Source organism: Hemitrygon akajei, chromosome 8 (genome assembly GCF_048418815.1).
Source record: "Hemitrygon akajei chromosome 8, sHemAka1.3, whole genome shotgun sequence".
Lineage (NCBI taxonomy): Eukaryota > Metazoa > Chordata > Chondrichthyes > Myliobatiformes > Dasyatidae > Hemitrygon > Hemitrygon akajei.
The window spans coordinates 134,125,717-134,197,805 of NC_133131.1; the positions used below are offsets into that span (position 1 = coordinate 134,125,717).

Consider the following 72,089-nt stretch of genomic DNA (forward strand, 5'->3'; position numbering starts at 1 on the left):
TGTCTGCATCAACTTCACTGTGGGTCAGCTGAAAATACTCAATTTTGGTCAGTCTATTGACACCATTACCCAATAACCTCATAGTAGCATTTTTCAAATATTATTAGGGTCAGCTTTGTAAGCCCTTTAAGAATGTTTGAAACACATGATATGTGTTCATGATATATGATTTATCTACTCTTTAATTTAAAATTATGTTCCTTTTGTTCCGGATTTTCCCCTTAAAGGAAATCATTCCGTTGTCACTGCCATCCCTTCACAGTTTAGATATTTTGAAAAACGCGCTTTAGCCTTCTCTGTTCTGACAAAAAGAGCTACAACTTTTGGGCTTGTTTCCTTAAATTTGCATTTTACTACATTAGAATGCAATTAAATAAGGATGTAGCAGTCAATGGAAACCAATGTTTATTGACTGTATGGCTTGCTCAGGCATTCTGAAATGCAGTCTAAACTCCCTCTTCCAGGACATGCCCTTTTCTCATTGCTACCGTCAGGGAGGAGGTACAGAAGCCTGAAAGCTCACACTCAATAACTCAGGAACAGCGTTTATCCCTCTGCCATCCGATTTCTGAATGGACATAATGGACATTGAACCCATGAACACTACCTCATTACTTTTTTTATTTTTGTACTACTTATTTAATTTAACTATATATTTTTTTTACTGTAATTCACATTTTTTCATATTATTTTGTATTGCACTGTGCTGCTGCCACAAAGACAAAAACTGTCACAATATATGCCGCCGATATTAAACCTGATTCTGATTCTGAATTCAACAAAAATATTACTTATATATAACCATATAACAATTACAGCACAGAAACAGGCCACCTCGGCCCTTCTAGTCCGTGCCAACGCTTACACTCACCTAGTCCCACTGACCCGCACTCAGCCCATAACCCTCCATTCCTTTCCTGTCCATATACCTATCTAATTTTACTTTAAATGACTGTACTGAACCTGCCTCTACCACTTCTACTGGAAGCTCGTTCCACACAGTTACCACTCTCTGAGTAAAGAAATTCTCCCTCGTGTTACCCTTAAACTTTTGCCCCCTAACTCTCAAATGATGTTCTCTTGCTTGAATCTCCCCTACTCTCAATGGAAAAAGCCTATCCACATCAACTCGCTCTATCCCCCTCATTATTTTAAATACCGCTATCAAGTCCCCCCTCAACCTTCAATGCTCCAAAGAATAAAGACCTAACTTGTTCAGCCTTTCCCTGTAACTTAGGTGCTGAAACCCAGGTAACATTCTAGTAAATCTTCTCTGTACTCTCTCTATTTTGTTGATATCATTCCTATAATTTGGTGACCAGAACTGTACACAATACTCCAAATTCAGCCTTACCAATGCCTTGTACAATTTTAACATTCCATCCCAACTCCTATACTCAATGCTCTGATTTATAAAGGCCAGCATACCAAAAGCTTTCTTCACCACCCTATCCACATGAGATTCCACCTTTAGGGAACTATGCACTTATCTGGAACTCCATGCATACGGGTTAGTTCAGGAGGATTTCTTCTCTAAAGACATTTGGTCAAATTAAAGGCCAATCATCATAATTGAAATCAGCTTCTTTATTTAATTACTTAACAAAACTTACATTCCCCAGTTTTTCTGATGGTATTTAAACTTATCTCTGCATTATTAGTCCAGGTTTCTTGATTATTATTCGAGTAAAGTAATTTGAGACCTCTGACTACAGTCTATTCTATCTTGACTCCTCATCTTTTCTTTCTCCAGTCCCGATGAAGGGTCTCGGCCCAAGACTTTTTTCCATAGATGCTTCTGCTTGGATTTCCAGCATCTGCAGATTTTCTGTTGTTTACCATTCTACCATTCTCAGTGTGATCTGGAGTGAACTCCAGTAATTTAGCACAGTCCAGACTTTGGTGGTATCAGACTGATGGAATTTCTGGTCAGGTGAATACTTTTCATATTGGTATCCCAAATGCTTTAAATTCATCTTTTGGGTGTTGCATGGCAGTATAATAAATCTTTCAGGAAACACAGTAAGGTGAAGGGGATCATGGAAATGGGACCCCAATGACTTCCAAGGATACCTGGGAAATTGGATCCCAATACATTTAAAGGATCCCAGGAAATAAGGCCCTACTGAGCAGGAAACAGGACCAGATGCGCTTTAAGGCATTGATGGAAATAGGAACTCTGTGAGTTTACATGGAGCCCTTGATGCACCACTCGATGAAACAGATGCCAAACTATTAAGCTTTTTGAATAATCAAATATCAAATAATTAGAGCTGTACCAATTTCAGACAACCCTCACCCCCAGATTAATTAATACTGATCTCACAATTGTTGTATTTCATTCCCATTGGCTGAAAGCAAAGTATTTCGTTATCTGTGCTAGGCCTTCGGCGTTATTTATGTTGTTTCCAAGCACATGTTTTCTCTAAATTTAGTTTTCATCTCTCACTCAGTATCTGAGTTCAATTTAGGTGACAATCGTGAAAAGGAGCACTGGATAAACAGATGATTATGAACAAAGTGTCTCAACTAAGATGAAACTGGAGGAGCAGGACTAGCCAGGCAAGGTTAAAATTGACATCCTTTCTCAGCTGAAGACACTGCGGCTTCATTCCTCATGGGTTTTCCCGATAAATGAATGTTGTTATCCAAGCAAAATGACCTTACGTAGTAATTCTGAGGCTGTCAAAGCACTTTACAAGATATGTGACTAATACATTAGAACCCAATAGAACCTCTCCAGTGGCAGAGGGATCAAATATTAAACTATGGATCATTTGACTAAACCTCAGAATTTTCATTTGTAAGAGCTTGTTGTGAACAAATTAACTGTATAAGTCTTACATTGGAAATAAGTCATTGGCTTTGAAGCACATTTTGAAGCATATTCTCAAGAATATGAAAAGTTTTAAGGAAGACTCAGGTCCTGAAAAAGAGTCTTGGCCTGAAACGTCAACTGTTTATTCATTTCCATAGATGTTGCCTGACCTGCTGAGTTCCTCCAGCATTTTGTGTGTGGTGCTTTCTCTTAAATCTGTTTATCTTTCATAAGCAACAGTGCATAATCTCTAATTCAAGGTCACTTAATTAACTTTGTTTCAGTACTAATCTTGCTCTTACTTCTATTGTTTGAAGCAAAGTATTGGATATTTTGAAACATTTTAATGCAAAGTAAATAACTTGATAATTAGGAGTAGATTATGAGATCATCTCTTCTCTCCAGATTACTGAGATGTAATTCCGTTAACCCATTTTAATAACTCTTAACTCAATCCCTTCTGCATGTGAAATCCCATTTTTTGTCACCGGTTCAGCAGATGACTGTCAGTTTTTAAATATGGTGCTCAGAAAGAATTATTGCAAATGAGGTTGGGCCAATGTAATCTGAAATTTTAGCATGATCGTGCTTTTGTCTTTCCAAACCTGGATGGAATGTATCAGCAGGAAACATTTTAATTCAGATATCAAAGACATGAATTACCATCTGCTGCAGATTATACATGCACTGTGAATGAAGAGCTGATGAATTAATCGTCTCAATTGGGCACATTAGCTCAGGCACCTTTTTGGACAGCATTCTGTGAGAGATTTTGACTTGAAATTGCTTGAATGAATTGTCAGCAGATATTTACAAAAGGAAGAAAAGAATAACATGCACCTATGATAACTGCTGATCACTCAACATGCATTGTATGTGGTGAAGGGATTTGGAATTTCTGCTGAAGGTTAGGGAAAGCAGCCACCATTGTGTGCCGGTAAGCTCCCAGAAACAGGCAACAACATAATTGTTCAAGTCATCTCTGTAAAGTGCTGTTTGAGGGATAAACACTGGTTAACCAGGAGGGTATATAAATCATACTGCAATAACCCACATCTATCCAAGATTACTAATATGTGATCAAAAAAAGATGCAGAAGATTGCAGCTCCATCATGAGCAATAGCCTCCCCAGCATCGAGGACATCTTCAAAGGGTAATGCCTCGAAAATGCGACATCTATCATTAAGGAACCCTGTCATACAGGGCATGCCCTCTTCTCATTGCTACCATCAATGAGGAGGTACAGGAGCTTGAAGCCACACATTCACGACATTCCCCATTTGCCATCTAATTTCTTCATGGACAATGAACCCACGTATACTACCTCACTATGGTTTTTGCTCTTTTTTCATTACTTATTTAAGTTTTAAATTTTAAAATATACTTCTTATTGTAATTTACAGTATTTTATTATGAATAGTAATAGCAATTCAATAAATTGTAAATTAATAAATTATAAATTATAACACATTTCAACAATAACAATACATTGTTGAATAAATATACAATAAATTATAAATTATGAATTGAAGTTGCAACACAATAAATTTCATGACACATGATAGTGATATTAAACCTTATTCTGAGATGCCATCTGCAACACTTATTTGATATTACACAGCATGATGATGTTCCCTGAGCAGTGTTTGAAACAGAGAAGACAGCACGACCTAGATCAGGGATGGCCAACCTATGGCGCATGTGCCAAAAGTGACGCATTGGGTGATTAGAAGTGGAGCATTGCACCCCAGTGATAATAATAAAAAAGTAAGCCTACTCATGCAAAAAGTATTAACCAAAAACCAATTTGTAGAAAAAAAAATCTATAGCAGGAATTCAAATAGCTTAGAGCTAGAAATGGGTTTTACTGAAAATAAATCTAAAACTTAGCAATTATTTTTGGCGATTTTATTACCTCGTGCACATCTCTTAGTGAATGTTATCTTCTTTCACATTAATCTGTTTTCAATTTAAAAAAATGTTCAATGAGTCAAACTAAGAGAGAAGGACTTCTGTTCTGCAGTCGCTCCATAACTGTTCAATACACGTTTGATACTTGTTTGATCCTGAGGCACCAGGTGTCTGCACCAGCGGTGCGTCGCAGGTTTTTGCCAGTCAGCTTACAATTGACACTCGTGTGCTATGGAGTTGTGCTTTGTTCGTCCTTTGTGAACATTTGCAGTTTTGTACTTTTTCGAAAATTACACTTTGTTTTTACATTCAGTTACCCATCACAGTGCAAAAGAAAATGAGCAAAAGCAGAACGTGATAGTAAGCATGAATTCAATGAACAGTGCGAAAATGAGTTCTTATTTATAGCGGGTCCGTCAGGAAAACCGTTTTACATGATTTGTGAAAACACTTTCTCACATGAAATTTGATGAGCATCCCTCAGCCCCAAATGCTTCTGACATGATTAATTTCTGGCGATCATTACCCTGTGAACATCTTCCAGAACTAAGAAAATTTGCCCAGTTATATCTGTCATTTCAGAACGACGTACAGATGTGAAAAGGCATTTTCAGCCATGAAATTGATTAAAACCAAAATGAGGTCACGATTAACTGATTCAAATTTGAAGAATTCAGTGCTGCTCTCAGTAACTGATTTAACTCCAAGCTTGGCAAAATCAAAACAGACTCAAAAGTCTCATTAAGGTATGCAATGTTTATCTTGTTTTTATATTAAATCAATATATCATGTAAAATGCTAAATATGTCTATGTTAACATATTTTTGCAAGAATTGAATGGGGGTACAAGAGTTGTATGGCGCATCTGAACTTGTGCATGAAAAAATTGACGCATGGAATGTAGAAGGTTGGCCACCCCTGACCTAGATGGTGGATACTGCTTTACTGTGATAGTACTCCATGTCAATGTGCTCAGTGGAGAGGAGGGCTTTACCCATGATGCACTGGGCTGTATCCACTACTTTCTGCAGGATTTTCTGTTCAAGAGCATTGGTGCGTCCATACCAAGCTGCGATACAACCAGTTAGTATACTCTCTACCGCACATTATAGATGTTTGTCAAAGTATTAGATGTCATGCCGAATTTTGACAAACTTCTAAAGAAGTAGAGGCGCTGCTGTGCTTTCTTTGGAATTGCACTGACGCGCTGGGCCCAGGACAAGTCCTCTGAAATAATACCACCAAGAATTTTAAATTGCTGACTCTCTCCACCTCTGATCCCTCGAGGAGGACTGGCTCATGGACTGCTGGATTTCTCCTCAATAATCAGCTCTTGGTTTTGATGATATCGAGAGGTTGTTATTATGGCACCAATCAGCCGGATTTTCAATCTCCCTCAAAGATTGTGGTATGGGAGCTGTGGTCAGAATCACGGAGGAGAATTCTTTTGGTAAATAGAACAGTCAGCACTTGACCGTTAGGTGTTTCAGGTTGGGGGAGCACAATTACAACCAAATGCCACATTGGAGCACCATCTTATAGAATTTTGATGAATCTTATAGAATTTTTTGAAGATGTAACTAGTAGAGTGGATAGGGGAGAGCCAGTGGATGTGGTATATTTAGATTTTCAAAAGGCTTTTGACAAGGTCCTACACAGGAGATTAGTGTGCAAACTTAAAGCACACGGTATTGGGGGTATGGTATTGATGTGGATAAAGAATTGGTTGGCAGACAGGAAGCAAAGAGTGGGAGTAAATGGGACCTTTTCAGAATGGCAGGTAGTGACTAGTGGGGTACCGCAAGGCTCAGTACTGGGACCCCAGTTGTTTACAATATATATTAATGATTTAGACGAGGGAATTAAATGCAGCATCTCCAAGTTTGCGGATGACACCAAGCTGGGCGGCGGTGTTAGCTGTGAGGAGGATGCTAAGAGGATGCAGGGTGACTTGGATAGGTTAGGTGAGTGGGCAAATTCATGCCGGATGCAATTTAATGTGGATAAATGTGACATTATCCACTTTGGTTGCAAGAACAGGAAAACAGATTATTATCTGAACGGTGGCTGATTAGGAAAAGGGGAGATGCAACGAGACCTGGGTGTCATTGTACACCAGTCATTGAAGGTGGGCATGCAGGTACAGCAGGCGGTGAAAAAGGCAAATGGTATGTTGGCATTCATAGCAAAAGGATTTGAGTACAGGAGCAGGGAGGTTCTACTGCAGTTGTACAAGGCCTTGGTGAGACCGCACCTAGAATATTGTGTGCAGTTTTGGTCCCCTAATCTGAGGAAAGACATTCTTGCCATAGAGGGAGTACAGAGAAGGTTCACCAGATTGATTCCTGGGATGGCAGGACTTTCATATGAAGAAAGACTGGATCCACTAGGCTTATACTCACTGGAATTTAGAAGATTGAGGGGGGGATCTTATTGAAACGTATAAAATTCTAAAGGGATTGGACAGGCTAGATGCAGGAAGATTGTTTCCGATGTTGGGGAAGTCCAGAACGAGGGGTCACAGTTTAAGGATAAAGAGGAAGCCTTTTAGGACCGAGATGAGGAAAAACTTCATCACACAGAGAGTGGTGAATCTGTGGAATTCTCTGCCACAGGAAACAGTTGAGGCCAGTTCATTGGCTATATTTAAGAGGAAGTTAGATATGGCCCTTGTGGCTAAAGGGATCGGGGGTATGGAGGGAAAGCAGGTACAGGGTTCTGAGTTGGATGATCAGCCATGATCATACAGAATGGTGGTGCAGGCTCAAAGGGCCGAATGGCCTACTCCTGCACCTATTTTCTATGTTTCTATGTTTTTATCTCTTCCTGTAACTACAGTCTTCAAATCCGGGCAATATCCTGGTAAATCTCCTTTGCCTTCTCTTCAGCACAACCAGAACTGCATACAATACTCCAGGTTCAGTATAACCAGTGTTTTGTAAATTTGAAAAATAGTGTACTCAAATTTCATGCAAAATAAACTGCTGAAAGAACTCAGTGTGTTAAGCCTCATCTGTGGGGGCAAAGTGTACCATTATTTCCAGGGAATTATGGGGCTAAACTCAAGGACCCTCTCTCCATCACTGTTCTTTAATGCTCTAATATCCCTATTTGACTTTCCTGGAATGCCTCACCTTGCTCTTGATGGGATTAAGTTCCATCTGCCAATACTCCATCTATCTTTCTATACAATCTATACTGTATATCCTGGTATAACTTGAACAACATTCCTCTCGGTCCACAACAACACCAACTTTCATGTCATCGACAATCCTACTTATCATACCTCCTGCCTTATCATGCATGTCATTAATAAGTATCACAAAATGCATGATTCCCAAAAGTCACATCACTGGTCACAGACCTCCATTCAGAAAAGAATATCCCATCACCACTACCCTATGCCTCTCTCTGACCAAGGCAATTTTGAAACCAACTAGCCACGTTGGCTGGAATCTCTTCTGGACCACCTTGTGTAACTTAAATGACACAGTTTTCTGAGCAGCGCAGAACTTCACAAAATCAAAGACAGCTCACAGTAAGTTAGCACACCAGTTTATCATGGATTTGCTTCTTATCTTCCATTGACTGAAGAAGCATGATGGAAGTTTGGCAGCTGACACAGTAGTCAACTCTGAATTTGGGAAAAGTAGCACAGGTGTACAGTCAGAGGCAGAGGATGGGATAGTGGCCCAGGAGTGCAGCTGGACCCAGGATCAGGAAGATGGGCAGGAACCTGGGTAGGGAAGCAGCCAGAACAAGGACTGGATGTAAATAATTGTTTGGGAGACTACCAGACTCCAGTCTATGTGTATAGTTAGTATAGTGTGCCTGTCCATGTACACATGTGTGTGTATATATAAAACAGGGCTACTTCATACATTCTGAGTAGGATCCATCTATCTATGTGCTCATCAACATGTAAGTGTTAAATCTCATGTGGCAAAACCTGGTCTCCAGTCAACTTGGTTCCACTTGCCATTGGATCAAACCTTTCTTCAAGTAGTCCAATGCTGGTAACCAATGGCAACCTCATGTTAAAGGAAACCATGCATATGCAACTTATATGCTCTAAAGTATAGTTTTGCAGCTATGTACTGATATGTGCAGTTTGCTTTTTAAATGGAATGTATGTAGATCTTAAAGGTCTCTCTCCTATCTGCACCTGAGAAGATCTATATTATTAAATCCTGCTCCTCTCATGTCAAAGGTGTCTTCTAAAATGTGGAATTCAACATATTTTTATTTTTATTATATGTACTAAATAGAGTGATTGACAGATTATTCAATTTAATTACATCCCAGTGTGTGCTCTTCTATTTCATTTCAAGTATTAATGAACAAATCTAGTGACAGAAAATAAACAAAAGTGACTGGAACCATAAAATGGGTCCACTTTAATTTAGAATAGTGGACTGCCAGTCCACAGCAGGAAATGGACAAATACTGATTTAAGTGAATTGTTTTTCATATACAAAAACATTAAAATACAGGAATAATTAGATGAAAAGTCAACAAACAGCTAGATACTTGTATGATAACATGGAAAATATGTTGATTTGATATTTTCATTTCCATTTTGGTCTGTTTTGGAATTTTATTTTCTGTATCAATTGGTGTGCACACACTTCAATAGAATCATATATTGGTTGCATAATTCTTCCAGCCTAGTAATGACAATTTTTAAGGTTGGAGTTAACTCATTAATACCAAAAGGCCACTTCAGAATTTACTTCCTCCCTTATGCACATATTGTACAAAATCTATGGCCTCGGTGCTATTTTTAGCCAGGTTTCTTGAACTCTCTTATTGAAAATAGCGAATTTCCAGAACTAGTTTCAAGAGAGGCAGTATATTCTCACAATTTGATAAAATACCAGTAAAAATAAAGTACTTATTTCTACCTTTGTTACACTGATGGATTCTAGTCTTGCTTCAGCTAATGTAACGTTTAAATTTTCATCCATGCCATTGCTATTTCAAGACTTAACTATTTCGTTTGCATTCCAGGATAGTTTCCTTGTCTTATTCTTTGTAAATCCAATGCCATTCAAGACACTTCACCCCTATGCATCCAATTAATTCTCTCATCACCCAGTGTTCAACATCCTTCAGTAGCTCCTGGTTAAGCATTACCTTGATTTTAAAATTCTCATCCTTGTTTAAAATCATTCCAGCACTTTTATAATCTCATCTAACCCTGCAACTGTATATCTAGCACCCTGCAGTTCTAACTCTGGATCATCCCCAACCTTATCACACCACCACAGGTGGTTGTGTCTTCTGATGTTGAGGGTGTAGGAGCCAAATTTGTCCACTTAAATCTTTCTGACTTGCTATCTTTAGTGCTCCTTGGAACACATTAGGATTTTTAGTTCATGACCGCTCTTAACTAATAGGAGGCTGTTGTTGAAGATGCTGAGGTCAGTGTTCATGGAATTCTAACCTGGCAGTTCATGGCTTTCATCCATGGGCTACAAACATTGGTCAGTTGTTGGTGTGGCTGAAGATAGAGTTGGCCATGTTTTTAACTTACTGCACATGCTCACTTTGAGAAAGCCACTACAGATACTGTAAACTTGAAGTTAATTAACAAGTATAATAAATTTGGAAATAGTACTATAGCAAGGTCCTTGACCTACATATTACATTGTTGGTTATCAAATACAGTAATGGCAATTTATTAGTAGCTCTTGAGGTTTATATCTTGAGTGTTCAAACTATAAGAAGCATATTGGAGGGGGATACACAATGCCCTACAAGACATCTTTAAATGTGAAATACCCTTGGAGAGTAAGACCATATATTTTGGATATATACCTCAAGAATGGTTGAAAAGAGATAAATATTTAATGAATATACTGTTGGTGGCTGGTAAAAAGACTCTTACTAGGAAATGGTTATCACAGGAGAGCCCAACTTTAAATACATGGATGGAAATTACAATGGACATTTACAAAATGGAGAAGATAACAGCATCTGTTAATCATAAGCTGGAACAATTTGATTCATACTGGGAAAAATGGTTTAACTACATAATGCCTCATAGGCCTGATTTTAATCTCACAAATCAATGAACCTGTTGTAAAAGAAAAGATCACTCCCTACTTGTACATAGTTCTTTCCTTTTGCTTGTTTTTTCTTTCCAATCTTTTCTATAAGTGTATACCTCAGATAAATACTTTGTGGAGATTTGTGACATATATGATTATATGATATATATGTACAATGTCTGAAATACATCTTATGGAAATGTTTGTTTGATGAATTTCAATAAAAACTAAATTACAAAGAAGATTTATGCCAATGTAACAGGGTGTTGAAAAAAATTGTGTACAGACATTAACTTTATTTGTGGTAGCAACAATATTTTTGAAAAGTGACCCTAAATCCACAAGATACAGGAGCAGAATTAGGCTATTCAGCCCATCAGGGTTTCTAGGCCATTCAATCATTGCTGATTTTTTTTCATCTCCATTCTTCCACCAAGACCTATAACCCTTAACCCCCTTACACACCAAGTACTTCTCAATTTCTGCTTTAATTATACCAAGACATGGCCTAATTCACCCTCTGTGGCAACTAATTCTAAATATTCATCAGCCTCTGGCTGAATCCATTTCCCCTCATCTCAATTTTAAAGGCACATTCCTTACAGCCTTGGATAATACTCTCTCCCCTACTAATGGCAACATCCTCTCCATCCAGATCTTTCAGTAGGCAGTAGGTTTCAATGAGATCTCCTCCCAGCCCTTCTGAACTCCAACATGGCAACAACCCTTCCCTCAGTGTCAGCAAAACGCAAGAGCTGGAAGGCGGGCAGTGCACAAGCTCATGCTTACATCAACAGTGCTGAGTTTGAGAGGGTTGAGAGTTTCAAGTTCCTAAGAGTGACAATCACCAATGGCCTGTGCTCATCCAACCACACAGATGCCATGGCAAGTAAACTCACTATGCCACTCCTTCCTCAGTAGGCTAAAGAAATTTGGCATGTCCCCTCTGACCCTCAACAATTTCTATGGATGTACCCTATCCAGATGAAGGACAGCTTGGCATGGCAACTGCTCTGCTCATGACTGCAAGGAACTGCAGAGTTGTGGATATAGCTCAGCATATTATGGAAACCAGTTTGCTCTCCATGGACTCTGTCTACTCTTCTCACAGCCTCAGTAAAGCAGATACCATAATCAATGATCACAGCCATCCTGAATATTCTTTATTTTTATACCCTCACATCAGACGGTAGGTAGAAAAGCCTAAAAGCATGTACCATCAGGCTCAAAGACAGCTTCTATTCTGCTGTTATAAGAGTATTGGATGTTCCCTGGTATGATAGTATGGACCCTTGACCTCACAATCTACCTTGATATGACCTTTCACCGTATTGTCTTCCTACACTGAATTTTCTTCGTAACACTTTATTCTGCAGTTTGTAATTATTTTAGCTCAATGCACTGTTGTAATGAATTGATCCATATGATTGGTATACAATGCAAGTTTTCTATTATATGTTGGTACATGTGAAAATAATAAACCAATTTACCACTGAAGCCCAGAGCTATCGAATGCTCCTCGTATGTTATGCCTTTCATTTCTAGGATCATTCTTGATAACTTTTGCTGGACCCTAACTAGGACTAGCACTTCTTTTCTTAACTAAAGACCTCAAAATTACTCACAATATTTCAAAAGGGTTCAGACCAACACATTATATAGCCTCAGCAGTACATTCATGCTTCTGTATTCTAGCCCTCTCTAACTGAAAGCAAACATTGCATTCCTCTACCTTATTACTGACTTAACCTGCAAGTTATCCTTCAGAGAGTCCTGAATTAGTTCTCCCAAGTCCCTTTGCATATCTGATTTCTAAATTCTTACCCCATTTAAAGAAGTCTTACCTTTATCATTCCTACCAAAGTGCATAGCCCCACACTTCCTTATGCTATATTCCATCTGCATGCTATATTCCATCTTTTTTACCCACTCTCCTGACCTAAGTCCTTCTGCAGGTTCTCTATCTCCACAAAACCACCAGTCCTAACACCTACAGTATCTTTGTAAGTTAAAAGGGATACTTTAAAACTTGTACATATTGTGCAGCAAAAGCTTATAATCCTTTTTAATCACTATGTGAATAATATCCAATTTAAAACATTATATATTTCCCATTCTTAATTTACATTAGCTATGTTTTGCACTGTATCATAAATGTTTGGTTTTGAATGTATTGACATGAAAATTAGAACCAAATAGATTTCCAGCATAAGGGAAACACTTGAAATCCCAAACGAACACTCATTACTCACCAGACTACCCAGCATATATTAAAAATGAAACAGTTGACAGAAATTGGGAATTGCTAAGGGCGGAGTGCTCAGCAACATAAAAATGTAAACAACAACTTGACCTCATCAGATGCTGTGTCTGGGTTAGGTTACAGTGACAGATGTGATAGCAAGCTCATTTTTTGTGTCCCTATTGGATTTTGCTGCCTTGGAAACGGGTCAGACAGCAGGCGCAGAAAAATGAACAACCCACTTCTTTCCACCTGCTCATATTGAAAACTGCACTGGCAGAGTAAGAATTATCTTTATTTTTCTAATAAATCCAGACTTAGAAAAAACATGTTCATTTAAACAAAATTGTATTAATAATTTCACCAGCACTGATCGCAAAAATACAAGAGAAATAACCTGCTTTGGAGTTCCTTCTAAACAGCATTACAATTCAGAGCACATCTACATGCATAAGGTTAGGCTCAAAGGACGGTAGTGAAGATTGGGGATGGTTGCATTGGGAATGTCGTGGTGATTTCCTCATATCAGGTTTTCCACTCTTGGTACCAAGCTGTGGGAGACTATGGACGCCTCACATTCCACCAGGCGGGTCTACCAGACAGCAACAGTCCATAGAGACGTCCTTGAGTTGTGTTTCTAGTATCTGGATTACAGGTTCAATTTGAAGGCTGAAGGAAAAAGTATGTATAAATTTGCCATTTCTAATGCCTCATATGTACCAAACACCGGGAAGCATCACAGAAACATTCATATATATTCAGTCGTACAGATATCCTTGAAATATCCATTCAATTTACCCTTCTATAAAGCCTATGATGTTTTGTTTAAAGTGTAGTTAATCCTCACTTATAAAATATCCCTAGGGTACACACGGTTCCTGTATTTCAAATAAACAAGCTAGTGGCTCTGAGAATACCCATATGGCAGGAACAGAATAACATGATTATGCAATTTGGCTCGGCAGTAGATTCTGTACACCAGGAAAGGGAGAAATCAGCACCCTTCTTCCCTGTAACTTCATTAAGAACACCCCTCAAGACCCCTGGTGGCCATATTGTGAAGCTACCAACTATTTCTTTATTGGTTTGTTAGCTCAATCTAGATGTTAATTGCGAAGTTTTCTTTGAAGGTTGACACCTCCCCAAATTTTGCCACATCCTGGTGAATATCTGTAAAAATAAATATTAACCTTCCAACAGAATGTGGGTCAACCTGGTCCTTTCTCCAAAGAGTATGGCTGCAACACAAAAAATGAAACATTCTGAAAATAAAACATTGGCCTTATAATGCAAGTTTGGTGGGGACGGTGGTTGGTGCTTGGAACTTTACTGGGGATGGATGAAATATTAAAACATCTCAAGTTAGATCTCAACCTCTGTTGAAGCTCTCCACTAATGGAGACAGGCAAAGTGTCAGAAAAAAAATAGCAACTGACCTCCTAGTCAACCCTTGCCAGCTAGGTTTCCAAGATACGCAGGCTCAGCAGTTATGGGGAGACGGGAATGTTTTGGGAAGATATCTTTATATAGTATATCATTCTGACCAGTAGTGACAGAAATGTTTCCTCTCAGTTCTCCAAACTAACCATTGTACCTTAGGTCAGACCACTGTCTATTTCCACGTAGGTCATGCCCCCAGGGTAAGTGATTAGACAGCTACCCAATGAACTGTTCCCTTTGTACTTAGATAATGTCCTTCATAACATTGTGAACACTGTGATACTTTTAAGAGCTTTACCACCTATAATGCACCTCTGAGACATTGTTAGATAGGATGAAGTCTTAAAAACATCATTGTGATGATAGCCATGTTTTCTAAAAACACCATTAGCTATGGGACAAACTTGAAATCTTCCTCGTATGAACAAATATTGTCATGTCTAATTGAGGTCAAATAAGTTTTCTCTTTAAAGTACTATTTAAAAAATATGCTGTCCACAGTGTGTCTCAGAACAATGTTGAATTTGGTATTCAAGCCTACATTTTGTATTCAAGTTTCTGTGTTAGGTCTTGAATCCACAAAATTCTGTTCAGAAGAAAGACTGTAACATAATGCACCATTCAACATCTATTTGGTTCACCTGCATTTTTAAAGCTGAAGGCAACTTTCTGTAGTATGGTCCAAACAAATTCAATCAGGTACAGTTAGGGACTTCCATGAATGTATTGAATGTTGTGCTTTCCAAATAAGTTCACTATTTACTGTCATAATCTACCAGCTACTTTGTAAGATTTGTCTTTAAACAAGAACAATGTGGACTAAGACAAGGAAATCTATTGAAGGCATATTTTTTCCTGCAGTTTATTTTGTTCATACTAAGTAAATGTAGAATACATTTGCAATGATTTCCTTTTCATATATTCTTAATGCTTCTCTACAATTGTTCAGCAATTTATATCCTGAAGTACAATGTTACAATAATATCCTTGCAGAGTATGATGATACTTTCCAATGCTTTGTTGTGTGGCCAACTCCTATTAAATTACTATTCAACTATATTTCTCTGTCATTGATGTAACTTTTCTAAGTAAATTTTAAACTATTAAGTCTGAAATGATAGTTTCAGATTCAACTCCATTGATAGCTTCTCAAGAAAACCAATATTCTTGATACAGAATGAATATTTAGCATCTTTATACAACACAGAAAATTGTTTCTTTGTTACCTTAAACAATTCTATGTCAAAGAAATATTAGCAAGAATTAGTGATAATAATACATTTGAATTGTAGTCTTGTTGCAACAACATTTCCATTTTTGCATATATTGTCTGAATATGAAAACTATAGGCAGAATGTATATGACAAGTTATGAGGATCAAAAGGTAACAGGGTGCATTTTACAATACAGTTTACTTTTTCCAAAACATACCCTATTCTTTAGTGTTGTGGAATATATATAAATTTATGTCTCTCTATCAGGTTGATGTCTTGCTCGAGTTTTTTCATTTGGGCTTCAAGATTTTGTTTATGGTGTTGCTTGGAAAGAGTATCTATCAATATTGAAAGACCTTGAAATTCACGATTTAGTTCCTCCCAGTTCTGCTTCAGTCCCTGAAACGTTACCATAAATAGAAAAGCAAACAAGTCAATTTTGTGTTATCAGTCTAAAAGTATAACAGTAATATTTAACCTACCTTGGTATGAAGTATCAACTTGCATTCAAAATTAAATATTAAGCAACACACAAAATGCAGGAGGAACTCAGCAGGCCAGGCAGCATCTATCAAAAAGAGTCCAGTTGGCGTTTCTGGCCCAGACCCAGGGTCCTGCTGAAAGGTCTCAGCCAGAAATGTTGACTGTACTCTTTTCCACAGATGCTGCCTGACCTGCTGAGTTCTTTCGGAGGGAGAGGGAGAGGGAGAGGGAGAGGGAGAGGGAGAGGGAGAGGGAGAGGGAGAGAGAGAGAGAGAGAGAGAGAGAGAGAGAGAGAGGGAGAGGGAGAGGGAGAGGGAGAGGGAGAGGGAGAGGGAGAGGGAGAGGGAGAGGGAGAGAGAGAGAGAGAGAGAGAGAGAGAGAGAGAGAGAGAGAGAGAGGGAGAGGGAGAGGGAGAGGGAGAGGGAGAGGGAGAGGGAGAGAGAGAGAGAGAGAGAGAGAGAGAGAGAGAGAGAGAGAGAGAGAGAGAGAGAGAGAGAGAGAGAGATTGATTGATTCCAGCATCTGCAGATTCTCTCTTGTTTCTGATTAAACATTTAGCAATTATTTTCATTTAATGACATGATAAGAATGCCTTGATACTGAGGAGAGCAGATAGTGAAGTTAAAATTTTGCTAGCCAATATATCTACCTGAGCTAGTCAATTCAGAAATAAAAACTCTGCTACAATTAAAGGACTTCTAAAATTTGGAACAGCTATTTAGAAATCATTTAATAAACAAAAAATTCTGAAATAAGAGAGAAGTAATCTTAGGTTGACTCTTCCAACCTGTTAAGATAAATGCATCGAACCACTAAAAGAAGTGAAATTCTCCCTTTTCCTTGTGCTGACTCATTACTGAAGAGTCCAAAACTAATACAACTCTCTTCCTAACAAAATAACTGGAGCTTGTAGTCTAGTGTGGGAATTCAACACCAAAAACCAAAGAACAGTACTTTCTTCATCTTTGTTTTTAAAACAGTTCAGATGGATTCAAAGTCCAATGTTGTCTTTCAATATGTGAAGACAATGTCATGGATGCTCAGTATGGCAGGAAGAGCCACTCATTTGCATTTCTTCCTGGGGCACTGAAAATGAGTGGATTTTCCTGCCATACGATGGTTCTGATCTCTACTAATTAGATGGCAACTACAATGTTTTCTGAGATTGTGAAAAGGTATCTCCTTATAAATTCACACCAGTCCTTAAAGGAGGAACAAGAGTTGGAGAGTAATATGCAGAAGAAGTGGATGGAAAAGAAAATCCAAATAAAAACTGTGAGTTAAATAAGGGTATAGTGTGAACTACAAAGCAGGTAGCTAACAATGAGATAACAACATAACAGGGAAATATACAGTGCAGCTCCTCAGGAGCCAGTAGTAAGGCTGCAACCTTTTGTAGTATGTGTTAATGAAATGGGCTTGGATCTGTAGGCACTATTCCAAAATTTGGCAATGGTACAAAATGAAGAGGTGTAAGATTGTAATTGGATTTCAAGGAGATATAGGCAGGCTGGTAGAATAGGCATGAAGGCAACAGATGAAAATAAATACTGAGAAGCAGTACATTGATGACAGCATTGGTGCTGCTTCATGCACCCATGCTGAGTTTGTCAATTTGATCAACTCTGTCTCCAACTTCCACCCTGTCCTTAAATTCAATTGATCCATTTCCAATGCCCCTCTATCCTTTCTCAATTTCTCTGGCTCCGTCTCTGCAAACAAACTGTCTACCAATACCTTTTATAAACCTACTGATTCCCACTGCTATCTTGACTCTTCTTCCTTCTACCCTGTCTCCTGTAAAAATGCCATTCACTTTTCTCAGTTCCTTTGTCTGCACCACATCTGTTCCCAGGATGAGGCTTTCCTGTCCAGGACATCAGAGATGTCATCCTCTTCAAAGAAAGGAATTTCCCTTCTTCCATCATTGACGCTGCCCTCACTAGTATTTCCTCCATTTCCTAAACATCTGCGCTGCCTTAACAGGGATAGACTTCCTCTTGACCTCACCTACCTCTCCATGAGCCTCTGCAACTTCTCTACAACTTTTGCCATCTTCTGCCACCCCAAATACATCTTTACCTGCCCCTCTCATCTTTCCACAGGGATTGCCCACTCCATGATTCCCTTGTCCATTTGACGATCCCCATTAATCTCTCACTTGGCACTTATCCCTGCAAATGGCAGAAATGCTACACCTGCTCATTCACCACCTCCCTCACCTTCATTCAGGCCCCAAACAGTTCTATCAGGTGAGGCAATACTTCACCTGCAAATCTGTTGGAGTCATCCTCTGGATCCAGTGCTCCCGACCTGACATAGATTGGGAGACCACTTTGTTGAGCACCTCTGCTTCATCCACAAAAAGCAGGATTTCATGGAGGCCAACCATTTTAATTCCTATTTTGACATATCAGTCCATTGCCTCCTCAAATTACATGCAGAGGCCACTCTCAGGTTGCAGGAGCAAAACCTTATATTATGTCTAGGTAGCCTCCAACCTAATGGCATAGAACATAGAATAGTACAGCACATTACAGGCCCTTCGGCCCACAATGTTGTGCCGACCCTCAAACCCTGCCTCCCAAGTAACCCCCCACCTTAAATTCCTCCATATACATGTCTAGTAGTCTCTTAAACTTCACTAGTGTATCTGCCTCCACCACTGACTCAGAGGTCATGAATATTGATTTCTCCAACTTCTGGTAATTTTTCCCCCTTCCTCTTCCCTGATTACCCCACTCTGATTTTTTACCTTTCCTCCTCCCCTGTTGCCTCTCCTCCTTCCCTTTCTCCCATGTTCCACTCCCCTGCCTTATCAGATTCCTTCTTCTTTTCTTTTACCTTTCCCTTTATCTTTTCCACCTATCACATCCCAGCTTCTTATGTCACCCCTCCTCTCCCACCCACCTGGCTTCATCTAAGACCTTCTAACTTGTCCTATTTCTCCTCCCTCCATCTTATTCTGGCATCTTCCCCCTTCCTTTCCAGTCCTGATGAAGGGTCTCAGCCCGAAACATCAACTGTTTATTCAGTTCCATAGAGGCTGCCTGACTTGCTAAGTTTCTCCAGCATTTTGTGTGTGTTGCTCCGGATTTCCAGCATCCACAGAATCTCTTGAGTTTCTGAGAAACAGTTGGCAGGAAGAGTGAGAAGAGGTAATGTAGGTAATTGTGAAATTACAATAGAGTGGGATCAGTTGGGCCATAGGAGAGCAACCAGATATCACAAATTATGGAGTAGGGAGAAGAGTGTCATTTTGAACTCATGAAAAAATGGCACCACTGAATTGCAGTGGGTAAACCGAAGACACTACAGAAGAGTGCAACAAGTCTGAGCCGTTATTGCCCTCTTACTTCCAACTCATACCAGAGGTCTGATCTATACCGAATAACTGAAAAATATAATCACTCCATACCGTCAACACATCATTTCTCTCCTCTTCAGATAACATCTTCATTGAACCTTGCCGAATACGCTCCTTTACGTAAGCATCATATCCTTCTTGAGCTTTCTTCTCCTCTTCATTCCGCTTGATTATATAATCTGGTACTTTACCATAGCCCTATTAAGTGAATAATTGAGATTTACACATGGAATATGAAGTACACATACTGTTTTATTGTTGAATTAATTAGTTTGAAGATGACACAAAAATTGGTGGAGTTGTGAATAGTGAAGAAAGTTTAAAGGTAAAGATTAGCATTATTTGTCACAAGTGCGTCGAAACATGACCGACACAATCCAAGGATGTGCCGAGGGAAGCCCACAGGTGCTGGCAAACTTTTGGCACCAACATAGCATGTGCACAACCTACCAGCACTAACTCTACATCTTTGGAATTTGGAAGGAAACCGAAGCACCCAGAGGAAATCCATGCAGTCACAAGGAGAACATACCAACTCCTTGTAGACAGTGTCAGGAAGTGAACTGCACTCACTTTGCTGCAAAACATTACGTTAACCATTATGCTACCATGCCGGTCAAGACATCAAATGGTAGTTCATGATATAGATCAGGTGGAAAATGGCAGATGCATTTTAATCTGGGCAAGTTAGAGGTGATGCATTTATTTTAGGGGGTCAAATGCAACAAGGAAGTACAGTATGTATTAAATAGCAGGACCCTTTGGAGTATTGCTGTGCAGAGAACTCTTGGAGTGCTAGTCCATTGCTCTTGGAAAGTGACAACACAAGTGGATAGGATGATAAAGCATGCTTGCTTTTATCAGTTAGGAAGCAGAGTAGAGAAGTTGGGAAGTCAAGTTGCATATGTATAAAACTATGGTTATGCACCTTTGGAGTATTGTGTGCTGTTCTGTTTGCCACATTATAGTAAGGATGCGGACACACAGAGTCTGGCCCTGTGACTCAGAAGGGTAGGGAAAGGAAGAGGATGGCAGCAGTGATAGGGGACTCTATAGTTAGGGGGTCAGATAGGCGATTCTGTGGATGCAGGAAAGAAACACGGATGGTAGTTTGCCTCCCAGGTGCCAGGGTCCGGGATGTTTCTGATCGTGTCCATGATATCTTGAAGTGGGAAGGAGAAACATAGAAAATAGGTGCAGGAGTAGGCCATTCGGCCCTTCGAGCCTGCACCGCCATTCAGTATGATCATGGCTGATCATCCAACTCAGAACCCTGTACCTGCTTTCCCTCCATACCTCCTGATCCGTTTAGCCACAAGGGCCATATCTAACTTCCTCTTAAATATAGCCAATGAACTGGCCTCAACTGTTTCCTGTGGCAGAGAATTCCACAGATTCACCACTCTCTGTGTGAAGAAGTTTTTCCTCATCTCGGTCCTAAAAGGCTTCCCCTTTATCCTTAAACTGTGACCTCTCGTTCTGGACTTCCCCAACATCGGAAACAATCTTCCTGCATCTAGCCTGTCCAATCCCTTTAGAATTGTATACGTTTCAATAAGATCACCCCTCAGTCTTCTAAATTCCAGTGAGTATAAGCCTAGTCGATCCAGTCTTTCTTCGTATGAAAGTCCTGCCATCCCAGGAATCAATCTGGTGAACCTTCTCTGTACCATCCCTCTATAGCAAGAATGTCTTTCCTCAGATTAGGGGACCAAAACTGCACACAGTATTCTAGGTGCAGTCTCACCAAGGCCTTGTACAACTGCCAGAGGTTGTGGTACATAGTGGTACATAGTGGTACCAACGACATAGGAGGTCCTGAAAACAGACAACAGGGAGTTAGGAAAGAAGCTGAGAAGCAAGACCTCAAAGGTAGTAATCTCAGGATTACTGCCTGTACCATGTGACAGTGAGTATAGGAATAGAATGAAGTGGAGGATAAATGCATGGCTGAGGGATTGGAGCAGGGGGCAGGGATTCAGATTTCTGGATCATTGGGACCTGTTCTGGGGCAGGTGTGACCTGTACAAGAAGGACGGGTTGCATTTGAATCCAAGGGGGACCAATATCCTGGCGGGAAGGTTTGCTAAGGCGATTGGGGAGAGGTTAAACTAGAATTGCTGGGGGGTGGGAACCAAACTGAAGTGACAGAGGAAAGGGAGGTTGGCTTACAAATAGTGAAAGCTTGGACACAGTACAAAAGGGAGGATAGGCAGGTGATAGAGAAGGGATGCGCTCAGACTGATGATTTGACATGTGCCTATTTTAATGCGAGGAGTATTATGAATAAAGCGGATGAGCGTGGATCAGCACTTGGAGCTATGATGTTGTGGTCAATACAGAGATTTGGATGGTGCAGGGGCAGGAATGGCTACTTCAAGTGCCAGGTTTTAGATGTTTCAGAAAGGATAGGGAGGGAGGCAAAAGAGGTGGGGGGTTGTGGCACTGTTGATCAGGGATAGTGTCACAGCTGCAGAAAAGGAGGTCTTGGAGGAGTTGTCTATGGAGTCTCTGTGGATGGAAGTTGGGAATAGGGAGGGGTCAATAACTCTGCTGGGTGTTTTTTATAGATCACCCAACAGTAACAGGGGCATCGAGGAACAGATACGGAGACAGATTCTGGAAAGGAGTAATAATAACAGGGTTGTTGTGGTGGGAGATTTTAATTTCCTAAATATTGATTGGCATCCCCCTAGAGAAAAGGGTTTAGATGGGGTATAGTTTGTTAGGTGTGTTCAGGAAGGTTTCTTTACACAATATGTAGATAGGCTTACAAGAGGAGAGGCTGTACTTGACTTGGTATTGGGAAAATAACTTGGTCAGGTGTCAGGTCTCTGAGTGGGAGAGCATTTTGGAGATAGTGATCACAATTCTATCTCCTAAAGCTAGTCAAGAAGAAAAGAAGAACTTACAAAAGGTTCAAAAAACTGGATAATGATAGGAATCTAGAAGATTATAAGGCTACTAGAAAGGAGCTTAAGAATGAAATGAGTAGAGCCAGAAGGGGCCATGAGAAGGCCTTGGCAGACAGGATTAAGGAAAACCGCAAGGCATTCTACAAGTATGTGAAGAGCAAGAGGATAAGATGTGGGATATTAGGACCAATCAAGTGTGACAGTGGAAAAGTGTGTATGGAACTGGAGGAAATAGCAGAGGTACTTAATGAATAGTTTGCTTCAGTATTCACTACAGAAAAGGATCTTGGCGATTGTAGGGATGACTTGCAGTGGACTGAAAAGCTTGATAATGTAGATATTAAGAAAGAGGATGTGCTGGAGCTTTTGGAAAGCATCAAATTGGATAAGTCACTGGGACCAGATGAGATATACCCCAAGCTACTGTGGGAAGTGAGGGAGGAGATTGCTGAGCCTCTGGGAATGTTCTTTGCATCAACAATGAGGATGGGAAAGGTTCTGGAGGATTGGAGGGTTGCAGATGTTGTTCCCTTATTCAAGAAAGGGAGGAGGGATAGCCCAGGAAATTATAGGTCAGTGAGTCTTACTTCAGTGGTTGGTAAGTTGATGGAGAAGATCCTGAGAGGCAGGATTTATGAACATTTGGAGAGGCATAATATGATTAGGAATAGTCAGCATGGCTTTGCCAAAGGCAGGTTGTGCCTTACGAGCCTGATTGAATTTTTTGAGGATGCGACTAAACACATTGATGAAGGTAGAGCCGTAGATGTAGTCTACACGGATTTTAGCAAGGCATTTGATAAGGTACCCCATGCAAGGCTTATTGAGAAAGTAAGGAGGCATGGGATCCAAGCGGACATTGCTTTCTGTATCCAAAACTGGCTTGCCAACAGCAGGCAAAGAGTGGTTGTAGACAGGTCATATTCTGCATGGAGGCCGGTGACCAGTGGTGTGCCTCAGGGATCTGTTCTGGGACCCCTACTTTTTGTGATTTTTATAAATGACCTGGATGAGTAAGTGGAGGGATGGCTTAGTAAATTTGCTGATGACACAAAGGTTGGGGGTGTTGTGGATAGTGTGGAGGGCTGTCAGAGATTATAACAGGACATTGATGGGATGCAAAACTGGGCTGAGAAGTGGCAGATAGAGTTTAACTCAGTTAAGTGTGAGGTGGTTCATTTTGGTAGGTCAAATATAATGTCAGAATATGGTATTAATGGTAAGACTCTTAACAGCGTGGAGGATCAGAGGGATCTTGGTGTCTGAGTCCATAGGACGCTCAAAGCAGCTGCACAGGCTGACTCTGTGGTTAAGAAGGCATATGGTACATTGGCATTCATCAATCGTGGGATTGAGTTTAAGAGCTGAGCGGTAATGTTGCAGCTATACAGGACCCTGGTCAGACCCCACTTGGAGTACTGTGCCCAATTCTGGTCGCCTCACTACAGGAAGGATGTGGAAACCATAGAAAGAGTGCAGAGGAGATTTACAAGGCTCTTGCCTGGATTGGGGAGCGTGCCTTATGAGAATAGGTTGTGTGAACTCAGCCTTTTCTCCTTGGAGTGATGGAGGATGAGAGGTGACCTGATAGAGGTGTTCAAGATAATGAGAGGCATTGATCGTGTGGATTTTAGAAGGATTTTCTCCAGGGCTGAAATGGCTAGTATGAGAGGGCATAATTTTAAGGTGCTTAAAAGTAGATATAGAGGAGATGGCAGGAGTAAGTTTTTTAAGCAGAGAATGGTGAGTGCGTGGAATGGGCTGCCAGCGGTGGTAGTGGAGGCGGAAACAATAGGGTCTTTTAAGAGACTCCTGGATGGCTGCATGGAGCTTAGGAAAATAGAGGGTTATGGGTAAAGCCTAGGTAGTTCTAAGGTAGGGACATGTTTGGCTCAACTTTGTGGGCCGAAGGGCCTGTACTGTGCTGTAGGTTTTCTATGTTTCTAGAATAAATAATCAGAGTGTTTTACCTAGGTGAAAGTGTCAAATACTGGAGAGCATAGCTTTAAGTGAAAGTTGAAAGGAGATTTGCAAGGCATGATATTTTACACATAAGAGCGTATGGAATGCACCGCGAGTGGAGGTGTTCCAGTCTCGGCCACCCTTATTTACAAACATTGAGAAGTTCTCAGAGCTATACTGACCAGAAATAATTGCTTGTTATACCACATTGATGAATTACGCAAATGTGTTTAGGGAAATAAGATCAGACATCAGTTCTTTACCCCAGGAACTCAAACATGACATTAAGTAGGATAAAATTTCAAAGAATTAGTTAAGTTCACATTGGTAAATCAATGTATTCATTTGATACCTGTGCCTTTTAATGTCTACATCAAAAAATTTACATAGATGCTTGAGCCTCTCCTAAGTAGTTAACATTAATTATGTTTCTTAATGTTATGACTTAGTTTTCTGAAAGCAGAGCATGGATACTGAACAGGTACACTTTTCAAAAATGCAGTTGCAGTAAGTCAAAGGACTTACTTTTCACTCAGCATTCTGTTGTGTTCGTCCACCTATTTTACATTTTATGAAAAGGAATAAAATAATGCTAAGTATTATTCAGGAAAATCTGCATTACCTTCATTATAGATTGAAGAAAGAGATTAAGAAATAGCAGTTTTTTTGTGACATGGTCTATAAATTTCAAGAATATTTAAATCATTTTCCAATGTTAAGTGCACTTTGAAGTTACAGCTCAAATAATTACTGTTAAAGGCAGTGACATGTGCAACATGACTGTGTTAGTGTGGCTAAAGATTAAGATTTCAGAAGCTATAGTGGTAGGGATTAGAGCAAGACTGTAAGATTCTTAGGAATTGAGGGGAAAAGGAGATTTGTACATGGAAGCATGGTTAAAGTACATGCACACCAAAATGCTTCACAGAATGTGAGAAAAAACATGCTATAGACAGTTACTGAGTAAGTATTCAAATGTCTCATGCTCCAAGTATATTCCAATTAAGTAATTTGAGACCAGTCATGACTGTAATGTAACTATTTCCAGTCAGTAGCAGTATTATGCAAACACATGAATTAGGAGCAGGTCTAGACCATTGAGCCCTCAGGTTTGCTCCACTGTTTAATAAAGTCGTAGCTAATCTGAAATGATCCATTTACCTGCAGTAATATTTCATTCTTATTTATCAATTATCTATCTACCACTGCTTTCAAGATATTCAAAGACTTTAGTTCCACTAGCCTTTGAGGAAGGATGTTCCAAAGGCTCATAACCTTTAAAAAAAGCCTAATCTCTGGTTTGAAACAGCAATCCTTTATTTTGAACACTGATTTAATCTACAGCCCCAGATCTAGATTCTCCCTTAATAGTAGCATCTGAATATACATCCTGAGAAAACTCTGCACTACGTTAAGCGATTTATTCGTGCCCTCTTATTTTTCTAAATTCCAATGGGTAAGAGGCTAGCCTTCCCAAAATTATTGTCAGAAATCAACTTACCTGTTTCAGATAATATTTGTGTAAACTTTCTCTGTATTCCTTTATACATTAAAGAAATGTTGCATTAAAAAGCAATGCTAATGAAGATATTAGGACACCCACTTCTTTGTAAAGGCACAAAAGTCACCCAAGAATTATAGACCTGGCTTACTGTCTTGTTTAATAGAAGGCATTGTATATTTAATATTTCATTAAGATTTGAGTAATATTGTAAATGTATTGTTTGATTAAGCATTCTTTGTTGTTTATATAATTCATTACGGGTTATATGTAAAAGTACGTTGATGGCATTCCTCATGTTTGCATGCCTCACTAAAGTATGAACCAAGAAGACACATTACTCCCTGCCACCATGTTTTTCTTTCGATTAGTTTTATGTTTTGGAGTTACAAAACATAATAAAGGCATCTTCATATAGTAATTCCTTGGTACTGCAGTGAAGTACAAGCGTAGATCATGTCTTCAGTTCTCAGCAGTAAGAATTTAATTTATGATCTTCTTTTATAACTGTTGAAGTGCTATGAGAGAAGGTAATTTCAATAATTTCTAACATAAAATGTCACACATTTTTTTCATTCACATGACATTTTCTACAATGTTTTGGAAGGTAGGCAGGTTGTCTCATTTCCTGTTCTAGAAGGAATACAATAGATGCCTGCAGAGATTGAGGTCCTCCAAGAGGACTACAACCTTGCCATAGGGTGTGGAGGCTAGCATGCCTCAATAACCTGGAGAGCTATGTTGGCTGGAGTCAGAGCTTTATGCTTTAGCTCTTTGTAGGGTCACCCATGCCAAACAGGTCAGGGTAGAGGACTGACTAAGAGTTGTCCTTTAGTCCTCCAGGTTCAGGGGTTCAGCTCAGGTCTAACAACCCTGACTGGTAAAACAAAACTGTTAAGGAAACAGCAATGATGAATCCTTCTGCATCTGTGCACAATGGTAGTCCTGAGTCTCCATCTGGAACTCTAATGACTGACAGTAGTGAAAACTGAGCTACTGACACAATGAAGGAAGCCCTAAACATTGCTAGTGATGAGGAACTTCATTGCTGCCCTAAATACCAGCAGCATAATAGGCAGTAGGTAGGTAGGGTAGAGACCGAGGTAAAATGACATTATAAATTAATGCATATATATATTAACTATATATTCTTTAGTTAAACATAGAATTTAGTAGAGGTAGAATGGTTTGTGAGACACAAAATCAAACTTGACATGAAAATATTGCTCTAAAACATTATAGAGGTAAAAGAGGTTGAGAGATAGAGAGGGAGGGGAGGAGGAAGGGAGAGAAGAGAGCTGAATGGTTAAAGATAGAAACAAGATGAAATTATTGTTATTTGAACATCCTTCATCGGTCATGTTATTCACAATTTAGAATGCACTCTCTTAAAATAAATAATCTTTGCTTGTCTCGCTGAGCATGAGACATCTGATGAGAGGTTTGACAGCTTCACATATTCCTGTTTCTGATTCACCAGCTCACTGTCATAAGACCTTACTTATTCAAGCACCAGCCTACACATAGCCACTTGGGAGGAGGTAAGGAGTGAGATCATAGACACAGACTTTCATATAAAATCTATCTTTTGCCATGAAAACAAGAAGGACTTCTTGCAAGCTTTGCTGTTGTTGATTATGATGATGCAGCTCTAAAACTCATATATTCAAGCTCCACATTATAAACGTTAAATCAATACTCTCAAAATACTTAAATTGTAAGAATTATTTATTTCGAGATACGGCACAGGACAGCCGCTTCTGGCCTAAAGAGCTGCACCCACCAGAATCCCACCTATTTAACACTGGCCTAATCACAGGACAACTTACAATGACCATTTGTATGACCAAATGACTAAATGAACTGTGGGAGGAAACCAGAGCATCTGGAGAAAACCCTCATGGTTATGGAGAGAATATACAAACTCCTTACAGGCAGCACTGGAATTGAACTCCAGTTTCAGAACGCCTGGGCTGTAATAGCGTTGTACTATCTGCTATGCTGCTATGGCTCCCCAATTATATTAATGTAATAGAATCATTTTAATATCCAATATTGCAATAATTTATCCTGACTTTACTTCAGGATGCACTGGGATTGACTTTTGCATGGCTATATAAACACATGCAAACTATCTTACTGGGTAGCAGATTAAATAAGGTGGTGAACAATTTAGCCTCCCATGCTGTTTCACTTCTATCCCCAGGGTATGTAATTTGGAAGCTATCCTCTTTCTCAGTTAGTTACTTGATTTCTTTCAGACCCTCAATAAGTAATTTACAGTTGGAAACACAGAATACTGCAAATGCTGGAATCTGGAGCAAAAAAATTTGTTGGAGGAAGTGAAGAGGAACTGCTGGAGGAACTTGCACTTATTTGATGTACTTGATGTATTGAAAACTAGTTCCGCTGAATTAATAGCTGGGAGCATATACGTGATCCAAATAAAATAGCATTTCAGAGTATGTTCTCTCTAATCTGTTAACTCCTCCCTAAAAATACCTTAAACTCAGATGTTTTGTCCAGGTACAAAAGGGAAGTGGGATCTAGCTGAGCAGTCATTTTGGAGCTTACATTTTTGGGAATGGCTGTGTTTGAGCTGTAAGTGCTGAGGCTTTGGGAGAGAGGGCTGAGCAGCTAGGAGCAGGTGTTGGAGATCAGGGTAACTACCAGTGTTTTTAATGTCTTTGTTTGTAGGCAGTGCACCAAACTGCAGCTTCTGACCGAAGGAACTGGAACTGTAGCTGGATGTACTTATGATCATCTGGAATGCTGAGGGCATCATAATCAAGAGTTTTAGTGAGGTCTTCAGACCTAAGGTACAGGTTACAGATAGTGACTACCAGCAGAGGTAAGGGGAAGTGAGAGTACAGGACCCCCCAGGGCTATTCCTCTCAGCCGCAAGTCATTTGGATAATGCAGGAGGTAGGATGATGGGTGGGTATGACAACAAGGTACAGCAGCAGCCATCAGACCAGTAACACTGTGGCTCACCAAGGCTCAGTATGGGAGGGTAAAGGCAGGCAGAACAATAGTGATAAGAGACTCAATAGTTAGGTAACAGACAGGAATTTCTGCAGCTGCAAAAGAGATGCCAGGATGGTGTATTGCTTCACGAGTGCTAGAGTCTAAGCTGTCTCAAAGTAGCTGCAGAACATTCTCAAGGAGGAGGGTGAACAGTTAAAGATCGTGCACCTTAGCAACAAAGACTTATGTAGAAAGGGGGAAGTAAGCAATGAGCATATCATTGGTGAATTTGGAATCCTTCTCCATGTTGTCAATGCAGATTGTGGACCTGGTATCCAGGTGTTACCTCATACCAGTCTGAAAGAGACTCATTTATTTTCTATCCTGTTTTCCATGAGCCAAGCAGTTTTCAATTCATTCTAACACTCTTTCTCTGATAATCTGAGTTTTCAATTTAAGTATCAGGTTTCTTCTGATAATTTTGGTATAAGGATCTTGAAGCATTAGGGTATCAGTTTGAAGAGCAGTAAAAATTGCCACTTTATTCTGCAGGTACTTGTGCAAGTACAGAATCAGTATGAATCAAAATAATGAATTCCAAGCTTCATTTTTGGATTAAATGATTAATTTTCTTCTACTTTGCATCTGGGATGTCTATTCAACAGGTGAAAATGTGGCTAGTGGCCTCTTTTGTAATGTCCTGGGGTATCAGCATTTACTAAAGAGTAGGATCTAATGTAATAAAATAGGAGATGCCTATCTATGTGCTACTTTTACATAATCCCCACAAACAACACAAATTTTGACTTGCTTTTCTCTATTTGTTGTCAGTGACAGTGCCCAGCAATGGATCATAGTTTCTGTACACTGCCACTGTCTAACCAAGGAATAAAGGTGAACGGCACCAACAAAATAAGAATTCTCAGCTTGGAGAATAATCCCTACTCTTTTTGAAAAGCAGCATAAAAAGGCTTGGCTATCCACAGTTCTGTTGCAGGTTTCTTCTAAATAATTCAATTAATTCTTGTTGAAATATAAGAATGCAAGAAGGCAGACACTCCATGATCCAGGAACAGCTTCTTCCCCTCTGCCATCCAATTTCTGAATGGACATTGAACCCAATGTCCCAATGTCATTATTTTTTTAATTTCTATTTTTGCACTACTTATTTAATTTAACTATTTTATATATACACACACACTTACTGTAATTCACTTTTTTCTATTATTATGTACTGCATTGTACTGCTGCCACAAAGACAAAACACTTCACATCTTGTGTTTGCAATATTAAATCTGATTCTGAAAAATGAGCCAGAAATGATCATTGAAACCTGTTGCAGATTTCAGTGGGAGAACAGATGATATGATCTTAGCTTTAACTCCACTTTACCCTCTGCATCCCATAACCCTTAACTCTAATACAGTCCAAAAAGCTGCCAATATATCCTCTCATGAGCTATCTTACCACATCATATTTATTCCAACCTCTCATTCTTTTAAAGTCCAGCTCATAAAGGCCCAACCTGTTCAACCTTTCCTCAGAGGAACTCCTTCATTCTATGTATCGATATAGAGAATTCTCACTCATCCATCTTGAATGTAATCTAACCCTCTGCTAATAAGGAGACCACAGTTTTACATAGTTCTCCAGTTACATCCTCACCAATGCCCCGCACTATAACACCTGGACTTCACTATTTAAAATCCATCCTCTTTATATCACATGCTTTTATTTCATTTTCTTGCTTATGATCTTGATGTGCATTCCTGCTAACTTTCTGTTTCCTGCAGGGAGCTACCCTTTCATACCATTTTAATTACCTTCATTGAACTTTAAGGCACTACGTGTACGTCTTAATTTCTCAAATTCAAACTAAATGCAATTCTACAATTAGCACCATTTCAATATTCAGCTTTCTTGGGCATCATTATTTCGCAGGACCTCATTTGGGAGAACCATATCTCCTTCATTAACCATCTGGCTCAGCAGAGGATGTACTTCTTGTGATAGTTGGTAAAAATCCCCCTACTCCAGAACATACTGGAGCAATTCTACAATACTATCATAGAAAGCATCCTCACATTAGTCATTATTGTTTCGTTTTGTGCAGCATCCTTTCACAATATATGAAAATGACAGGGAGAGCAGAAAAGTCATTGGATGCTCTGCAGTACTCGTATATGTCTGGGGCAAAGAAGCGGGCAGGAAACATCATTATGGACACTATCCACCCTGCAAAGTACCTTTTCCAAAAATTCCCTACTGGAAAGTGGTATAAAACAAAAATTTCATGACATCTTAATGTTTAATGTGGATAAATGTGAGGTTATCCACTTTGGTGGCAAGAACAGGAAGGCAGATTACTATCTAAATGGAGTCAAGTTAGGAAAAGGGGAAGTACAACGAGATCTAGGTGTTCTTGTACATCAGTCAATGAAAGCAAGCATGCAGGTACAGCAGGCAGTGAAGAAAACTAATGGCATGCTGGCTTTTATAACAAGAGGAATTGAGTATAGGAGTAAAGAGGTCCTTCTGCAGCTGTACAGGGCCCTGGTGAGACCCCACCTGGAGTATTGTGTGCAGTTTTGGTCTCCAAATTTGAGGAAGGACATTCTTGCTATTGAGGGAGTGCAGCGTAGATTCACAAGGTTAATTCCCAGAATAGCGGAACTGTCATATGTTGTGTTATGATCCCAGCCCTCTCCTTTGTGAAAATCGCAAGAGCCCTAGTGAAGGGGGGGGGGGGGGGGTCAATGACCCAAGAGAAGAGAGAGATACGTGTGGTGTCCCTCGTTTCACGGCGAGACAAAAGCTGGCGACTGTGGTCATTGTCTCGTGGAGACACCTTTGTGAATTGGGAACTGTACTACGTGTATACCCTCAGGGCAACGTGGGTGGAGAGATGGAGAGAGATTGCATCATCCCAACCTGATTGACATCTGAGACCCCGTGAGTTTAGATAAAAGAGGGGTTGTAAAGACGGCCCCCCCAAACGCACCAGAAGACACACTAGAAATCCTGTGACAGCGTTGAATAGCGACAGCCGGTGGGTGGGGGGGGGGGGGGGGGGGTTCGTGTGCGTCTTTTCCTTGCCTGGGATTGGCGACCTCACCACGAAAGAACGGCTTTAGCTACCGGAGAGGCCACAAGTGAACGGCCACCCCCCAACGAGACTCCGACGGATCGAACTCCTAAAGGTTGGAAAAAACCCGCCGGGTAACTGTTTCATTCAATCTCTATCTCTCTCTCTATAACAAAGTGCACCACCGCGACACCCCAGAAGACGGCAGCTGGTGGAACTGCAGTGAACACAAGAGACTTTTAGATATACAGCGGACAATATATACCTTACCCCTAGACAACGATAGAGCTTATTTCTTATTGATTAGTACTATCCCTGCGCTTTAGATTGAGTATTGACGATGTATGTTATCTGAATGTTTGTATTAACCTTACTTTTGTGCCCCTTTATAAATAAAAACGTTTAAAAATGGTACCATCAGACTTCAGCGGACCTCTCTATCTTTGCTGGTAAGTGATCCAGTTACAGGATACGTAACAACGTGGGGCCTCGTCTCAAGATTTGAAACCAAATTGGGAGGGCAGTGAATTGGGTTTGTAAGTCAAAAAATTTGGATCTGGTACGCGGGTAGCCAGACGGGAAACCAGCAAAGATGGACGTGGATGAATTTATGAAAAACCCGACTGTGGAGGCGCTAGAGGCGGCCACCAAATCAGACTTGTTAAATTTGGCGAAGGGATTGGACCTCACAGAAGTGAGGTCATCCATGAAAAAGCGGGAGGTGCGAGGGGCCATAACTCGGTATTACATTGGGAAGAATGTGTTCGAAGCTGAGGTATTAGAAAATATCCCTGAAAAAGTACCAGCTAGTGGGATGGATCAGCTAGAGTTGGAGAAATTAAGGTTGGAACATGAATTTAAAATAAAGCAGCTGGAAGCAGCTGAGAAGGAGAAAGAACGGGCTGAGAGACAGAAAGAAAGGGCTGAGAAAGAGAAAGAAAGGGCCGACAAACAAAGGGAGCAGGCGTTCCACATAAAGGAGTTAGAGGTGAAATGGGACCAGGAGCTCCAACTAAAGGGGTTAGAGGTGAAAAAAGAGCAGGACCAAGCTGAAAAGCAAAGACAGCATGAAATTCAGCTAAAAGAGCTAGAAGTAGCCGAGAAAGATAAGGAACGAGCCGAAAACGAGAGGGAACGAGCCGAGAACGAGAGGGAATGAGCTGAAAAGCAAAGAGAGTATGAGGAGAAATGAGAACAGAGGGAATATGACTTGGAGATGGAGAAGTTAAAGAAAGAGCGAAGAGATCAAGGGTTAGATCAAGATGAGAGGTTTAATGTTAGTTGGGAGTTGAGGGTAGTACCTCCATTCGAAGAGTCGGATGTTGATAGTTATTTCTTGCTTTTTGAAAAGGTGGCAGTAAATCAGAAGTGGCCCAAAGAGCAGTGGGTGGCGTTGTTACAAAGTGTGTTAAAAGGGAAGGCACAACGAGCATATGCGGCATTGTCCATCGGGGAGGGGGAAGAGGAGAATTATGCCAAAGTAAAGGAGGCCATTCTCCGGAGTTACGAGCTAGTACCTGAAGCTTATAGACAAAGTTTCAGAAATTTACGGAAAGGGTGGAATCAAACGTATACCGAGCTAGCCTATGAAAAGGGTGTGCTCTTGGACCGTTGGTGCACTGCGGAACAGGTGGACGGGGATTATGGGTGTATCAGGGAGTTATTTTTGATTGAGGAATTAAAAGGGTGTGTTCCGGAGGAGATCCGGATGTATTTGAATGAGAAGGCGAATAAGTCCATCTCAGAAATTGCTAGGCTTGTAGATGAATATGCCCTAACCCACAGGACAAAGTTTTCCTCGCAAAAAGGTTACCTGAGAGACTGTGGGAACGACCGATAAAGTCCGCCGGCTGAGGCAGAGGTCCCGCCGGGAGCTAGTGGTAAGGTTGAGGGGGAAAGGCCAGGCAGCCCGAGATTTCCGGGCTTGACCTGTTTTAATTGTGGGAAGGGAGGACATATTGCCTCTAGGTGCTTTGCTCCGAGAAAGGAGCCAGAAAAAGGGAAAGCAGCGGTCCCTATCGGGTGTGCCGTGGTAATCAGTAAATCGACGAGAGAGCCCCGGGTAGACAGAGTATGAGAGGGGTCAGAGACTTGGCTGTCACCCGGAACCGTGTCCGTGAAGGGGGGAGACCCACCCATTCCCGTCCGAATCTGGCGAGACACCGGGGTGGAGCTGTCGTTGATCTACCGTGAGATACTAGATTTCGGTCGGAGAAGGGGAATGGTCGCCGTGAAGGGGATAAGTACAAGAATAGAAATGGTGCCCCTACATCAGGTAATTATGGATTGTGAGCTGGTATCTGGACCAGTCGAAATAGGGGTGCCATCAGAATTCCCGAGAACTGACGCGGATGTCCTCCTCGGAAATGATTTAGCTGGGGGGCAGGTTTGGACAAGGGTGACACGGCTCAAACAGCCTGTGAGGATTGCAGCCCTGCCCCTCGCATCTCCAGTCTGTACCACAGGCGCGAGCATTTGCAGCCTGTCGAGAAAGGCAGCTGAGAAAGCGAGCAGTTTAAATCTGGCCAGTATTAATTTGGCCGAGACGGTCCTACCGACCCTGTACCACGAGGGTTCCGAGGGTGGTAAACCGAAGAGTAGTAAAGTGAAAGGGGTTAAGGGAGAGGAGCTAGATCTGCCCTTAGTGAAGAGAAAGGTCCTACAGGTAGGAAATAAAGATGAGAAACGGAAAAAGCTGTTAAAAGGTCCAGAGTTGGACATGGATGATCTGTTGGGGGTGGCAGCCCTGTTTGAAGAAGTTGAGAGTTATCAAGGTGTTCCCGATAATGAGATGAAGTCAGTCCTAGATTAAAAGGATGCCATTACCTTGGAGAGGTCTGCTGGGTTGGCAGACGAGGTTGTTTCAGCCCGCGGGGTTGAGTTTACTCCGGAAGGGAGTTGCCCAGAGAGGAACTGGGAGGATCGGGGAATTTAGAATTTGAAAAGGGTACGGGTATTGAAAGCCTGGAAGAGGCAGATGTCCCGTTTGAGTGTGTCCAAGATATGGATGCACGTGGTACTGAACCTAGTAATGGAGCTCAGAAAAAGTCTGAGGTATTTGATTCAGTTGAAAAGGAATGCAGTCCCTGTGGGTCAGATGGACTGGGTTCAGTGAAGACAGGGTTAACCCTGGTAATTGGGGGAAGGGAGGGTTCCCAGGTGTTGGTACACGAAGGGGTGGTGAACCTTAAAGTGGAACTCGACCATGGGGGGATAAACATTATTATTGAAGGGAACGGGAAGTTTGTAGTTCCCAACTCGAATGAAGAAAATTTAAAGTTTAGATTGGTGTCAGAAGAAGCAACCAAGCTACAGAAACGAGGGCTTGGTAATGAGGTGCCTGTGCATCGATTACAGGTTGATTTGGAATGTAAAGGTGCCCCACACGCTGTTGTTATTCAAGAGAGCGCTGTGAAAAAGCCAAAATTTAAATGCGGCCTGAGGGAAAGGTTCGAACTGAAACTCATCAGCCTGCATGGTCTTGACAAAAGGGTTAGCTACCTGTGTAACATTAAAGAATTGGGTGGAAATTCACACGATGATTTAAGTTTGGGACACGGTGTTGAGAGAATAACCCTTATGGAACGGAAAGGCGGGACAGTACCTCGCCAAATTACCCAGGTCCCCCACGTAGGAACTCACCGGAAAAGAGGTGACGGCTAATGGGGGCGCCATTTTAAAATAGAAAAACCGGCTGTACGGGATTTTGACAAAGCATGTGAATAACAAAGACAACCCCCTTGGAACCCTACCTGTTGAAATCTGATGCTACCAGCCTTTAGTCAGGGACAAGATGTTACCATATTAAAGGAAGTGCCACTGTAATCGTTAACTTTTTAGACGCTGAAAAATGTATGACGGTACAGCTCTGTAGTTAAAAGAAAAGCTTTTGTACTATGTTAAATCCTAAAACCCTGTAAGACTCTGTACCATTCCATTTTAACCGCTGGTAAAAACGTTTTTAAGAGGGGAGGTGTTATGATCCCAGCCCTCTCCTTTGTGAGAATCGCAAGAGCCCTAGTGAAGGGGGGGGTCAATGACCCAAGAGAAGAGAGAGATACGTGCGGTGTCCCTCGTTTCACGGCGAGGCAAAGCTGGCGACTGTGGTCATTGTCTCGTGGAGACACCTTTGTGAATTGGGAACTGTACTACGTGTATACCCTCAGGGCAATGTGGGTGGAGAGACGGAGAGAGATTGCATCATCCCAACCTGATTGACATCTGAGACCCCGTGAGTTCAGATAAAAGAGGGGTTGTAAAGACGGCCCCCCCAGATGCACCAGAAGACACGCTAGAAATCCTGTGACAGTGTTGAATAGCGACAGCCGGTTGGGGGGGGGGGGTTCATGTGCGTCTTTTCCTTGCCTGGGATTGGCGACCTCACCACGAAAGAACGGCTTTAGCTACCGGAGAGGCCACAAGTGAACGGCCACCCCCCAACGAGACTCCGACGGATTGAACGCCTAAAGGTTGGAAAAAACCCGCCGGGTAACTGTTTCATTCAATCTCTATCTCTCTCTCTATAACAAAGTGCACCACCGCGACACCCCAGAAGACGGCAGCTGGTGGAACTGCAGTGAACGCAAGAGTCTTTTAGATATACATCAGACAATATATACCTTACCCCTAGACAACGATAGAGCTTATTTCTTATTGATTAGTACTATCCCTGCACTTTAGATTGAGTATTGACGACGTATGTTATCTGAATGTTTGTATTAACCTTACTTTTGTGCCCCTTTATAAATAAAAACGTTTAAAAATGGTACCATCAGACTTCAGCGGACCTCTCTATCTTTGCTGGTAAGTGATCCAGTTACGGGATACATAACAGTTGAAAGATTGGAGCGACTGGGCTTGTATACACTGGAATTTAGAAGGATGAGAGGGGATCTGATTGAGACATATAAGATTATTAAGGGATTGGACACACTGGAGGCAGGAAGCATGTTCCCACTGATGGGTGAGTCCAGAATTAGAGGCCACAGTTTAAGAATAAGGGGTAGGCCATTTAGAACAGAGATGTTGAAAAACTTTTTGACCCAGAAAGTGGTGGATATGTGGAATGCTCTGCCCCAGAAGGCAGTGGAGGCCAAGTCTCTGGATGCATTCAAGAGAGAGTTAGATAGAGCTCTTATAGATAGTGGGGTCAAGGGATATGGGGAGAGGGCAGGAATGGGGTACTGATTGTGTACAATTAGCCTTGATCACAGTGAATGGCGGTGCTGGCTAGAAGGGCCGAATGGCCTACTTCTGCACCTACTGTCTATTGTCTATTATCTTAGAAGTTTCATCTTCCAGACATTTAATCTGATCAATCATTTTAGTTAGCACCCCCCCCCCACTAACTTCAATCTATTACCTCTTTCACTGGAATGCACTTAAAACATTTTAAAATCACTTTTTAAAATATTATGTACTTTTTATTCCAATGTGGTGAACTACATATACCTGTCTGGACACGCCCCCTGATGACTGCTCCTGTGGCTCCTCCCACAGACCCCTGTATAAAGGTGATGGAGGTCTGAGCCCGGCTCTCAGTCTCCAGGATGTAGTATGGTGGTCACTCACTGCTTGTTCCTTCTTCCAGTCAATAAAAGCCAATACCTCGCTTTTACATCTCAGAGTGAGTTATTGATTTAACCGCTAACTTATTTTTATATAATTCTTTATAATTGTTGAATGTTGTGTTTTGTTGCATCTTGAAGCAACACCACAACTAATTCCTTATACAAGTACAGTATTGTGTATGGTTAATGAAGTTAATCCCTGACCAAATGCCATTTGGAAATCTTGCTAGCTATATCATGAAGACCTAAATTTGTCAAATAAAGGTTTATTTTTAATAATAACATGCTGACTTTCTATGAAGGTATTATGAATTTCTAAATGTACTTCCACTACTTCCATAATAATGAATTGCAGCATTTTCTCTATGACAGAAATCAGACTAACTACCCACTGTTTCCTTTCTCCTGTTGGTCCTTTCTCAAATAGAGGTGATGCATTTTCTAAACTGTTGGCTTCCTGTGTAGTGGTAAGGAATATTTCCAGAATCGAGGGAATTTTGGAACATCATGACAGTGCATTCATTATCACTGCATCTACTTTATATAACAACCCTAGATGCAGGCTGTTATGCACACAGTAAATGTCAGCCATTAGTTTCACTCATTCTTTTTCTCTAGCAATCTTGATAATTTTAAATCCTCTCCTCTTTTTACTTCAAGATTTTCTCATACTAACTGAATCCTGAAATGCTTTAACACATTTTTTCTACCATGAAGACATGAAATATTACACTGAAGTCTTCACCATTTTCATTGTTCTGATTATAATTTCTTTAACTTATCCTCATTATTGTTTATTTTGCTACTCCATTTCTATTTTTACCATATAACCATATAACAATTACAGAACGGAAACAGGCCATCTCGGCCCTTCTAGTCCGTGCCGATGCTTACACTCCCCTAGTCCCACTGGCCCGCACTCAGCCCATAACCCTCCATTCCTTTCCTGTCCATATACCTATCCAATTTTACTTTAAATGACAATACCGAACCTGCCTTGACCACTCTACTGGAAGCTGGCAGAAACACTTATTGTCTGTTTTTAATATTTCATGGTAACTTCTTCTCATGACGTATTCTTTGTTGTTTTCTAAAACTTTCCCAATCTTCTGGCTTACCAATCAGAGTTATACTACACAAAATGGGCCTTAAGCCCTCCAGGTCCATGTCAACCAAGATACCCATTTGCCCAGATTTCTAGTTTCAAGATTCAAGTACACTTATTATCAAAGAATATATAAATTATACACCTTGAGGTTTGTTTGCTTACAGGCAGTTGCAAAGCCTGAAGAACTCAGTTTTTTAAAAAGCAACCATAAAAAGAGGAAAAAAAACACACATTATGCAAATAATAGAAGCAAAACACAGCGTTCCAACCAGATTGAGTCCTTACAAATGCTCCCTGGAGCAGCAGGACTAGGCCCAAGCCTACTCATAATAGCCATCCCAGTTCATCATACTTGCAGGGCAAAAGTGCCACAAACCTCGCCGAAATGACAGCTGCTGGAAAGAGGAATGAACATCGTGAGAAAGAGACCGAAATCAGCCCGACCCTCGCCTTCGGTCCTGACATGCAGGGTTTCCAGTCTACCTGGGCTGGCGTTTTAATTGTCCAAGCACCGGGTAGTGCCTCTCTCTATGACTAGGCCCTGGTGCAGTGACACACCCACACTGCACAGACTGAAACTAATCTCGATCTCATCAAATTGGCTCAGCACTTGCAGCTATCCAACCTTGCATCCGGGTTAGGTGGGCGGGCATTGAAACGCTTTCACATCGACTCCTCTCCAAATCGTTCACCAACTCCTCTCCATGCCGACAGTGATACAAACTCTGTCTGTGACCCTGTCTTGAACACTTTGCCCTTTTGGCCTTGCAATGCACTTGCATGGCCCATCCTTCGAATCAGCTTCACTTCCACTTGCTTCTTCATCATTTGCGGTGATAGCTGACCCCAAATTACTTCAGAAAAGTGTTATCAGTAATGTTTTAGTTGTACTTCTTGCCTTCTGAACTACCAGTGAGCTGTCACACAACTTCAGTAGCAGCATCTTAAACCCGAAGACATTATTTGACCTTTCCTATCCATGTACCTATCCTAGTACCTTTTAAATATTGTTAGTGTACCTGTTCAATCACTTCCTCTAGCTGCTCATTCCATATACTGACCATCCTGTGGGTGAAACAGTTGTTCCTCAAATTCCTATTAAATCTTTCATTTTCCTTATTAAATCAATCATCTTTAGAGCAATATTTTAATTCAATTTAATACTATTCTTAACTTCCATGGTTAATCATTATTGGATCATCCTTCTCAGAGTCTTTAATAATCAATAGAATACATCTTGGTTTAGAATGATAAAATATCTCCTCAAAAGTCTGGGAGTACTTATGTATTGCCTTAAGATTTAACCTATTTTTTCCCAGTCCACTCTATCCAACTCTGCTTTCACACCATTATAATTATCTTTATTGAACTTTAAGGCACTCAGATCTAAATTTCTCACATTCAAACTGAATACTAAATTTTATATTGCCATGGTTACTCTTCCTCAGAAGATTCTTTACTATGAGATTTTGAGACATTAAACATGACCACACTGAAGATATTGTTTCCTCCTTGTTTACTTACACTACAGTTTCATTGTAGCTGCAACAAGATATCCTGCATTCTGCTTTTCTTTTCATTACCTCAATATATTTATGTATGGAACGATCTGTCAGCATGGCAGGCAAACAAAAGCTTTCATTGATCTTGGTACGTGTGACAATAATAAAGAATACTAATACTTGGTTCCACAACATATTGTTCCAAGACATTGCCCCGAAAAATACAATGAACTTGCCATCGGCCATCTAAATACTTTGTTTGTCTAATTTATGGGATTGTTATAACTACTCATGTATAAAGCATTACATTTCTGGAAAACTTAAATAATAGGCCAGTTTTGTTCGAGAGCATGTAGACTATTTCCACCAATTTGCTACCAGCTAAATTGAATCTATATCTTGATTTTGAGATGAGGGATCAACAAAGGGGGCAAGGTTGCAAGGCGAGCACGTGACTTAAATTATCTGAACTTGCAGGTCATCGGGTTGTACTCTAGTGCAGAGACCTGAAAAACATATTCTTTTAATATGAACAGCAAAGTTGTATATATTTAATAACTCTTACTTCAGTAAGTTGATGGAGAAGATCGTGAGAGGCAGGATTTATGAACATTTGGAGAGGCATAATATAATTAGAAATAGTCAGCATAGCTTTGTCAAACGCAGGTTGTGCCTAACGAGCCTGATTGAATTTTTTGAGAATGTGACTAAACACATTGATGAAGGTAGAGCCATAGAAGTAGTGTATATGGATTTCAGCAAGGCATTTGACAAGGTACCTCACATAAGGATTATTGAGAAAGTAAGGAGGCATGGGATCAAAGGGGGCATTGCTTTGTGGATCCAGAACTGGCTTGCTCACAGAAGGCAAAGAGTGGTTGTAGACGGGTCATATTCTGCATTGAGGCCTGTCACCAGTGGTGTGCCTCAGGGATCTGTTCTGGGACCCTTACTCTTCATGAGTTTTATAAATGACCTGAATGAGGAAGTGGAGGGATGGGTTGTAAGTTTGCTGATGACACAAAGGTTGGAGGTGTTGTGGATAGTATGGAGAGCTGTCAGAGATTACAGCGGGACATCGATAGGATGCAAAACTGGGCTGAGAAGTGGCAGATGGAGTTCAACCCAGATAAGTGTGAGGTGGTTCATTTTGGTCGGTCAAATATGATGACAGAATATAGTATTAATGGTAAGACTCTTGGCAATGTGGAGAATCAGAGGGACCTTGTGGTCTGAGTCCATAGGATAGTCAAAGCTGCTTACAGGTTAAGAAAGCATACAGTGCATGGCCTTCATCAATCATGGGATTGAGTTTAGAAGCCGAGAGGTAATGTTGCAGCTATATAGGACTCTGGTCAGACACCACTTGGAGTACTGTGCTCAGTTCTGGTTGCCTCACTATAGGAAGGACGTGGAAAGCATAGAAAGGGTGCAGAGGAGATTTACAAGGATGTTGCCTGGATTGGGGAGCATGCCTTATGAGAATAGGTTGAGTGAACTTGGCCTTTTCTCCTTGGAGCGGTGGAGAATGAGAGGGGATCTGTATAAGATGATGAGAGGCATTAATCGTGTGGATAGTCAGAGGATTTTTCCCAGGGCTGAAATGGCTAGCATGAGAGGGCACAGTTCTAAGGTTCTTGGAAGTAGGTACAGAGGAGATGTCAGGGTTAAGTTTTTTTTATGCAGAGAGTGGTGAGTGTGTGGAATGAGCTGCCAGTGACTGTGGTGGAGGTGGATTCAATAGGGTCCTTTAAGAGACTCCTGGACAGGTACATGGATCTCAGAAAAATAGAGGGCTATGGGTAAAGCCTAGGTAATTTCTAAGATAGGGACATGTTCGGCACAGCTTTGTGGGCTGAAGGGTCTGTATTGTGCTGAAGGTTTTCTATGTTTCTATGTTTTTACTAAAAGTAATCTGTAATGTGGATCTGTAAATGACCCACTGGTTATCTGCCAAAACATTAGAAATGTTTTGTATAATATGTACCAGAAATTTCTAATTTAATCCCAAATAGATAAATTGAAATCTACCATTGGATAATTTTCCTAAGCCATTTCTAGTAGGATGTTGATTATGCAATTTTCTAAAATTGACTATTTTTATGAAGAGCTACATTTTAGGTACTGTATGTGACAGATATAACGATTAAAACATGATTTTGGATTAATGTAATTTGAATAATTAGGAGAATTTTCTTTTAACAATTTAAAAAATGTGGTGCATGACACATGATAAACATTTCTTTGCATATGATAAAAGACTCAAAACATTGCTTTGAAAGCTTCAAAAGAAAAGAGCAAATATTTTCATCAGTCCATAAATGTACTCATTAAATCAGCTTTCTACCTTTCTGTACAGGAGGGTTGGAAGAAGCCCTGATGGTTCCAATAAGTTTTTATTTCCTCTCCTGGTATCGACATAGATGGGTACAGGTTTCTTCGGCACTGACATCTTGACTTCAGCTATATTGGCTTCAATAAAATTTTTTTTGGTCTGGAGTCCCATAAGTGGCTTTTCAGATGGAATCGAGGTTTTTATTCCATCCACAGGGACTTTATAAGGTTTTTCTGTGGAATTAAACATATTAATTTCTTGAGATACTTTTTAATGAAGAATTCCTTGTTACTACATCACTCTGTTGTGCAATCCAGAATGAAACAATGGGTTCTTCCTTCTACTTGCTAACTGAAACTGATAGCCATGGAAAATATTCTATGCTCCTGTATCCCAAACAGGGGCAATGATATGAGCACCAAGCTTGCAATTTTTCATCCTCTGAAATGAATGCACAGAAACCACTGATTTGGCATTCCTAATTTTTCATAAGCTCTGCTCAATCAGTTCTTTGATAAATCAGGATTGTAGCTAAACTTGCATTAAATAACACAAAGTTTACAGGATGAGTTGTTACCAGTCTTTCCTCTCACAATAGATGGGGCTCACTAGATCTCCCTCTCCTCCTGGAGAAAAGAGACGAGAAATTGTATTTGAAAGCTTGCACTATAAAAGCTATGTGCATTCTTCATGATGCAAAGAAGGCCAGAAAGAGATTTTGCTAATGAATGAAAATTCATGGCAGTTCTAGACAGGGCAAATAGTGAGAAGCTATTCACTATTAACAGATAGTTGTAGGACTATGATGCAGATTTATAGTGAAAGGTGAAAGATAGAAGGGGGTTGTGAGGAAAAATTTCTTCTGTAAAGACTGATGTTGTTCTGGAACAACATCTAGCTCTAGCTCGGGGGAAACGTACTAAGCAAAATAATAGGGCTAAAGGCCAAGAAGTACTCTGAACCTCATGGTCTACAACCAAGGACCTTAATAATTGACTGTAAAACTGGCAAATGCATTGTTTGTAACATACCAAAATCCTTTGGATTCTAGAGGGGTCCTAGGGGAATAGAAAATCACAAATATATTTGGAAACTGTAGGCTAGTTAGATTAATTGTGTGTAATTCCTCCAAGTCTTTAAATTTTAATTTAGTCTAACATGGTCTTGTATCTCATCAAAGGCTCCCTGAAAGTCCAACCAACACTATAACATCTGGTTCATACTATTCTATCCCACCAATTACAATCTCTAAAGGTTCACACATTTGTCAAACATGATTTCCCATTTATAATTCCATGTTCAGCCTGACCAAATTTATTTATATTAACAGTTATGAATTATGAATTCCAGGATTGTCCTTACCATTGATGCCAGGCTAATTGGTTAAGAGCTTTTCACCTCACTTCTTTCTTAACTACTGGAGTTACATTCACTGCTTTCCATTGTATGGAACTGTTCTGAAATTGTTACAATTTTGGATGATATCAGCCAGTAGTCTTGCATATCCAGAGCCACCTCCTTTAAAACATCAGGCCCTTCATTGAATACAAGGCTCAGATGAAACTTAATTCTATGAGTGTCTCACAAATATTTGTTTATCTTCATGGAAAGCACACAAAACTGTATTGGCTTGTATAAATGATGCTCAAGTTTCAGAAAAGCACAGTTGAAACAATCTTCTATGTCAAAATGATTTAATTTTTCAAAAAAGGAACTGTGTAGAAGTATGTATTGAATGTCATATTGAAGCTAGTATACCTTTATTTTACTTGCTACATTTTAAAATTACAAATTATAAAATGTTTCATTCTATTTTACAGATGCTTACTTTCTGGTAGCTTTTGTTCCTTGGAATGCTTCAACAGATGATGCTTTGGGCAAGGAGGCTCAACCTTAGGTAAACCCATTGTTTTGTGTGAAGTCTTCTTACTATTCCATTCATCTTGTACCATTTTCCGTTGTTTTGAAAGATACCTAAAAACATAAAACTTGTAAAGCACTTTTGAGTCAAGGCAGATGAACAAAGAAACTAGCTATTATTTTGGTACAAGAACTATTTACATATTTTCTAAAAGAGTTACAGGTTGCTTTCCTATGTCCGATGTTCTTGAAATGATGAAGCTGCATGTCGGTGCAGAGAATAGAATTATTTCTGAATATTTCATTTTCATAGCCCTCTTCATACAGCATCAGATGTTATAAAAGAGAAAGTTGTCCACTTTTAGCACCACATCCACCACTGAAGCACCCTTGATGTGGTATCCCATCTGCAGCATCTACATGAAATGTTGCTGTAGAAAAACAGCATCCATCGTCAAAGATCCTCACCACCCAGACCACGCTCTTTTCTCACTGCTGTCATCAGGTAGAAGGTATAAGTGCCTCAGGACTCACACCACCAAGTTCAAGAACAGTTACTACCCCTCAACCATCAGGCTCTTGAACAAAAGAGGATAACTACACTCATTCTACTGTTGGTGTTCCCACAGCCAATGATTTCACTTTAAGGACTCTTTACCTTAATCTTTCATACATTTGCATAATTCGTTGTCCAATGATTCTGCTTGAAGAGATTGTTCTATAGATTTGCTAAGCTTGCCCGCAGACAAAGAATATCAGGGTTGTATGTTGTAACGTGTATGTACTCTGATAATAAATTTTACTTTGAATGTTCAACTTTGAAGATGCATTGTAGACACTTTTAATATGAGCTTCCAAACTTCGTCATCCAGCTTTCTGGAGAAAGGGCAGCAAATGTGTGATATCACCATCTCCCTCCAAGACCATGACCAATGGGGGGCCCAGTTCCCCTCCAAGTCATACTCCATCCTAACCTGGAAATTATTTCCAACTTGCAGCATTGTTGAATCAAAATCTTGCAAATCCAACTTAACAAAACACTGCAGGACCAGCTTTATCATAAACACTGCAGCTTTTCAAGGGGGCAGCTCAGCACCAGCTTCTCATGGGCAGTTCAGAATGGATAATAATACAGTAGATTCTGGTTAATTGGAACACATTGAGACCACTACATTTTGGCCCAGTTAGCTGAAATTTTGTGTAAATAGTTAAAAAGGTATAAAAAATACAAACTGGGTCAGAAATTATGTATTTAAATGAAATACCGAACAAATTAGAACACTACCAGCACTACAAAAAGTAATATAAAACTGTATTAATTCCTAATAGTTATCGACAGAGAAATTCATCCAGTGTTTGATGGAGTGTTAGTAACATACACAAAGTTTTGATGGCCTGTTCTTTTGGCTGTAAATGAACAAAACCAGTGCAAAGACCTAGTGCAGATAATGGACTGACTACCTAAATGCTTTAAACAACTGAATCCTCCAAATCTTCACTTCCATTGTAAAATTCAAGGTGATTGTTGATACCTTCAAATTCTTGGTAGTTCCTAACTTGCTGAAGAAGTGAAAGCATTTCATTTTTACTCCCAGCCATTTCCGACATCTCCGAGCCTGAATACTTGAAACTGCAGTGAGCAAAACAGCTCTGAATTGTCTTACTGCTTATTTCTTGCCAACTATCAGTGACAAAAATCACTGCTTTTTGAATAGAAACCCACGCAACTGGTGCTACTTAAAGACTGCAATACAAGTGCATGCCACTGACGCTTGTTAGAAACTGTTTGGCAACAGTCTCCTGTCCAAATTAAGTGGCATTGTGTCTCAGATAAGTGAAGGGAATCTTGGCTGTTTTATCGATTAGTTTTTGTTCTTTGAGAGTTCTCCCAAATAAGTGGCTGTCCCAATTAGCTGATAGCCCAATTAACCAGAATCCACTGTATTGGCCTTGTCACTAAGATGCATATTCCATTAAATTAAACAGGATTAGGTACTCCTTAGAAAATTTTAAAAAATTATGAAGCCATTTCCAAACTGTTCTGATACTTAGCTGCTGTCAATTCCAGTCTAAGAAAATTATGTACCAATTGTTCTGAGAAATCTTTTGTTTCTGAAGAACTGAAACATTGGGTCTTCTAAAAGAATTTGGTGCACAAAAGATAGATACCAGCCTGATCAATCTGTACCAGCAAATTCTGGATCCATATTCTAGAAGCTATTTGCATGTATCTATAGCTAGAGATGCACAATCTTCCTCAGATGAAAGATGTAGTAATCTGCAGAGGATTCAATATGCCACCAAAGCTATGAAAGGATATGTCGAATGTTCCATCAACTTCACTGATGCTATTAAGAAAAGTAACTGCTGAAATTGTTAGCACTTGCTCCAATATACAAGTAACATGCAGCAAAGTTAGGGATGGAAAGTGCACTGGAGACTCGCTGACTATCACAAGGTTACAATAGTACCTAGGTTTAATTAGGTAGAGGTTTATGGTGAAATGGGGAAAGTTTAAACGAGATGTGCAAGGTAGTTGAAGTTAGGGGAGGTAATTGAAGTAGATGCAATAGCAACATATAAGAAACAGTTAAACAAACACTTGGACAGGTAAGGAACAGAGAAATACAGCCCATGTGCAGGCCGATTAAAATACTTTAATTTAGCATCATGGTCAGCACAGGCACATAGGGCTAAAGAGCCTGCTCCTTCCTATTCATGATGGTTGAGACTTGAAGTCACAAGAGAATGAATATTCTAGGATCTTAGCAAAACAAGCTGCTGGAGGAACTCATTGGGTCAGACAGCATCTTTGGAAGCAAAGGTCTAGCCAACAATTCATGTCTAGACCCTGTATTAGGAGAAGTATAAAGGGCAGACAGTCAGTGAAAAGAAGTTCAGGAGCTGGGTGAGACAGGATTTGGTAAGTGATAGATGGATCCAGGTGGCATGGAGTTGATAAACAGATGGGGGTCAGGAGATGACAGCAACAGAGGTTGGGAGATGATTTATGTGTGATAAATGGTGCAAGTTATGGAATCTGATGTAAAAGGAAGGTAATGGGGTGTTGAGTTGATTTAGTATGTGGGTGCCAAGCAGATGGAATGAGGTGAGGGAAGGCAAAGGAATTATTGAAAGCAGGGTGGGAGAATATATGTGAAAGTGGTGGGTTGAAAAGAAAGAGGTGTGCAAGAAGCCAAACACAAACAGTGTTTCAAATTCAACAATTTCAGGTAACCTGCATCCTTTTTGTTCTTTTCTCTCCCCTTCTGGTCCTACTGTATATTTCCTTCTTTCCAAGGATTAGCCCCTCCTACACTCCACAGTCCCTAGTTAGTTAGAGCTTTATTGTCATTGCCGAGGACAATGAGATTACAGTGCTACTCCATTCCACAAAAAAAAAATACTAGCAATTCATTCACTAAAAACGCAATGACTAAATCTAAAATAACATCTGAGTTACTTAGACTGACATCCAAGTTACAAATGTATTAAAAACAAGCAACTCTAAAATGGGGCATTGACCAGTTGCATGATGGTGGGGGAGCAGTTTTTCAGATCTGGAAGTCCGTGCTGAGATGTTTCTGTATCTCCTGCCAGATGGTGGGAGATTGAACAGGTGATTACTGGGGTGGGATGAGTCCATCACAATTTTTTTTGTGAGCCTGCTATAGACATCGTAAGTTGCAGATGGCTTCCATATCTGGTGGTTATGTCACAATGCTGTTCCGTGCAGTTCTGATCACTTGATGAAGAACTTTTTGGTCAATCCTATTGCAGCTTGTGTACCTGATGCACCATCAATAACTCACTCTGAGACGTAAGAAGCGAGATATCAGCTTTTATTGACTGGAAGAATGAACAACACTACATCCTGGAGAATGAGGCCGGGCACAGGCCTCAATCGCCTTTATACAGGGGTCTGTGGGAGGAGCCACAGGAGCAGTCCAGACAGGTATATGTAGTTCACCACAGTACCATCGTGGCATTTATTTACTTATTGAACAGTGCAAAATAGGCCCCTCTGGTCCTCCGAGCTGCGGCGCCCAGCAACCCTAGCCTAATCACAGGACAATTTACAATGAACAATTAACCTACTAACCCATAGGTCTTTGGAATGTGGGAGCACCAGGAGGATACCCACGCAGTCGTGTAGAGAACATACAAATTCCTTACAGGTGGTGCTGGAATTACCTTTTTACAAAATTGTTGAGACTTCTTTGGACATAATAGCAATTCACAATTTTCTCCACCATGTAGCATCATCAAGTTGCATTCCAATCCAGTCTGACTGGACACGTTATAAGCACAACTTGGAGATTTTTGATATTAATCGCCTTCCCATCTTTTACCTCTATGATCACGCTCACCCTCCACTTCCATCCAACTCTCTCATTCACACCACCACATCCTCACTTGGTACGTCCTTCTCTCTGAGCCACCCGGAATATGGATAACACTCACTTGAGCCGGCGACGGGGTGGCTCTTCGGGACGGGGCAATAGGTTGTAAATGCACTCGCTCGAAACTGGCTCGTCCATGCTGGTACGAGGTACCCTGTTTAGTGAGTGGACACAGACCGAACGCGTTACCCTAGAGACCGTTACTAACAACAAACCGCTTCCATGGAGCGTCACTTCCGTTCTGGAGACGCGAGGTACGTGATTGGTTAATGCAAGTCCCGGCATGAGTTGACGCAGAGTTTGACAACCAGCAGAATGGTTGAGAGGAACAAAAGCTCAAAATATTGTGAAGCATCTACACTACATTTCATGAATGATGTTAATATTCTTAGGAACCTGCCAATGATCAGAAAGACCTGTGTGATGCTCTTATTACCTTGGGAGAGGTTAAGGCTGCCATTTCAAACTAAAAATAATAAGTCGCCGGTGTGGACGGTCTGACTGCCGAATTTTATAAGATGTTTTCTGACACCCTAGCTCCCTTTTTAGTAAAATTGTTTTTAGAATGTATTGATAAAGAATTTCTTCCCACTTCTTTAACACAGGGCCTTATTACTTTAATTCCTAAACCAAGAAAAGATAAATTATTTATCGATAATTGGCGTCCTATTTGCCTTCTCATTAGTGATTATAAAATTCTGGCCCAAATCTTTGCTAACAGAATGAAGGTAGTTTTACCATTTATTGTTGATGAAACACAGGTTTCATGGAGGGTCGTTATATCTCTAATAATGTCAGATTAGTTTCAGATCTTACTGATTATTCTCATCTTGTTCAAAATGATAGTTTTATACTATTTTTAGATTTCTACAAAGCTTTTGATACTATTGAGCATCAGTTTAGCTTCTTTGCCTTGGTAAATTTGGATTTGGTCCATTATTTTGTAAGGCTGTTAAGGCTTTGTATACAAACACTAATAGTTCTATGAAGTTGAAGTCAGGGACTTCACCAAGGTTTGATGTGAATAGTGGGATGAGACAAGGTTGTCCTATCTCACCTTATTTATTCCTTTTATGTGCTCAGTTGCTCACCTATTCCATCAAGTCTAGTCCTCTAAAAGGCATTTCCTGTGCAAATTCCAATTTTCTGATTAGTCAGGTTGCAGATGATACGACTCTTTTCTTAAATGATGTTTCGGAAATCTCACACACGAGGAGATCTGCAGATGCTGGAAATTCAAGCAACATACACAAAATGCTGGCGGAATGCAGCAGACCAGACAGCATCTATAGGGAGAAGCACTGTCGATGTTTCGGGCCGAGACCCTTCGTCCGGACTAACCGAAAGGAAAGATAGTAAGAGATTTGAAAGTAGGAGGGGGAGGGGAAAATTTTGTGTGTTTCGGAAATCTCATTGGCTTTAAACTGTATTTCTGTTTTTTCCAAAGCCTCAGGTCTCTGTCTAAATATTCACAAATGTGAATTGTTTCCTCTTAAAGGTTGTACTCAATCTATAATGAATAATATTCCAGTAAAAGACAAATTTACATATTTGGGGATAAGTGTTATTAAAAATGAATACTTAAGGTGTGTGGATAATTTTCAACCTCTTATACACAAAACCAAAAAAAGATTAAACCAGTGGCTTCAAAGGGACTTATCTTTGAAAGGCCGGGTTTTGCTTTGTAAAGCAGAAGGTCTTTCCAGGATTATATATATGGCTCTCCCATTATATGTTGATAAAAAATCTGTAAATTGATAGACACCATGTTGTTCAACTTTTTATGGAAAAACAAAGTTCATTATATAAAAAATCTGCTGTCATGAATAATATGACAAGGGGTGTCTAAATTTTCTTGATTTTGACAGTCTTAATAATACTTTTAAATTAATCAGATTAAACAATTTTTACATAATCCTACTTCTATATGGAATTGTATTCCTTCTTTTGTCTTTTCCCAGGTTGGTGGATTGAAATTTTTTCTTTTATGTAATTACAAAATAGACAAGGTTCCTCTCCGTTTATCTCAGTTTCATAAACAGATGCTTTTATCTTGGTCTTTGATTTACAAACACAATTTTTCTGCACATAGTTACTTTATCTGAAATAACCACAACATAACTTATAAGAATAAATCTTTGTTTTATAAAGATTGGTTTGATAGTAATATTTTGTTAGTTAAACAGTTATTTAATTCAAGCGGGACTTTATTGAGTTATACTGAGTTTTTATCCACCTTTGAAGTTCCTGTGACTCCAAAAGAATTTGCTTTTGTTATGGATGCAATTCCCTCTGGTGTAATTATGTTATTTAGAAATACATCATATTTGGTAGTTGAATTACCCAACTTTGATCCACCCAGTACAGCTGTAGGAAGGATTTGTTTTCCTCTAGCTTTTTAAAAAAAGGTTTGTTTCAAAAAGACTTTACTTCTATTCCTACTGCTGTTAGTTTTTGGAATAGTCACTTGGGGAATCTGAGGTGGAGGAGTATTTGGGGCTTATTTAATACATTTTTATTGAGGAATAAAATTAAAGAAATTTCATTTAAAATTATACATAGATAATATCCAACCAATGTTTATTTGACAAGGTTTAATTCTGATGTTGAAACTAACTGTTCTTTTTGTGGTTTATAATCCAGAGGATTTATTTCATCTGTTTTGAGATTGTGAATATGTTAAAACATTTTGGATTGATGATTGTCAATTTATAGATCAATATATTAATGTGGATTTTACTTCTTGTTTTGAAAATGTCTTTTTTGGGTTTACTAATAATATCAAATCTCATAGGGATCATTTCTTTATCATAAATCTTTTGTTAATTTACAGCAAATTTTATATCCATAAATGCAAATACAGCAATAAGAAACCTTCATTTATATTTTTTACATCAGACTTCACACTGTACGTTAATACTCTGAAAACTTCCCATAACCAGAAAGCTGTAAAGACTGTTCAAATCTGTCAACGTTTCAGGTTATTGCTGTAAATGTTTCTGTTTTGTGACTCCTTTTAGATATAGTTCCTTCTGTCCAGCAGTATTTAGAGTGGATTTTCTTGTTTATTTGTATATTTAAAGTTAATAGTTATATATTTGTTGCTGCTTATGTGTGATTCCCTGGCTTTGTTAGCATATGTTTAGTGTTTCTGTTTTTGTTTGTGTTCAATAAAAATAAAAAAAAGTTAAAAAAGAGAGGAACATGTAGGAATAGCATAAGAGAATACTAAAGGTAGGACATTAGAGTCATAATGCAGAACAATGAAGAATTAGGGACAGAATAATAAAAAATCGCTTAACAAGGAGTGTAGTATACGGTGACAATGTGAGATAAGAGCGAGAGTAATATAAGATAGAATCCAAGATTGTTTAATGTCATTGCCTGTACAAAGTGTAAAGAAGAATGAAGTAATTGTTACTCCGGATCCGGTACAGCACAAAACCCCAAAAAAGATAAAGAACATAATAATACTAATAATAAAACAATAAATATAAATACATGAGGCAGTTTATACATAGATTGATTGTATATCCAGAAAATAATGCTAGGCTGTATATAGGTGAATGACAGGAAAAAATAAATTAGTGGCACAGTTGGAGTGTGGATGTAATTTTTGGGGAAATTAACTGTTTTTGAGCCTGGTGGTCCCGGTGTGGATGTGGTAGCTTCCTCTCTGATGGGAGTGGAACAAACAGGGTGGGTGCTAATGATGGTACTGATCTGTATATGTTCCCTTGATGGCGAGTAGGCTGGTGCTGGTGATTCACTGGGCAATTTTGACTATCCATTATAGAGCCTTCCTGCCGACAGCAGTGCAGTTTCTGAACCAAACAGTGATGCTCTGTTGTCCATCTGTAGGATGACATGAATATGAATGTGTAAGACCAGCTCTCTTCAGCCTCCTTTCTAAGTGGAGGCATTAGTGAGCTTTCTTGGCTGTGCAGGATATGTTATGGAGATGTAGGTTGTGGGTGATGTGCGGCAATAGAGTTGAATGCCTCAGTGGAGTTCAGAAGGAGCATTCTGACATAAGTGTTCTTGTTTCTTAGGTGTGTTAGGGTCAGGTGCATGACAGATGACATCTGACAGCAGAGGGGAAGAAGCTGTTTCTGAATCATCTGGTGTGTGCCTTCAGGCTCCTGTACCTCCTTTCAGATGGTAGCAATGAGAAGAGGGAATGTCTTGGGTGAGGGGGTCCTTAATGATGGATGCTGCCTTTTGAAGCATCGTTCCTTGAAGATGTTCTAGATGCCAGGGAGGCTTGTGCCCATAAAGGAGCTGACTGAGTTTACCACTTTCTGCTGCTTATTTCAATCCTGTGCAGAGCCCCACCCCATTGCAGATGGTGATGCAGCCAGTTACAATGTTCTCCATGGTACATCTGTAGAAATTTGCAAGTGTCTTTGGTAACATACCAAATCTCAAACTCCTAATGAAATATAGCTGCTGTCTTTGTAACCACATCAATATATTGGATAGATCCTCAGAGATGTTGACACCCAGGAACTTATGATTGCTCACCCTTTCTACTTCAGGTGCCTCGTTAAGGACTGGTGTGTGTTCCCTCATCTTACCCTTTCTAAAGCCCACAATCAATTATTTGGTCTTACTACATGGAGTGCAAGGTTGATGCTGTGATACCACTTAACCAGCTGATCTATCTCACTCCTTTACGCTTCTTATCACCATGTAAAATTCTGCCAACAATAGTTATGTCATCAGCAAATTTGTAGATGGCATTTGAGATGTGCATCATAGTGCAGTGGGCTGAACACACATCCTTGAGGTGTGCCAATGTTGATTATCAGGGGGGTGGAGATGTTATTTCTGAACCACACAGACTGGTTTCCAGGTGAGGAAGCTGATGATTTAGTTGCAGAGGGAGTTACAGAGGCCGGACTTGGAGCTTTTTGATCAAAGCTGTAGGAATGATTGTGTTAAACGTGGAGTTGTAGTCAACAAGCAGCAGCTTGATTCGAGTATTTGTATTGTAAAGGTGATCCAAGAACATGTGAAGAGCTAGTGAGATCACATCTGCCGTAGACCTGTTGTGGTAATAGGCAGATTACAGTGGGTGCAGGTTCTTGCTCGGGCGGGAGTTGGTTCTGGCCCTAACCAACAAATCAAAGCACATCATCACCATAGATGTGAGTGCTACTGGATGATAGTTGTTAAGGCAGCTCACCCTGCTCTTCTTGGACTCTGGTATAATCATTGCCCTTTTGAAGCATGTGGGAACTTTCAACTATATCAGTGAGAAATTGAAAATGTCTTTGAACATACCGCTAATTAGTTGGCACAGGTTTTCAGAGCCCTACCAGCTATACCATCAGGTTCTGTCACCTTGTGAAGGTTCACCCTCTTGTAAGACTTTCTGACGTTGGCCTCCAAAACAGAGGTTACAGGGTCACCAGATGTTGCAGGGATCCTCATAACTGTAGTTCTATTCTCCCTCTCAAAGTTTGCATAAAAGGTGTTGAGCTTATCTAGAAGTGAAGTATCACTTTTTTGTGGGATGTACTGGCCTGCAACCCCTGCAAGAGTTGATGTGCATCTGATTCTGCCTCAAACCTCAATTGAAATTGTTCTTTTGCACTTGAGATAGCCCTCCATAAGTCCTACCTGACTTCCTTGTATAGTTCCAGACCACCAAACTTGTATGCCATAGATCTAGCCCTCAGCAGACTATGAATCTCCTGATTCATCCACAGCTTTTGATTTGGGTATGTGCAGTTTGTTCTCGTAGGCATACACTCATCCACATCGGTTTTAATGAAGTCAGTGACAACTGTGGCATATTCATTCAGACGACAATGAATTCCTGAAAACTGTCAGTCCACTGACTCAAAGCAGTCCTGTAAGCGCTTCCCTGCCTCTTTGTCCATTCCTACTTGGTCCTCTCTACAGGTGCTGCAGTCTTCAGATTCTGTCTATTGCTCAGGGAGTAGAAGTACAGACTTTCCAAAGTGTGGCCTGGGATGGCATGGTAAGCATTTTTGATAGTATAACAGAGGTCCAGTGTGTTGGCTCCTCTGGTTCCACAAGTGATACATTTGGTGATAATTATTTGAGACTTTTTAAGCTGCTTGGTTAAAAATCGCCTAAACGATGGGGAATGCACCAGCTTGTGCTGCTTCATGCCTGTTGGTTACATTGATCAGTTTGTCCTGAGCCTGTTTGACATAGGCCCAAGGTAGAATGTACACCACAACCAAGATGATGTCTGAAAGCTCCTGTGGCAGATAAAATGAACAACACACTTGATTGCCAGATGTTCTAGATGCTGAGTGAGCAGGACTGGGACAGAACTGCCAGAGATTGTATATTTGCCAGCAGAATAGATGGCAGAGGAAGTCAGAACCCTCTTCTCTTTAAATGAACTTTCAATCAGAGCTGATGGAAATGTTCCATCGGAGGTTAATTATAAATGGATAATAGAGATGGTGAGATAATAGACGAGCAGAGAAAAATGTGAGAGTAACAGAAAATGTGAAAACAACAGGGAATAAGACAGAGCAACAGACGGTAACAGGGAGAGTACAGCGACAGACCTAGGAGAAAGCATACTTGAGATATAATAACAGGGAAAGTAATGACATAATGGAGACTGAGTGCAGTAGAGATAGAGAGAATGAGGTGGAATTATAGATAGCAATTAAACTGAAACAGATTACTAGAAAGCTTGACACAAATAAAAAAAAGGGTTTATAATAGTGATTGAATGTAATGAGGACTTGAGAGGAACAAACTTTAGAAGTAGAATATACAACTATTGACTTAATTTAGTGCTACATATTAGTGATGAAATTATGGGAAGATAGTATTGTAAAAGTCTGAAAATTTGATACGTTTGTAAATCTTGACAGCTCGACAACATAGAACAGTACAGCAAAAGAGTAGGTACTTTAGCCCATGATATTTGTACTGACCATGATGCCAATCTAAGATATCACATGGTCCATATCCTTCTATTCCCTGCTTACTCACGTGTCTGTCTGAATGCCTCTAAATACCTTTTTATCTGCTTTTACCAGCTCCCTTGCAGCACCTTTGCCTTGCAAATCTCATTTAAATTTTCCCTCCCTTTCCTTAAACATATTGCCCTCCAGCATCTAATATTTTCACTTTTGGGGTAAAAAAACACTGAAAAATTACCCTTTCTGTCCCACTCATTAGTATACTAATCCTTGTTGCTTGCTGAACTGCGTGATTTGGCTTTGCATCACTGGGATTATGGGCTGGCTGAGCAGCCAGAGCTGGGGTTAGAAATGTGGATAGGTTTGAGACCAGAAGCAAATCCAGAGCGAGGGCCAGACATACAGCTGGTGCCAGGCTCAGGAGGATGCATAGGTTTCAATCTGTTCGACAAGCTCAGTCTCACCAGTTCTCTGTCCTCCCTCTAGACTTACCAGGGCTTATTTTTTCACTTTAAACTCAAAAGGTCCATGGTAAAATGTATTATACCACCGTGTACTCTGTTTAAAAAGTGAAATACAAATTATGACTTAAAATAGACTGAAAATCCATTAGACTGGCATCAAAATCCTGAGGCTGCCAAATGATTGGAGTTTTATTGTAATTGGAATAGAGATCGAATAAAAATGAGGATTAGAAGAGATCATAGAGAAAAAAGAAATAGTTGAAAAGAGATAATGGAGCAAGATAGAGATACATGGAGAGAGAATTTGAAGTAGATTATAGTTAAATTCCTCTCCTCCATTTTCAAGATAGAATTTTCAGCCTTTACCTTCTCTCATTACCTCTGTGACTCCTTATTTATTGGGAACATTTCCCAAAGAGCCACGTTCCTGCCTTTCTGCTTATGGTTTGCCCATCACGCAGGCTGACAATTTATGAAGCAAGCACTTGGTTATAATGTTAAACTTGATTGATTTTCTTGTACTAGGATCAATCACAAGTTTGAGACCATTTTTGGAGCTGACAGTATACTTAATGTAGGGAGTTTATGGAGGACTTATGGTTGGGATTGCTCAGGAAAAGTGCAGAACAGGATTGGAATAAGGCTTATGAAAAAGCCTTTACAAAATTAAGACAGCTTGTTGACTCGTTCCCAGCACTTGCTTCAGGATTTATACAGCCAGTGCTAATGCAGGTGACTTTTAGAATGTGCTAAATGGTAGCCCTTGTTTCTCAGGTTCTGAGAGTTGTTGAGAAGGGGTAACACATACAAAATGTTGGAGGAACTCAGCAGGTCATAATGGAGATGAATAAACAGGCGAAGTATCAGGCCAAGACTCTTCATCAGGAATGTGCTGCAGGGATGGTGGTAGATCTAGATTTTAACAGACACAGTGTCCTGATGAAGGGTTTCAGCCCAAGACATTGACTGTTTATTCCCCTCCATTATTCCCCTCACCTGAGTTGCCGAGATCCTCTAGCATTTTGTGTGTGTTGACCAAGATTTCTAGCATCTGTAGAATCTCTTGTTTTGAGAAAGGGCATTCAGTTTATGGGAGATATTTATTAGCCACCATCTGAGTGAATAAACATTTTACAACACAATCTATTTTCTCTCCTTCCCTGTAATACATCCACCTAGTTATTGCTGGGTAGTAGAATTGGGGACAAGATGGTATTAGGTTGAATTGAATGGATAAGAGTACTTGGGCACCATGATGGACCTTTGTGTTGAAAGTGATGGAATTATTAGTAATGGTTCTGCTGAGCCAATATTAGCAGCGGACATTGACTTTAACTGTTTCCAGACACACTCCAGGAAACTGATGTGGGGGATTAGATGAAGTCACACAAGTGTAGACATATTTGAACACCTAGACGAAGGATCCCAATGTATAGAGTGTAAAGCTAGCCTGGTGGTTACCAAAGTAAATTAAAGCATTTTACATTAATCAGGGGAAATTGGCTCAACTGGGAGATAGCCTGAGCCTGGTTGGTTATATACAACTTACTGTGTAGGATTGTGAGGATGGTGCAGAAAATGAATTTAACCTTTTCATTAGAAAGTCTATTTGCGGAGGTGTAACATTAGAGCAGGAAAAGCAAAAACACCTTTTGGAAAGAACAAGCATAGTTCCAGCAAAGAAATACCGACTGAGGCAGGTTTCTCTATTCTGTTGACAGTAATTACAGAGTTGTATTGTGACACATTACTCTGTTAATTCTAGTGTATTGGCTAACTGGATCCCATTGAGTCAAGAATTTGTTTTCTCCGTCCTGTAAGGATTGGAACTTGTCCTTAGAATATAGAGACAACAGAGGCTTGAAGGATCATTACACCGAATAATTCAGTGGTGAGATTCTGGATTTACCAAAACCAACCAATGAATTAACCAATCACAACAGCATTATTTTACTGAAGTGGATTAAGGAGGAGATCTCTCAGATGGGGAGGACTTATCATTATGGGATGTTATGAAGAATAGTGAAATTCATCTGTGACTTGAAACTTTGTTATATATTCCGATTGTGAAGTGAATAGTTGGAATTGGAATTGGTTTATTGTTGTCACATGGACTACTCAGACAGATGAATTCATTACACAGTACATTGAGGTAGTACAAGGTTAAACAATAACATAGTGCAGAATCAAGCGTATCAGCTACATAGAAAATACAGTGCAGGTAAAGAATAAGGTGCAAGATGATAATGAGGTAGATAGTGTGGTCATGAGTCCATCTTATTGTGAAAGAGAATCATGCAGTAGTCTTAGAACAGAGGGGCAGAATCTCCTCGAGTCTGGTGGAGCATGCTTTCAGGCTTTTGTATCTTCTGCTGATGGAGAGGTGAGCAGAGAGCATGACTGGACAGGTGGGGTCTTTGACTGTGCTCATTTCTTTACTGAGGCAGCAAGAAGTAAAGACAGAGTCCATAGACAGGAAGCTGGTTTTCATGCTGTGCTGAGCTGTGTTCATAATTCTCCGCAGTTTCTTGTGGTCACATGCAGAGCAGTTGCCTTTATGCTCCAGATTTTGACTATCCATATAACTGCTCTTGACAGTGCTGTCATAAAACACATGTTCCTTATATTTGAATTTTGAACTAAAAAGCTTTTTATAAATCTTGACATACAGAAGCTGTGTACACATGACATGAGTTTAGCCTCATTCGACAGCAGGAAGTACTTGTTTTGTCTGTGCTCAACTGCATATATATTAAATAAAAGTACACACGAGGAAGATGGCTTTAACTGGTGTATTAACATTGTAGTGAGAGAGAGAGAGAACAGTGTGCATGCGCAGACAACAGTCCATATGTAGTGCTGGGGGGGTGTCATTGCTCTAAAAGAAATAGATACACACATTATACTCCTCCTCCTTTAGATTAATGCAACATAAAGCTGTATCTGTATATAACATTCAATTTCCTTTTTATAAACTCATATTCCAAATAAACATGCATTCACAAAAACAGTCCATAACTAACTTCACCATTCTAAAGATTCAGTCTTTTGGGTGGTGCTCTGTTTCTTTCAGGTTAGCACCTCTGGACCTGTGGTGTACCATTAGGTTTGGCAGATGGCTTGTCAACAACAATGTATTCATCATGTCTCCAGGCCTGCGGAGTGGCATCAGGTTTGGTTAGTGTCTTGTCTAAGACAACGTTCTCGGTTTCCCATGTCATGTTGCTGTCATGACATCATCGCTGAGAGGTAAGTCTGATCACTGTACTGCGTCCATCTTGTTGGATGCAGTCGACTCAGGTGTGTTCTTCGGTTGAGCATCCAGTAGCTGGTCTACATGGTGTCTCCATGTCCATCATCTCCATCATCCACTGTGTATATCAGTGGTCCAGTTCTTGTAGCTATCCTATTGGATGTCCACTTGTCATCTCTGTAATCACGCGCTAGGATTTCCTGTCTAATATCGAAGCTCCTTGCTGCTTCACTTGGCAACTGGCTGAACTGTTTATTCTGCACTCCCCTCCATTGATCTGGTTTCAGGAGGTCTATGCACGATCTTAGATTCCTGCTCATGTTTGACCTGTTGTATCATGAACAGAGTTCTGAATCACAAAAAGGAAGTTGTCCACTTTGTGCTGTAGAGAAATGTCCTCTTTGTCCATTGCTTTATTGCACTTCTTGAACATTTGAACAAACCTTTCAGCTGACCCATTCATTGCTGGGTGGTGAGGAGCTGACTTGAAATGTCTGATGGCATTTTTCTTCACGAACAGTCAGAATTCTTCTGATGTGAATTGTGGTCTGTTGTCGCAGTTTGCTTGGGTAAGCTGTTTCTGGTGAAGATAGTCTCCAGAGTGGAGACGGTCTTTGCTGAGGTGGTTGACTTCATTGGTATAACTTCTAGCCAATTAGATAGGCATCCACAGCAATCAGAAGCATGCAGTCCATTGGTGGCCCAGCAAAGTCAATATGTATTTTTTGCCATGATGATGATGGCCACTCCCATGGGTGTAACGATACTTGTGGGGGTGCATTTTGAACTTTTTGGAATCTCAAACAGCTTTTCAACATCTTTTCAATCTGCTTATCTATTCCCAGCCACCACACATAGCTCTGGGCAAGACTGTTCATCTTGACAGTACCCAAATATCTTTCATGCAGATTTCCTAACACTCTGGTCAGGGTGTGAAGGGATATGGGAAGAAAACAGGAGATTGGGGCTGAGAGGAAAAGTAGATCAGCCATGATGAAATGGTGGAGCAGACTTATGGAGAGGGGAACTAGTTACTCCATTAAAAAAAGGTCAGCTAGTGTACCGCTGAGACAGGAGTTGCAGTCAGGGAATGAACATGTGATTCCTGGGAGGTAAGTTCCCATGGGATCTGGAAACCCAAGGTTGAATCCCACCATAGCAGATGGGGATTGAAATTCAAATACACTCAGCTACTTATATACATCTCCTGTACCTAATAAAGTGGCCACTGAATGTAGGTTTGCGGTCTTCTGCTTCTGTAACTGATTCACTTTAAGGTTTGATTGTGTTGTACATTCAGAGAAGCTCTTCTGCACACCACTGTTGTAATGTATGGTTACCTGAGTTAGTGTTGCCCTCCTTTCAGCTTGAAGCACTCTGGCCATTTTCCTCTGAGTTCTTTCATTAGCAAGGCATTTTCACCCACCAAGCTGTCACTCACTGGATTTTTTTTTGTATTTTGCATCATTCTTTGTGAACTCAGAGACTGTTGTGTGCGAAAGCTCCAGATTAGCAGTTTCTGAGATAATCAAAGCACCCCATCGGGCATCTTCATATATTCCTCAGTCAAATTCACTTGTATCTCATTTCTTTTCCAATCCGATATTTGGTCTGAACAACAATTAAACCTCTTGACCATGTCTGCATGATTTTATGCATTGAGCTGCTACTACATTATTGGCTAATTAGATATATGCTTTTATGAGCAGGTGTACCAAATAAAGTGGCCACTGAGTGTTCGTGCACCCTTGGGACCTAGCTTGTACTGAAGCACAGAAATTCTCCAATTACCTTCCACTAAACAGGAGAGCTTTTTTCTTTAAGTATAGACCCTCCCCAGGTCACAAAGGGGTTCTGAGAACTGCTGGTAAACCAAAGTTGCTATTGGCTAAGATTATGAACGTTGCAATGGTAGGTAAATTAGCTTCAGATCTTAATTTATTTTAGATTCTAGTTGGAATTAGTTGGTTTGTATAGTTATGCACTGCAGAACAAAACATGACAGACTATGACAATTGCTGGATTGCTGGATTACAGAATGCTAGACTAGAGTTCAGCCAGTAATGGTAATCAAGAGGTGACGAGATTGTTAAAACACAGCTGGTTTAACAGTACTTTACACTAAATGCCATGGCTATAATTTGACTTTTAACTGACCACAGAGTGTTGATTACACTCTGTCTCTTTTCATTTTAATGACAATTGGGGATGGATAGTAGCTGTCTTTATATTCAGTGAATGAATAATTTAAAGAAAACACATATTTGTACTTTTGAAGAAAACAGCAGATGCTGAAATCTGAGATAAAAATATCAGAAAATGCTGGAATGTTAAACATGTCAGGCAGCATTTGTGGAGAGAGAAATGGACCTTTTGTCAGAATGTGGGCTTGTCTAGGATGTAATATTATCAAAATAAAAATCAAGTACTGTTGCATGGAACTTTTGTTTCAGTTTGCTATTTATCTGTTATCATTGTCCAGGTTATACTCCAGCTTATCATTTCCAATCCTATTAAGGGTGGAAAACCAGTCATTAGCTCAAAACTCACTCAGGAGCCGATTGAGAGGCAAGACAAAACGAACACAGTGTTTTGTGGCCAATCAGAATATTAGTGCAGCATTAGCTCCGAGTATTTCTGACTTCATTATCATTCATTTATCTCAGTAATACGGCTGTAGATTTTGCAGAATTTTTTTAGGAATTATGAAGTGCAGTAGTTCATTAATATTGGTGCCTTTGCACCATAGCAATTACAGTAGCAGAAATAAAAATGTAAATAAACTTATTCTCACTGCATGAGGTTGGGTCACGTATATTTATTGAGTATTTGTGTGTACTTGAATGAAGATTATAAATAAAAATGCAGTAAAATTCATTTCAGAGTTCGATGCTACAAAGCTGACATATGGTGTGGGGGTGGGTTTGGTTCTGGACGGCTGTGTGATTACCCATGCTACTGCGAAATCTTGGCACTCAATTTTCATACAGTAAATCTGTTTTACCATGTTATTTATGCATTCACATTTCACGTAAGATTCAAATAGAATATAAGAAAAGGATAACCACACTTTGGGCATTGAGGCTAAATTTCCTTACTGTTTTAAGGTGTGTGTGTGTGTGTGTGTGTGTGTGTGTGTGTGTGTGTGTGTGTGTGTGTGTGTGTGTGTGTGTGTGTGTGTGTGTGTGTGTGTGTGTGTGTGTGTGTGTGTGTGTGTGTGTGTGTGTGTGTGTGTGTGTGTGTGTGTGTGTGTGCGCTATACATTATTGCCAACATGCACTATAATATGTTTTCATTGCTGATAAGCTCTGTGATGAAGTTAATTTCTGTGTTCAAATACATAAAATTTTACTTTATTTTGAAAACTGGATTGTAATCGAAGATAATTTTGCCAAAGGCAGTTGAGTATATTAGATAACCCAGTTATCTAAGTCGACTGTATTTCCTAAGAAGGTTGGCGTCATTCAATGTCTGTAGTGAGATGCTGAAGATGTTCTATAGGTCAGTTGTGGAGAGCGCCCTCTTCTTTGTGGTGGCGTGTTGGGGAGGAAGCATTAAGAAGAGGGACGCCTCACGTCTTAATAAGCTGGTAAGGAAGGCGGGCTCTGTCGTGGGCAAAGTACTGGAGAGTTTAACATTGGTAGCTGAGCGAAGGGCGCTGAGTAGGCTACGGTCAATTATGGATAACTCTGAACATCCTCTACATAGCACCATCCAGAGACAGAGAAGCAGTTTCAGCGACAGGTTACTATCGATACAATGCTCCTCAGACAGGATGAAGAGGTCAATACTCCCCTATGCCATTAGGCTTTACAATTCTACCGCCAGGACTTAAGAACTTTTTAAAAGCTATTATAATGCTTTATGAGATAGTGATTTAGATGCATATCATATTTTTTACTGAGTTAAGTATTGAATGTAATTAGTTTTGCTACAACAAGTGTATGGGACATTGGAAAAAAGTTGAATTTCCCCATGGGGATGAATAAAGTATCTATCTATCTATCTATCTATCTATCTATCTAAACTGGTTTGTATCTTCCAAATCAATAATATATTTCTAACGAGGAAAAAATTCAGAAATCAGAGGTACAAAAGGATTTGGGAGTCTTGTGCAGGATTCCTTAAAGGTCAACTGGCAGGTTGAGATGGTGTTAGCATTCATTTCAAGAGAACTAGAATATAAAAGCAAGAAGGTAATGCTGAGGCTTTATAAGGCACTGGTCGGACTGCACTTGGAGTATTGTGAGCAGTTTTGGGCATCTCTGAAAGGAATTGCTGGCATTGGAAGGGATCCAGAAGAAATTCATGAGAATGATTCTGGGAATTGAAGTGTAAATGTATGAGGAGCATTTGGTGGTCCTGGCCTGTACTCGCTAGAGCTTAGAAGCATGACATGGGGGGGGGGGGGGCTGGGGGCGTGGATCTCATTGGTGCCTATCAAATATCGAAAGCCCTAAACAGAGCGGATGTAGAGAGGATGTTTCCTATGGTGGGAGAGTCTAGGACCAGAAGGCACAGCTTCATAATAAATTGAGGTGAATCTGTGGAATTCATTGACAAAGATGGCTGTGAAGGCCAAGTCATTTGGTATTTTTAAAGCAAAGGTTGATAGGTTCTTGGTTAGTAAGGGCATCAAAGGTTATGGGGAGAAGGCAAGAGAATGGTGTTGAGAGGGATAATAAATCAGATGATAGATTGATGGCTTGATGGGCCGAATGGCCTAATTTACTACAAAAGTCTTCTGGTCTTATATGACTGTTCATGTAGTGAGAATGGGTGTTTTAAGAGTTAAAAATCGCATTTTGTACCTGGCTAGTCCATAGTACAGGTAATTTACCCCATTTCTCACAGTGATACCCAATTTAGTTATGGAGGCCAGGGCCTTTTGACATGCAGAATATAGGTGTGATGATTTAATTTAGTTGAAGTGCAAAGAAGTAGTGGCCAGGGGAAGGTCAAGACATGGAGTTCATTTCTTTTCCATGGCCAATTCCAAAAAAAATAGGCCTGCCTTATTTCAGCTTGTTGCTTCCTTGTCTGGCAGAAAATAATCTCCACTCTTGTCTCTATTTCTCGATCATTCTGCCCAATTCTACTTTCAGACGCTTTTCTCAAGGCTTCCTACCTTGTGCATGACTATCACAGACAAGAGAAAATCTGCAAATGCTGGCAATCTGAGCAACACACACAAAATGCTGGAGGAACTCAACAGGCCAGGCAGCATCTATGGAAAAGAGTCGAGGTTCTAGCCTGAAACATTGTACCCTTTTCCATAGGTGCTGCCTGGCCTGCTGAGTTTCTCCAGTATTTTGTGTGTGTTGTGCATGACTATGTTGTCTTTGATGAGTGATCATTTCTGGTCACTTGAAAGTCTGATACGATATAGTGAGCCCAAAACTCTTATCATTGTCCCCAACTTTGCTGTTCATTGTGGGTGAGAACTTGAAACTAAATCCACTTCTGTTTTTCCTAGAAGTATTTGCTTGCATCCCTATCTCAGCCTACACCCTGGTCATGTTGGTGACCTACTTCCAAGCTCTTATGAAGGCCAATAATCAGACAGATCCTCTGGAGTGTACCTGTGACTCTGATGTTTCCTTCCTCCTGCAGGGATACAGTCTCTGGTCTCCATTTCACATCTCCAGCAATAAGAAAATCTGGAGTGAGGCTTTAACTTGTATTCTGCCACACCGTCTTGATTGTTAGAGCTCTTGTTTGTGACCTTAATCACCTCTGAAATTGTTAGTCCACATGAAGTAATTAACATAATCAAAAGATTCAAGAGCATAAATTGTATAATAACAGGCAGCTGCTTTTTATATGCCAATTTCTGATGACTGCTAAAATATTGCAACATGGAAAACCTATTAATCAGACTGGTTAGATGACTGAATGTCTATCAATTTAAGATTAATTTAGCTGTTGATACTTATGTTCTCAATGCAGGGCCTCAGGACAAAAATCCTATTTTGTAATTTCATTAATGAATGATATGTTTGAAAGCTTAGACGTAGGTACTAAGTATTTAGTGATCATGTCTATCAACAGTGTTTAGCTAACAATCTTACATTTTGTATTTTTATTAAAAGGCATTTCAGATTTGGAACTATAAAAAGTAATAAATGGGTTGATATATTTTCAAAGGTATCTTGCTTTGCAAAATATTTTGTTGCTACCAAGAGAAAAAGGGCTGGGGATTTATAGAGTTACTCACTTCATTATTGAATGGTCCAATTTTTCCTCTGCAATTGAATTCATGTTCTTTCAGTGCTGTTGAAATAATGGATTAAAATGCCTTGGACATGCCCTTGTTATACTTATAGCTTTCAACCAAATAATTAGTTATGATGTAGCTGATGTACTGATGATTTGAACAGAGGATGAGGCAGTGTTTCAGCTCCTTCAGTATTGGCATTTCTGTAGAATAAATAATAGTCTCTAATTCATCTTGAAATTTTTATCTTACTTTACAGCACTTTATTCAAATTCAAATCTCAATATTTATCGGTAAAGATGTTTTTCCAGAAAGTCCTCAATTATATTCTGAAATGATCTGCAGTGAAGCAGACGTGGGTGCAGGTGGCAGCAAAAACTGTGGGAGTGTTAACTCAAATGTGCCAGTGCCTTACGTCAGTAGTATATATTGGCATGCATTATGTATGATAATAGCGATTTTGATGTAACATTGTGTCCTGGACAACCTACTTCAGCTATTTTCCTGTGCTGTAATACATATGCCACATTAATTCTAAAGTACCTGAGCATTGCTTTTAGACTGTAAACTTGGAAGTGCACACAAATTCCAAATAGAAACAAACCATACATTTTTATTCCCATTCTCTTTCATACCGAAATTAATTTACTTATTGTTAATATGAGCAATTGGAATCTAATTCTCCACCTGGAAAATTCACAGATATTTGATTTTGTCTTACAAGCTTGTTTCTATTGAGATCTAAACAGAAAATGTTGGGAACACTCAGCTGGTCAGGAGGCATTTATGGAAAGAGAAACTGAAACATTCCATGTTTCAGGTCAGGGAACTATCCTCAGAACTGTTGATGGGTTCTGTCATTTTTTGTACCTATTTCAGATTCCTGGCATCTGTAGTTTCTCTTTTTTACTTTCAACAGGAAGGGAAAACCAGCTACATTATCATTGTGATTTTCAGTGGGTCTGCTGTACCTGAGTATCCCTCTTGGACATTTGTCTTTAATCCATGTCTTCAGCCTAATGACATGCAAGCCATGATCACAAGCCACAGAGCCAATCCCGGTGCTGACTAGTATCAAGCAAGGTGAGGTCATTGCCCACACTTTTTCCATTTTCTCAGCACAGTGTTCCACCTCCTGCATGTTTCCACTAGAATGAAGTTAAACGTACAGGGCATATGGGAAACTTGGACCACCTTGGTCCTTCCCACCTCAAGGCTTTGAGCTACAGTATACAGATGATATTCAAAATTGTGTTTATTTGTAGACCAAGCTTCAAGTCTTAAATGGCTCATTCAAAGAAAGGTACAAGAATGTAGCCCTTACACTAAATATCTGTAAAACAAAAGTTGTCTAATAATCCGCCTCCCTATGAACACCAATCCCACCTCCCGAACAATGTGGATCCATGAAAAGAACCCACGAAATCTGGACTGCTTTGCAAATCTCAGGAATCACATCTCAATGACATGTGCCTGTGATTCAGATTCTGATGTACTTTCTGTTCAGTGAACTACTTTTGCTTTTGGCCATCTGAAGAAAATAAAACTTGAAGATAAAGATCTCAAACCCCATATATAGTTTATGGCCTCTCAGACAGCATCCATATCCACTCTTCTGTCTGCTTCTGAGAGACAGACTAACTGGAGAAGATAATTTGAAGCCCTGGGGGCAGACTACCAAAGGTGACCACACAAAATCCTCCAATTTTATTGATAGGGTGTGAACCAATGTCAGCATCCTCAACCTGGCCAATGTCTCCAGCATAGAGAGTCCAAGTACTGTGCACTCAGTCAGCTGTGTCATTTGCATGCCCAATTCTAGAACTCTACCAGTTTCTGAAAACAATTGCTGAGTTTGTAATGACAAGGGATTACCAGGTGGACTGAAAATGGTGGGAGGATAATTTCAAAACATCCTTAGAAAATGCAACATTCTCACTATCATGGAAATTTCTAACCTGAGGCTTCCCAGAATGGAGAAAAAAACATCCATTTATGTTTGTCTTCTGTGGGTTCCTCCTGTATGGATTCTAGGTCCTCATTCCTGATAAACTACCCACCCACTCACCTGTCCCGTTTGTTACAGTCTGCAGATCCCACATTGGCCTCTTCAATCACCTCACAACCCTTGAATCAGAGTGGAGGCGTCCAGGGAAGGAGGGCTCAGCCAGAAAGCTGTTTATAGCACACATCTGCTTCTTAACAAAAATGTGTACGGTCAGCTGTTAGCTGTTAAAAAGGTGAAAGGAGGAAGTAAATCAGTCTGGATCAAACAGAACTATATGTGCTCTTCTATCCAATTAGGAAATGTCAGTGAAATGATGGACATTCTTCCCAGTCAAGGGGAGAAACACTTTTAAGCATTCAGATTGCCAAGCATGGTGAGAAATTGCTGAGATAATTGGCACCAGCACCTGGAAACCTGGAATCAGTAAATTAATAAGAACAGGATGCGAGTACCACTTCTAATTCATCTCTCTCCTTTTAACAACACATCTCATGCATGACATCCTTCAGCTTCCAGCACAGTCACACACGTCTCATTCCTCATTTAGCCCTTCCTTTTGCAGTTTACAATGGCCACCAGGAGGACAACAGGCACCCTTTTCTCTCAACTTCTTCCCTGCCTGATTCCATTTCCTTCTTCACGCTGTCAACATCTGTAGATACATTAAGCGAGTTACATAAGCTCACTCTTCCTTGCAGAAATTTACTTTTTCCTTCCTCCTAATAGGTCAAAATAGCAGGCTCACAACAAGAGTATCATTGAATGCCCTAGCATCTGCCTCAAGATGGAACCACTTTACTGGAAATCTGTGGTTACTTCAGAACCTTTGGTAATCTGTGCCTTCACCAAACTGGCTTTTAATGCCCAATCAGGCAGCTTAACAACACTGTGATGAATTGATGGTGTGACAGTAAAGGTGGTAGCTTAAAGCAACAGAGTGATATTGATCAGCTTGTGATTTGGGTAGAGCATTAGCGGATAAACTTTAATTCTGTAAAGTGTGAGGTGATGCATTAAGGGAGTTGCATAAGTGTAAGATATGCACAATAATGGCTTCATTAGCCAGGGCATACAATATCAACACAGAGAGGTCTTAAAAGAATTTTTATTGGCCTCAGCTAGAGTATTGTGTGCGTTCTGGTTGCCATGTTATAGGAAAGATGTGATGGGTTCAGAGGATGTTTACCAGGATGTCAGCAAAAAAAAAAACTAGGGCTTCTTTTTCATCATGGATGTTGTTTGACCTTCTGAGTTCCTGCAGCAGACTGTTTCACCAGGATGTTAACTGAGATGGAATGTTTCAGTTATTAGTGAGGAATTTTATCAGATTTTGTTGGAGCAGAGGAAGCTTGCGCAAGGACTGATAAAGATACATAAAATTCTGAGAGATGAGGATAAGATAGAGAAAAAAAATTCCCATTGAAGATGTCTAAAACCAGAGAGCATATGTTGACAGTGATGAGATTTAGAGGGGGTCTAAGGTACAGTGTTTCATTCCTTTTTCAAGAAAGCACAAACTCATGAGACCTGGTTTCCTATGCACAAAGCCATGCTGATTATCCCTCATCAGTCCTTGCCTTTCCAAATCCTGTTCCTTAGAATTCCTGCAGTTACATACCCGCCACTTACATTAGGTGTAGATCCCTGGCTTGTCCATGCAGCTTTGTTTGAATAAAAGAACAATATTATCTCTGGTATCTCACCACAACCAAGAAAGATACAAGTACCTCTGCAAAGACTGAACGTGGGATAATTGGACTAGTTCATGTAGACAGCTTGGTCAACAGGGATGAGTTGGGCCAACAAGTGTTTGTGTTGTATAACTACGACTCAGTGTGTAGTTTGAAATCTGTAATGCACTGCCTGAGAAAGGTAGTAGAGGCAGTACTTTCACATCTGGACAAGCACTGAGTCACCAAGGATCAGCACAGAAGTGGTGAGGTCTGTAGAGGGGCTTCCATCAACTCCTATATTATTTCCAAATACCAACACGGAAAATCCATCACCACCACCCTCATCACATCATCACCCCCAACTCTATCCAATATGGAAAGCGAGATGGAAGAGTATCTATGTAATTAATCATTTAGCTTGAGTAAGCAGCCGAGAAGGTTCTGATACAATGTTATTACCAATGTCTGCACATTATCATCTGAACATTCATCGACTGAATTGACTTCTTGTCAGGAAAGAATTTATCCCTAAGATTCACTGTTATGTGAAAGATGAACATATAATATGTTTTAGTATCATTGAATCCAAATGCTCCATTCATCCAAATGACCGTCAAGTACACTTGAAACTAGGTTTAAGGGAACCTCTCCTATGTCCAGGCATTTAGCATGGAGAGCAATTTCAGGAGCTGTCAGGGGATTGAAGAGAAAGCCCTTTTATGCATGAAAATATTTCCCAGCAAGTATAAACAGAAGCAAGAGGTGTCAGCTTCTTAGCTGCCAGGTATGTTTATTTTCATTTACCGTAGTTTAATTGTAAAGTGCTGATGTTTGTAGTGGCACAAACTTGACAACAGCAGAAACAAGGTATTTATAGTAGAAAACAAATTAATTCTGCTGTCTTGTGGGATAGATTCTGTAATTTGACACCTGAGTGAAGCCGTGATTTGAAGCTGGGTTGGTAATTGACGAGAGCAATTTGGCTGACCAATGTGCCAATCAGCCAATGTTTTGCTCCTGCGGTTTCTAGATTTAGTATGAAGTTGTTTTAATACATCCTTCTTGGTTTTATTAATGCACATCTAGTTTATCTCATTTTACTGACAACTTTAATAGTGCATTTTATTAATGTGTGCTCCTTGGCACTTCTGATTGCTTTGAAACATGTGGAATGCTTTGCACAGGAAGGGAGGAGCTGCAATTAAACTGGTTACACATGTGTAGTCAGCTCAGGGGATCGACACAGTGGAATTGTTCCATTGGCTCAGACTAGGAGAAAGGATATGTTGATCTCTGCCTTGAACTTGGAGAGACAGTCAGCAGGACTGGGATAGAAAGGTGTAAAATCCTCTTAAGTTTTTAGGCAGGAAAATCTCCATGGTAGACAGATTTTCTGGAATGTGGAAAAGAATGATGATTGGGATCTCCTGAAAAAAGCAGCCTCTTAGTTGTCATAAATAGATATTGCACATGTCTGCAGTTGTGCTTAAAAAGAAAGTGCAGCCACTTAACAATACATGTTACAGTGAATAGAGGATACAGTGTAGAATTTCCCTTCCTAGGCAAGATGAAGGGATGTACTTAAAATAATGAAGGATAATGTGCTGAGTAGCTGGCCATACTCCTCTGGTATGAGTTCCAAATTGTTCAGGCTTTCTGATAAGCTAATTAATTTTAAATGAGTTTCTATTTAATTTCTTACTTTTTAAATGCTAGGTTATATCTTATCTCAGTATAATTAAACTTAGAGAACATTTTGCAGAAGCAAGCGGGATTTACAGATAGAGGCTTAGAGTTCAGCCCTACCTAGGGTAATTACGCAAGGTGCTAGAGTAAGATTGTCTTTGTCATTTCTCTCAGATGGACTAAAAGGAACAGTACAGACAGTTTTGGCCTAGTCTATCAATGAACAGCTCTAATTCTATGTTCCCAGGAATTAAGAAGTTTAGGGTTAACTCATTCAAAGATTTCAAGGTATGAAATGGAAATAACAATATTTATTTCAATTGATTGATAAACTGATAATTAGGACATTGATATAAAGAGGAAGAGCTTGGTCTTTCAGGAATGTATGTAGGACATTCTTTACACTAAAATGTCATGGAAATTTGAGACTTTTTGTTATGATCAATTGATTCTGTCAATTATAAACTTTGTCCTGGAGTAATAATATTTTGCTAATCATTGATATTAAAGCACAAAGGCCAAAAGTGGATGCAAATAGACAAGCCATGATCTCACTGAATGTGGGAGCAGACCTGAACACTACAAGGGCTTCTCCTGTTTGTATAATCTATGTTGGGGCACTGAACAGGGTTCAAAATATCACAAACTCCCAGATTTTCTGAACTTCATTTACAGTGAAATCAGATATGTCACCACATCTACATGAGGTACTCAGGGAAGCTTTGTGGACTTAAACAGATAAAAGCTATTTCAACTTTCTGTTTATCATGTTCAGAAATGAGGATTTTCATAGTCAAGTTCAGTTCTTGCAACTCCTTGCATTACTCAAATTAACACTTAACCAAACTCTGATGGTAGAAAAATTCTCTCTCACTCAAGTGCCAGCAAATGATCGTCTTCAACCAAAACAGAGCTAACGACTCCTCCTTGATATTCAGTGAAATGACTATTGCCAGATCACCCACCATCAATGAGAAGGGATCCATTGAATAAGATTGAAAAGATTGGTCAAGTAAAAAAGGTTAGGTTTCTTGCAACAAAAAGCTCACCCCATTTCCCAAACCTTCGTCAAAAATCTCAAAGCGGTGGGTCATGATTGTGTTGGGATCCATCAACATTTCAAGAGTATGG

At 40.0% G+C, this 72,089-nt stretch overlaps 1 protein-coding gene across 1 annotated transcript; it reads right to left on the minus strand.

The window, feature by feature from the left end:
- Nucleotides 1–15,299: 15,299 nt before the first annotated feature.
- On the minus strand, nucleotides 15,300–48,920 carry enkur (enkurin, TRPC channel interacting protein). Its single transcript, XM_073054680.1, has 5 exons — nucleotides 48,799–48,920; nucleotides 44,303–44,448; nucleotides 42,487–42,707; nucleotides 19,581–19,727; nucleotides 15,300–16,078 (listed from the first exon to the last, which is right to left on the minus strand). Exons 1-5 carry the CDS (start codon nucleotides 48,873–48,875, stop codon nucleotides 15,905–15,907), a joined length of 765 nt encoding a protein of 254 aa, XP_072910781.1. The 5' UTR covers nucleotides 48,876–48,920; the 3' UTR covers nucleotides 15,300–15,904.
- Between the last annotated feature and the right edge of the window lie 23,169 nt (nucleotides 48,921–72,089).

Excerpts from the sequence above, each read along its gene's own strand:
- enkur (XM_073054680.1), bottom strand. The coding sequence starts at position 48,875 with ATGGACGAGCCAGTTTCGAGCGAGTGCATTTACAACCTATTGCCCCGT. Across the intron at positions 44,449-48,798 it reads CCACCCCGTCGCCGGCTCAA|GTATCTTTCAAAACAACGGA; the intron begins GTGAGTGTTATC and ends TTATGTTTTTAG. Across the intron at positions 42,708-44,302 it reads GGAACAAAAGCTACCAGAAA|AAAAACCTTATAAAGTCCCT; the intron begins GTAAGCATCTGT and ends TTAATTCCACAG.